The sequence below is a fragment of the Anopheles merus genome, chromosome 2L (genome assembly GCF_017562075.2).
Source record: "Anopheles merus strain MAF chromosome 2L, AmerM5.1, whole genome shotgun sequence".
In the NCBI taxonomy this organism is placed as follows: Eukaryota; Metazoa; Arthropoda; class Insecta; order Diptera; family Culicidae; genus Anopheles; species Anopheles merus.
The window spans coordinates 1,863,375-1,930,672 of NC_054083.1; the positions used below are offsets into that span (position 1 = coordinate 1,863,375).

General features: G+C 41.0%; 4 protein-coding genes and 2 long non-coding RNA genes across 8 annotated transcripts; 2 read left to right on the forward strand and 4 right to left on the reverse strand.

The window, feature by feature from the left end:
• Positions 1-251: 251 nt before the first annotated feature.
• LOC121593398 lies at positions 252-1,618 on the reverse strand. Of its 2 annotated transcripts, none has more exons than XM_041915697.1 (3): positions 1,407-1,618; positions 1,080-1,330; positions 252-955 (listed from the first exon to the last, which is right to left on the reverse strand). In XM_041915697.1, the coding sequence occupies exons 2-3, from the start codon at positions 1,123-1,125 to the stop codon at positions 591-593; spliced, it is 411 nt and encodes a 136-aa protein (XP_041771631.1). In that variant the 5' UTR covers positions 1,126-1,330; positions 1,407-1,618; the 3' UTR covers positions 252-590. The 2 variants fall into 2 exon arrangements, with proteins under 2 accessions (XP_041771631.1, XP_041771632.1); XM_041915698.1 differs by having other exon boundaries at positions 1,080-1,355.
• A 2,253-nt stretch (positions 1,619-3,871) lies between these two features.
• On the reverse strand, positions 3,872-6,076 carry LOC121593277. Its single transcript, XR_006004753.1, has 3 exons — positions 5,726-6,076; positions 5,487-5,621; positions 3,872-4,307 (listed from the first exon to the last, which is right to left on the reverse strand). It is a non-coding gene; the product is annotated as an uncharacterized LOC121593277 (long non-coding RNA).
• A 197-nt stretch (positions 6,077-6,273) lies between these two features.
• On the reverse strand, positions 6,274-7,052 carry LOC121593276. 2 transcript variants are annotated; one of them, XR_006004752.1, is made up of 3 exons: positions 6,814-7,052; positions 6,445-6,591; positions 6,274-6,383 (listed from the first exon to the last, which is right to left on the reverse strand). It is a non-coding gene; the product is annotated as an uncharacterized LOC121593276 (long non-coding RNA). The 2 variants fall into 2 exon arrangements; XR_006004751.1 differs by having other exon boundaries at positions 6,445-6,730.
• A 14,479-nt stretch (positions 7,053-21,531) lies between these two features.
• On the reverse strand, positions 21,532-50,522 carry LOC121594878. The gene is made up of 4 exons (XM_041918649.1): positions 48,705-50,522; positions 22,968-23,358; positions 22,578-22,885; positions 21,532-22,424 (listed from the first exon to the last, which is right to left on the reverse strand). The coding sequence occupies exons 2-4, from the start codon at positions 23,222-23,224 to the stop codon at positions 21,532-21,534; spliced, it is 1,458 nt and encodes a 485-aa protein (XP_041774583.1). The 5' UTR covers positions 23,225-23,358; positions 48,705-50,522.
• Positions 37,164-40,138, forward strand: LOC121594879. Its single transcript, XM_041918650.1, has 4 exons — positions 37,164-37,290; positions 37,373-37,680; positions 37,834-38,538; positions 40,011-40,138. Exons 1-4 carry the CDS (start codon positions 37,223-37,225, stop codon positions 40,136-40,138), a joined length of 1,209 nt encoding a protein of 402 aa, XP_041774584.1. The 5' UTR covers positions 37,164-37,222.
• Positions 50,523-58,864: 8,342 nt separating the features above from the next.
• LOC121594887 (putative nuclease HARBI1) lies at positions 58,865-60,227 on the forward strand. Its single transcript, XM_041918673.1, has 5 exons — positions 58,865-59,025; positions 59,092-59,518; positions 59,587-59,728; positions 59,797-59,954; positions 60,177-60,227. The coding sequence occupies exons 1-5, from the start codon at positions 58,913-58,915 to the stop codon at positions 60,225-60,227; spliced, it is 891 nt and encodes a 296-aa protein (XP_041774607.1). The 5' UTR covers positions 58,865-58,912.
• Positions 60,228-67,298: the final 7,071 nt, after the last annotated feature.

Consider the following 67,298-nt stretch of genomic DNA (forward strand, 5'->3'; position numbering starts at 1 on the left):
AGATGCATTGCTTCACAATTATGAACTAATACGAATGGAGGAACTTTTTATGTTAATAGATGTCGTACATAAATAAATGTTGAACTTGATTCTTGAACTTGATTCCATAGTTAGTTTTTTTAATATTTTTTTATTTCCGTAACAATTATTTCAAACTTCTTCTCTTCTTCTTTGGCACAACAACCGTTGTCGGTCAAGGCCTGCCTGTACTCACAAGTGAAGTGAGCTTGGCTTTCAGTGACTTATTGTTACCATAGCAGGATAGTCAGTCCTACGTATGGGGACGCGGTCTATTCGGGACTTAAACTCATGGTTTCAAATTTACGTTGGACTAATAATTATCTTAGCTTCTTAAATTATGCAACTTTACGTAAAGTTTCCAAGATAAAAAAATGCGATTTTTTGGAGTTTTATTACAAATCCCTGACCAACATTTAGAAAAACATCTTTAGTAAACAATAGATCTATTATTTGATCTTCTTTTTACATATTTTATACGACCTATTGTATTCAAAAGTGAACTGAGCATCTCAGTCACATACGTGTTAGCTTCTAAGTTAGCATTAAATGCTTCTAATGCCTCTTCTGTATCAATGGCAGTAATGGCTGCATTGCGTGATGTTGTCCCTGCTATAGTATCCATTGCGTAAAACATAATTTCGAGCCGTAGTCTGCTTCGATAGCTTAATAAGATTGTCCACTTGTTTTCGAGTTATAACACACTCATGTACACCGGATGATGAAAAAGTATCAGGTAAAGACGGCAGACTGGTTGAGGATGACGATCCGGAAGAGAATCGCTGTCCCGGCATAGCTGACGAATCGGACAAAGATCCATCGAAAAGGAACGTACCGGAAACATCAGGGATGGTTGATGGTGGCGATGAAGCGGTCAACAATGACGTTCCGGAAGAGGATCGCTGTCCCGGCTTGGCAGACGAATTGGGCATTGATCCTTTGAACAGCAACGAACCGGAAACATTAGTGATGGCACGTGGTCAACAATGACGGTCCGGAAGAGGATCGCTGTCCCGGTATGATTGACGAACCGGGCATAGATCCACCCAACAGAAACTTACCGGAAACATCACAGATGGGTGGTGGTGACGATGGAACGGTCAACATATCTGACGAAACAAATATAGGTGGTGGTGACGATGAGACAGCCAACAATGTCGAAGCAAGAATAGTAGGAGTAGCGGGCACGACCGATGAAACTGACGTCAGAGCAGAAAAAAACCATTAGATAGGACGTAGTTCCATCATTTCGGTACTCGGTTGCAATGCAAATGATGCATATCCGTGATCATGATCCATGTTTTGCATTTTCCTAAAAAGATAATTGTTTCGATAACCTTTGATTCATATTAGATTCAAACATGATTCAAAGCACCTCATCAACTTACCTGGGTGTATAAGGTTCTGGACAGCCACAAAGCCGATATGGAGTGAAGTTTTCGTAAGTATGCCTCTTGATAAAAGATTTTCCTAAATAAGCTTTCTTCTATTCACAGCATTGAAATGCGGCTAACAGTCGGCACATATAGACACGGTCATGCTTGATGGAGTGAATATGACGATGACGTCACGATGGGGCCTATGTGTGCCTACTTGTGTGAAAGAGATAAAGCACACCTCAAAGATACAGAAACCAAAGTGTTCAAAAAGACGGGGGGTACGACTATGTTTTTTGCACTAGAGCATTTTTTTATACCATCTGTCGTTTTTTTTAACTAGCGGCAGCCATGATGGAAATTGAGTGCCCATGATGGCTTCAACTTGAGTACCACTGAGTTCCCCGCGAAATAGCATTTCGGGGGATGTCACCGTAAAGCTGTCAAAAATCACCCATCATTGCGGCTCGGGGAATGTTATGATCCATCGGTCAAAGAAAGGAAGGTGTTCATGACAGAGGCGGATTAGGGGAATCGGGGGCCCTAAGCGGAAAGCTGAGTTGAGGCCCCTGTAGATGGTAACTGATGACCGGGAGGAGGGGGTACTGGCACACAGCTGTTGGGAGATTGAACAGTATACTTAAATTAACGGCGGGGGGTGGGGGGGGCTTCGACCATGGGACCCCTACGATCATCGGTCACAGGCCCTACAATTATTGCCGGCATGAGGGGGGAGCGGGGGAGGGGGGGGGAAATGATTCTCCAGCCACGGGGCCACAACGACCATTTTTCCGGGGTCCTTGTCGCTAATACTCTGTCCACTTGTACGGTGTTGACGGTGTTTTTTTATGTGAAAGTGCATACTTCCCCCTGCATGCAGCGTATGCATCGGGCAGGAGACAATGTGGCAGTATGCAAGTTGACCGCTGGATACGAGCGGTCCCGCGGCACCGCCATCATTCCGCACATCTTAACAGCATGCCCGTCGTGGGTTCTAACCGCGAATAAACCGTTCTCCGTAGCAAGAGCTGACTATCTGGCTACGTGGTGCTCAAGACCTGAAAAAGCCGGCATGATCGCGTAGGATATTACGTCAATAGTAATAATAATAAGAAGAAGAACTTAGCATAACAGTCCACAGCCGCGGAAGAGTTTGTCTTGACTTTGTTGCTGCCGGGCTACCACTACGGCGCGAGCCGAACCCATTCCAAGGCAGTGCCGGTCGCTCGGCGTCATGATACCGACTCCAAGTCAACAAGCCGCCAGATTCTGGACAGACAGGTGCAGCAGCATACGCGCACCGTAATAAACAAATCCAGAATCCTCTTTTGTTTGGATTCAATTCAAGTGTTGATTCTACTTGCATCCGCTAGAAGAATTGGAAAGGAATGTGCAACATAACACACGCACGTTTGCTTCGATCCTTTGTCTTTTTAACACCCCCAACAGCAGAACCGATCGCAAAGATTGTGGTGCCAATTAAATGATAGTATTGTCTCACAGGTAGCGGTAATCGATCGGGCAGCGTACAGTGCGTTTTCTGAGAATGCATGGAGTGTGTAGACGCAGCCGGCGACAATGCACGCATCAGAATCAAACAGTTTTGGGGTTCCCGCACGCACACACAGACGCGCACGCACGCACGCATGCACGCGCGTACGCGAGAACACACCCCGAACGCGCGAACACGCTCGATCGATTTCCGCTACCCTATCGGTAGAATTGCTGGATTAACTTGTAGCGCATCCTCATCCAAAGCGCCGGGCGGGGTGGGGGATCGCGACATGATAGAGTAGACGGTCATTTTCCCCGCGCTGTGTGTATGTCCGTGTGTGTGTCGCGACCCGAAAACTCGAGACAGATTTTGGCACATTAAAAAAAATATTTTATTGCCACTATACATCGTGCTACATGAGAAGGTCGTTGAAGCATCAAACATGTTCAAATTAAAAAAAAATATTAGATTAGTGTTAGACGTTCTCCCACGCTTGTTTCAAATAGGCTTCTTCACTCTCGAATACCACGGGCATCAAATGGTCTCATCAGCAACGGCACGAAATAAAATAAACCATCAATACACCGATAACACTTTAAATCCCTATCCAGCTTCTCCCGCACCGTCTCAAGGTCACACACAAATTAAAATAAATGCTAACACCCACCAATTACAATACACAACCGCAATGTACATATATACCAACGCATATACACAATCAGCTGACGGCAAAAGGCACGGGCTAAAGCGCAAGTAAGGCAAGGCAGGGAGGGGAGAGGGAGTAAGAGGAAGAGGAGGAAGAAGGAATGGGCGCCAATTTTTTTTTTTGCCGTTTTTTTTCTCCGCCGTTTGAAATAGTTCATCCATTTCTTCAACATTGGCGCTCGTTCCGCACCTAAAAACTGCAATAAATACGCTGGCTATCGTAGTTTTGGCTGAAGTCTAGCGTATTTTTTTGCGTATTTTTTGACGCAAACGACGCAAAAAACTACGCAGAAAACTACTCGAATTTGCGCAGCGGGTTGTGGCGAATCTTTTTCGAGCAATCCAAGTTAGGCAGCGGTCAGAACTGTAACTGCGAGGGTGTAACTCATTCCTCTAAGAGTAACTGCTAAGGGGGGACGGTACTCAAATCACTCAAAAATACACTCATTTTGCCGGACGGGTATGGCTGTCACTCAGAGAAAAAGGCGAAATGAGCAACGATCCGTGACGTCACGCGCATTGCTTTACAGCGGCTCTGCGGTACGTTTCGGTCTGCTTCAATCCCCAAATCCCGGCATTATAAAACTTGCGTGTGTGTACATTTTATTGAAAAGCTATTGTGCGTTGGCGTCATATCGTTGTTCCTCCTTCTGTTGAATAAATCGGCTGATATATCAACAACATCGCTGCGCTAAAACCCGCTCTGCAACAACCTGTAAGTAAAGCAAACCTATTTATTATCGAAACTATACATAAACAATAAAAGTAACAAAAAATTCATAATTGCAGATGAAAAATGAATCTTCAGCACACCGAAGCTTCTTCTGTCTGCTGTTGCGGGGCTGCAGGAAATCAATGCAAATGCGCAGAGATTGCCCTGCAAAACAGCAAACAGATTCATACCCTGAGCCAAATCGTTGTTGACGTTAAAATGCAAAACGACGAGATTATTAAGTGGCGGAGTCAACACGAGCAAAATCCTGTTCCGCAAGAAACGCCCGAAATTACACAACATACGCAAGAAAGTGAGGAAATTATTGCGTTGATTGCATCTTAAACTGAGTTAGGTGATTTTGAGCAGAATCTAGGTTCAGAGGATCAGTTTGAGAAGGTGAAGCGTAAATTTCGGGCCAAAATGAAGGCAACAGAAACAAAAGCGCGACTTCACGAGGCCTTGTGTCTTATTTTAAATAGATTATTTTTGGTTGAATGTAGCTGGAGCGGAAGAGGAGGTAATGGACCAAAAGTAGCCTTTCAAAAATATGTAAATTTATTGCGTGTATTTGCAGATGGGGGAAATGTAGGTAGCCGAAAAGTTCATTTTGTGTTACTTGTGATTTTTTTTTTCAAAAAAACGACCAAATTTTAAAAACAGTGCCAATTTATCTGGCGTAATAAAAAGCGTTTCTCGTGGCTCATTCACACGAAGGAGCAAAGGAGGTCTTAAGAAATAACGCAATTAGATATTTTAAATCAGTTTTTTTATATGTTTTTTTATATATTTTTTTTTATATATTAGACTATATGGCGTTGTGGCTGTGAACTTATAATGACGGAAATAATAAACCAATGAATGAAGTTATAAAACACATCGCTTATAAAGTGTTGTAGAGAAAAAACCCGAAAGAAATGATAATTAATTACTCAGATACATATTTTAGTTTCACTCCTATGTTACATTTTAATTAAACGGTTTGTCTAATGTCTTCGGACTCAATCGCCTCGCTACCTAGGCTTAATGCAAGATTGTCAAGAAAGGCAAGTGCCACTGCAAGCTATATCGTAAAAGAAACGATCAGGCTGGGGCATGCTAGCAAAAGAACCATACTGTTTAAACTATGATATGCCTTTTTGTGTATTAATTAAATGTATTAATGTAAGCGTAGTCTTACCATAAGCATATATTCCGTTGGATTGGCTCGGAATCACTACCGCCCTACGTCGTCAACAATAGCGGGTTTCTAGTCTACGAAGATCCCAACCAAGGACATCCAATGACACATATTAATGCTCTGTAAGCCAAGAATCTGTCGTAATTGGATTGATGCCAAAGTATTATCATAAATCATATAATTTATGAATAACTAATTTAGAACATAAATGGTAACTTGTACATTAGTCGTATACTTACTTGCTTACTTTTGTATCATGCGTTAATCAATTTCGAGGTGTATAAGAGCTTCATGAACCGATTTTAATCTAAGAATCGCTAATGAGGACGTGTGGCCACAGCTAGCTCGACCATTTACTTTTACACAAATCAAACCGCTATACCATCAGCGTAATGCCACCGTAGTTCACGTTCTACTTTAAGTCGTTGGCCGCTTGGCGCAGCAATATGACGCCTTGCGCGGTACATTTCTTGCTGGGTCCGGCTAGTTGATAGTTGGCCCATGCACGACCATCCTTTAGAGCAAATAAGCAGCGGGAAAAGACCGCTCCATCAATTCGTATCACCACAACGGCATGGCGCAGGGCGGCAATCCCCGACAACTTGCCCGCACCCTTCGGCTATGTCACTAATTACCTTCAACAACTATCCCTCATCGTCGCGGTCCTCGATTAGGAACGAATCTAGCACGTCCTTGTTCCACACGTCGAACTCATGTGCCATCTCCTTCTGTATCTTGCCGAACGCCAGCATCAGGTGGCGCACTTCGCAGATCAGTTGCATGTTATCTATCGTACTCTATACCGTTGTGTACCACTTGCACAAACCGCCGGGGACTGGCACCGCCTATGCCGATTCGTTCACGATACGGATCACCGTTAGATTTGGCGTATATAGCCTACCGGGAGAAAGGTCACATACATTACAAACCATTCAATTAAAACACAAGATCAACCCACCAGGAACATATCCTTTATCCGCGGAAAAAGAGTCCGGGTTTGGGAAAGGTGGTAACGAGCCCCTTCTTCTGCACCCCTTCACAGCTCCAAAGGGTATCGACTATTGACTATCCCCGCCAGGAACGGTTATATTGCACAAACCACACCCTAAAATGGAACAATGATCGTAATTACACATAAACATACCTTACCTAGCGGCGGCGTCGTGCGTAAAGGTTAGAAATTTCATTCGGCTTTATTCCATGCTCCAAGCATTTTTTTTCGCTTCCACTACAACTAAATTTTACTTCCATGGTTGATTTTATGTTTATTGTACAAAACAAAACGTTTTAAATGATAAATATCATAAAATTTGCATAAAATACTTACAAAATCACCGCACATGCAAACACTTGCTGTTTACATTTTGGTGTCACTCTCATGTGACATGTCAAAAATTTGCAAGCCCCAAAGCGTGGATCAAAAAGGGGGGTCGGAGGGGAGAGAAGGTGATGAGATCGAAGCGGTACGAAATGGCCGTTGCAAAACCGCATGCTCAGAGCGCTAAGTTCCAGAAGAGGGAGATCGAGCTAGAAAGGTGACAGAGAGCGCATGAGAAAATGAATGAATATGAGTGTCACTGTCGGGAGGGTCAAAGCACGGTATTTGTATAGGTGTTAATGAAGCGCGCGTGTAAAACCCACGCAAACAATGAGACCCCAAATTTTGAGTGATTCAGGCCGAGGGGTATGAGGAAGCTTGAGGAAGCAAGGAGAAACACGCTGCGATGAGAGTTCGCATTCTGTTTTACACGCGCGCTTCACTAGCACCAATACAAATACCGTGCTTTGACGAGCCGTCTGTGAATGTGTGTGTCTTCTTTCAGCGAGCTCAACAACTTGGAGCTGCTCGTCACATCGTGTTGTCTCGCTTACACTACAGCATCGAACCATCGCTTCGTGTGTTCCCCCTCCTACGCGTACAAAACCACCAGTACAGCGCGACGCTTTGTCGGAGATGGTTGTGCGCGTTTTGTTCTAAGTTCCGCGCGCAGTGGTTGTGCGCTGATGCGAATTTCGTTCAAAGTCTCGTGCGCTGGTATTATGGTGAAGTGTGCAGTGAACAAACAATATGCACAGACGCACATGCAGTGCGTGGATCGACAGGTAAGAATTTGCTGAACACAGGCAACGCAGATTGTGGACATGTTTCCCGCAGCCTGGCTCGACCCGGTACTTTACAGTATGACGCCATTGGTGAGTATGAAGGATTCTAAATGTGTTGTAAAAGTGTACTTTATGTTTCAATAAAGTGTTTAATGAAATAAAAAATGACCGTGTTTGTGTTTGTTGTTAGAATAAGTGCGTATTTGCGATCGTGTCTATGCATGAAAGAAAACGAGAAACGAAAGAAACAAATATCTTTGGATGTGTTGGTAGCATGACTGGAAAGAACACGAACACATTGAGAACTGCAGAGCGCACCGTGCGTTCCGGGTGGGGAGGTGTATTTTTTGAGTGATTTGAGTACCATCATCCGTTAGCAGTTACTCTTAGAGTAATGAGTTACACCCTCGCGCGAGCCCTCCCCCTCCCCACCCGGAACGCACGGTGCGCTCGGTAATTGTCAATGTGTTTGTGTTCTTTCGAGCCATGCGTGGTATGCTAAGCAGTGTGCGTGACATTTCAACGCGTTGCCATAGTTGTTTATTTTTATTGACATCGGTAAACATTCACAGTTCATTTTTCATGTCGTGAACAACAAGCAATTTTGTCAGCGTTTTATTCAAAGTTTTCTCTACGTCGCTTTTTTGAAATCTCTACAATTAAAAGAGTAAAAGTAAGTTAAACATATTTAGAGGGAAGTTAATGTGAAAAGTAAATAAAAACGTACCTATTTTGCTCTAGCAACATCATGTCTATGCCGACAAAGCAAGCGCGTCCGGAAGATCCAGATGATGTTGGTGTGTTTTGCAGTGAAGAAGTTGTGCGAAACCCTACGTGCGTACAAGTGCTTCCAGTAGTTAGTACCGTTGCTGCTCCCGTCTGGGCGGAGGCAACTCGGGTGCGTGAGTGCCGACGGATGCTGCAACGAGTACAGCGAAAAGCCGCCATCAGGGTGGCACGGGCATTCCGTACCGTCAGGTATGAGACGGCCACCCTGCTCGCTGGACTCGTACCGATATGCCACCTCATCAACGAGGATGCCCGGGTCCATCAACAACTCCTTGCTCCAGACCGTGCTGCAACGAGGGAGGACATCCGACTGAGCGGCAGTTTACCATCGACTGCTGGCAGGAGGAATGGGATGCCGACGCACTGCAACAGGATGCTAGCCGGCACACGCGGTGGACGCACCGTGTCATCCCATCGGTCGGTGACTGGCAGTCTAGGAAACATGGAGACATGACTTTCCATTTGGCGCAGGTTTTGTCCGGACACGGATTTTTCCGTGACTACCTGTGCCATAATGGATTCACGTCGTCCCCAGACTGCCGGTTGTGCGTCGGCGTCCCAGAAACGGCGGAGCACGCGTTCTTCGAGTGTCCACGATTCGCTGCGGTACGTCAGGAGCTACTAGGCGAGGGGGGTCCAGACCCTGTCTGTCCTGACACCCTCCAGCGGCATTTGCTGCGCGATGCCGAGAGCTGGAGCCGTATTTGCGAAGCTGCTAAGCAGATAACGGCCCAGCTGCAGCGAGCGTGGGACGAGGAGCGGGCAGCACTGGCGGTTCACGTCATCGAGCACCATACTGACGACGTGATTCAGTTAGAGGCTCAACGCGCCGAGGTGCGACGGGCCCGAAACGAGAGACGAAACGCCAACCGGCGAGCAGCAACAGCACGTCGGCGGGAAGAACGTCGAGCTGGACTTCCCCCAACCCCACCGGCTTCACCACGCACCGCTCAGCGACGTGCAGCGCTTCGTGAACGGCAAGCGCGGTTTAGGGAGAGGAGGCGAAACCGTCGGCTTCTCGGGGTGTCCAGCCGGGCAAGAAGCGATGACGATGACGGCCGAGCAATCGCGGAACACGCTGACGGACCGTCTCGTGAGACATCGCAACAGGTGGAGGAGGCTGCAGCAGTAGTCGAAGACGGTGGCCTAAGCGCTGCTGAACAAGCGGCGGCGGTCGAGGCGGAAGTTGCCTCCCGCTAGATTCGCAGCGCTGCAGTAGAAGCAGCGAAAGCTGAAACAGAAGACTCCGACTGGAGTACGATAGGAGTAAAAGAATTTTAATTTAGTTGAATTTGAATAAAATTGAAAGGTGCAAAAGCACGGTTGCAGATTGGCCAAATACGGCTCAGAACCACCTTCAAAAAAACCCTCGCGGGTATACATTGTAGGGGCGGGTGAGGGATTCTGTAAAATAAAGAAACCCGTTATAAAAAAAAAAGTAGTTAGTACCGTGGAGAATCAGCTAACAACATCTTCTGCTGCATCATATACGTTGACATCTTCCGGCGGTAATGTTTCGGTAGTTACGTTTCATACTGCCCCCAATGAACAGCCACCAATATCATCTGTTCCGTCGTCGGCGTTGAACGTTTCCGATGATGTTGCTGCTGCACTTGCACGTTTGTCAAGAAACGTTACTTGTGTTGCAATGCAGCAGCCAAATACATCTTCGACGATGATGCCAGCTGGTACAGTTGTTTGCCCCGGTAGACAGCAAATTCCATCATCTTCATTGGTGATGGCATCCTCTAGTCCGGATAGTGTTGTTGTGTCACGCCCGCCAGGATGTGTTGTGCATGCCGGAGCACAACGGTTGCCGTCGGCTGCAACGGTGGGGACAGCATCCAGTGGTGTTGTCGCTGTTCATGCTGAAGGACAATGGCTTCCACCGGCTGCAGCGTTGGTCCCAGAATCCAGGAGTGTTGTCGCTGCCGCTGGAGGACAACGGTTGCCGTTTCGATCAACAAACGCAACTTCCAGCGGTGTTGTTGTTGCTGGACGTCCGCCAGGAAGGGTTGTACACGCCAGAGAACAACGGTTGCCGTCGGCTGCAACGGTGGGTACAGTATCCAGTGGTGTTGTCGCTGCTGTTCATGCTGAAGGACAACGGCTTCCACCGGCTGCAGCGTTGGTCCCAGAATCCAGGAGTGTTGTCGCTGCCGCCGGAGGACAACGGTTGCCGTTTCGATCAACAAACGAAACTTCCAGCGGTGTTGTTGTTGCTGGACGTCCGCCAGGAAGGGTTGTACACACCAGAGAATAACGGTTGCCGTCGGCTGCAACGGTGGGTACAGCATCCAGTGGTGATGTCGCTGCTGTCCATGCTGGAGGACAACGGCTTCCGTCGACTGCAGCGGTGGTCCCAGCATCCAGGAGTGTTGTTGCTGCGGCCGGAGGACAACGGTTGCCGCCTGGATCACCAAACGCAACTTCCAGTGGTGTTGATGCTGTTGCAGCACGTCCGCCAAGAAGTGTGGTACACGCCAGAGGACAACGGTTGCCGTCGGCTGCAATGATAGTGATCGCATCCAGAGGTGTTGTCGCTGCCGCCGGAGGACAACGGTTGCCGTCGGCTGCAACAGTGGGGACAGCATCTGGAGGTGCTGTAGCTGCTGTTCATGCTGGAGGACAACGGCTTCCGTCGGCTGCAACGTTGGAGACAGCATCTAGGAGTGTTGTCGCTGCCGCCGGAGGACAACGGTTGCCGTTGGCTTCAACGATAGTGACAGTATCCAGAGGTGTCGTTGCTGCAGCAAACCCGCCCGGAAGGGTTAAACGCACCGGAGGACAACGGTTGTCGTCGTCTGCAACAGTGATTGCAGCATCTGGAGGTGGTTTTGCTCCTGCGACACGCCCGCAAGGATATTCTGTCCATGCCGTAGGACAACGTTTGCCGTCATCTGCGTTGGCGAACACAACATCCAAAGGCGTTGTTGCTGCTGCAACACACCCACCAGGAAATGCTGTCCATGTTGGAGGACAACGGCTGCCGTCGGCTGCAATGGTGGTGACAGCATCTAGGAGTGTTGTCGCTGCCGCCGGAGGTCAACGGTTGCCGTCTGAATCAACAAACGCAACTTCCAGCGGCCGATCAACAAACGTACGGCCGCCCATTGGCCACCGTCTCAATCCACGGCTTCACCACGGTACGGCGCGTACCTCAAGTCTTCATTTAACGCCACCTTGACGATGCTCGGGGCCACGCCAACGTCTCGCGCCAGGGCCCGGATGCCGACGCCGGAATCGGCCGTCGCCCGCTGCTGCAATCCGGCCAGGAACGCGTCGGTCCGCACACAATCCGACCGCCTGCTATGCTGTTTGCGAACAATAATACTATCCACGTCTTCACCACACTCCTCGAGCTGTACGCGTATTGTTTTTACGGTGTTCAGCGAACACATTGCCACCTTCCGAATTTCGGCATTCGTATGGCCGGCACGAACCATCATAACACAGGTTACGCGCTTGTGCAATTCGGACGGGTTCCACATATTTACGGAGCTAGACATTTTTTACACTTGTTCGCACAACTTTTAGCAATCCAATGACATATCAATCATTTCGATACGTCAACTCAACCCTGAGATATATACCCAAAGACCAGGTGTCAAACTTATCCCGAACACCCTGTATATATATATATATATATATAAAGTAAAACAATATTCTTTAATTTCTTTAATTATTTACATAATTAAACGTTAATAATATTTCTATAACATCGATTTTTTTATGTTTTATTCGGTAAACGTCCTGAGAAAGGGAACTAACACTAAGCAGTTATCAGTAGTTTTAATAGCTACTAATTTACACTTTAAATCCCTGGGTAAAAATACCATTTCATCGGTACGAAGGTTACTTATATTTTCTTCATAAAAGGTGATATATAGTACGCAGTGGCGCGTTAAACGGTGGGCGGACTGAGCGGCCGCCAGGGGCCCGGCGATCTAGGGGGCCCCGTCATTGTGGATGTTCGACTTCGTATCGAATCTACCCCCCCCCCCTGGATGGGACTTTTATCATCTATTTCAAAAAGACTTATTTTTAATTAATTCATTTTTCCCATCGCTTCACTCACTACATTTTGTCGAGGGCCCCGAACTGCAGAAAACCGGGGCCCCATAGTAGTCAAAGCAGCACATTAAATGTTCTAAGAACTCTGCCGATACTTGCACCAAAGTCGCAAGCAAAGAACGCTGCGACACGCGCGCACAGCTCAAATCAATACCTCATCATCGTTGGCGCAAAGTATTGGGCTGAGCGAGAAACCTTCAATTTTTGCTGGTGTGGGTGGCCTGTGCACGAGACACCCAAACCCAAAACCACGCAGAGCAACTTGCTGCTAAAATGGAATGCACAGAACGCTGCGCTTAACTACCACCGAAAACGCGTTACACAACATAAGCATACAACACACCCAAACAAAAATTTAAAGGCCCCGAAACACAATATCAATACACCGACTCGTAGCCGGTAAAATTAGCAGGAAAAATTGACTAACATCAAGCAAGCAACGGAGCTCCAGTGGGTAGAGGTTTCATTCGAGAAACGATTCCATCGATATCGATGTGTGCGCTTTTCAATTTGGCTTGGATGAAACGTGCCTGTGCTTATCTGGGGGCCCCTTTGCAGATGTGTGCCGAAAACAGACAGCTGTTTTCACGCGAAAAATGGTATTCACATCTCAAGCCTGAGCCGTGGAGCGTGCCTGCTTTTAACCCAAAACCTTAAATTTTCACGCGGGGCCCTACTCAACTTTTGTGGTCAACTGACAAATAGGGGAAATCGGGAAGGGGTGGTATTCATATGTCCAAAATGGATCTGTGCCATGTTAATATTAAAATGATGTTTATCACTATTTAGATACAACTTTTTACGTGAAGACAAGATAAAAAACCGTTACAGCTATATTGAAGTCAAAACTCAAAGGTGGTTTACGGGGCCCCAACGATTATGTGGACTCTTCGATGAAGGGGCCCCGTCGGTAAGGGCCCCCGTCGGTAAGGGCCCCCGTCGGTAAGGGCCCCCGTCAATAAGGGGCCCCGTGCATATGGTGTCTTGGTGTGGATGGTCGGTGCACGAGCTCACAAAAAAAAAAAAAACGCGGAGACACTTGCTGCTAAAATCCAATGCACGGAACACAGAACAGAACGCTGCGTTTAACCACAAAGAAAACCTGTTTCAACAGCCACAAGCACACATCATACACAGACAAAAATTTAAAGGCCTCTAAACAAAATTTCAATACACCGGCTCGTAGCCGGAGAATTAGCAGGAAAAATTGACACCAAGCTCGCGTCGCTTTAAAAAGCCTAAGAAGGTCGTTTGGTCAACGGTGCTTCAGTGGGTTGAGGTTTCATTCGAGAAATGGTTAAATCGATGTCATTGTTGCGCTCTTGACTGGGATGAACCGTCTTGTTCTTGTATACGGGGCCCCTGCTACCGCTTTCACACGAAAAATGGTATTCACATTCCTGGCCTGGGATAGTGGATTGTGTGTGTCTTTTAATGCAAAAACTAAAATTTTCATTCTTGATCCTAATCGAACACATCAAATTTGTGGACCGAAGAGAAGGGGAAATGGGAAAGGTTTCAGTTAGAAGGAAGGGGGGTATAAAAATACTCAAGGAACCTATGGACCATGTTCATTTATATATGGTTTTTATCGACTATTTCAATTTTTGCGAAAACAACAAGACCAAAAACCGTTACAGCTGCATCTACATACAGCCATATACAGCCATAATACGAAGAACAATCTCCATTGCCTCGGCCATTTGGGGGCCCCGTTGATGATCCCGTCGATTGAGGGGCCCCTTCCATTTGGTGTTGTCAACCCAATATACCCCCATTTTCCCCCCGGGGGTTATGTTTACAATCAGATTTACTATTACTACCAGACCTATCAGAAGCATATTTATTTTATTTATCAGAAGCATTTTACTATCAGAAGCAGAAAACATTTGTCTTTTTAACATGTGCAATATTTTTACCTTAGTTGGATGCGCAGAACGCTGCGATACATGCCCACAGCTCAAAACAATATCATTTCATCATCGTTGGCCCAAAGCGTTGGATCAAATGCATTGAACGCTACGCACGATTTGGGTAAAGCGAAAATCCGTTACAAGAGATACCTCACGCAAACTACAAGGACATACGACATTAAAAGGATCTGAAACCGATCTCAACACAACGGTTCGTAGCCGTAGAAATTAGCAAGAAAAATTGGCTGACACCAAGCACGCTCTTTTTATCTGTTGAGGTTTCATTCAAGAAACGATACCGATGTCGATGTGTGCGCTCTTTAATTTGGCCTGTGTCTATGTTATCACGCAAAAACTAAGAACTCGTGCCCCGGCTATCTTTTGGGGACTGGACGAAGTGATGGTAGAAAAGCAAGCTGTTGAAGGGTTTGGGTCAAATTTGGAAGGGTCGACGGAAAGGAAATATCGATATGAATGATCGCGTAAAATTTGAACTAATTAAGCTGTCGACAGCGGTCGGCAAAGTCCGGCCCGCCACAATATGCAGTCAGGCCCGAGAAAATATTTGCCCGATTTTGAAAGATAGGAAGATCCTATTTATTAAAAAGTAACTGAACATATTTTAATATGACAATTCATATAGTTAAACTCTTCCAAATTTGATCACCATAACATGGATTGTCGGACCAATCAATATGGTCAAATTTGAGGAGAAATTAGAAAATAGAAACGAATAATTCCATAAAAACCTGACTGTTGATTTTACGAGAACAATGGTTACACACTATTGATTTTTAAGGATGCAACGATTTTCTAGGAGTATTTTTTAAGGAAATGCGCTATCAATTTGTCTGACCTGGCCTTACTTGTCCGTGGCCTCATAATAGTACTGAACGATTGTACGTTTGTCTCGATAATTTTTCAGCTGTTAAGGTTTTTGTATCATCTTCAGATATATCCTGAAACAAATTTGCAACATGGAAGGAAGGGTACATTGAGAAGCGATATTGCGATTTTGCTTAATTTTTTGGAACTTTTTATGACTTTTGCACATGCTTTTTTGCATGCTGCTGACTCTTAATTGAAGAATCTTTGCAATTAATTTTAGTAATTGTAAGTTAATAAAACGAATTTGAAACTTGCTTGGATGATATAATAATTTAATAAAAACAACAATATAACCAATCGCATTATTTAATATCATAAACCAGTTATTTTGTGAATTAACTGTAATAATATAATAATGTATGTGTAGAAGAAAAAAATGCATTCTCCTGGCCCTCTACGATCGATCATTTAGAAAGCAACTGATCTAAAGCAGTGGTCTCCAATCTGTGGTCCGCGGATCACTTGAGACAAACATACTGCAATACAGGGTATTTCCAGTTACTTTCGAATGAAAATATTGTTTTTCCCACGTGCAAAAAGTTATCGCTGTGACCGATTGAAAATGAAGTGGCCGTAATTCGAAGCAAGACGGTACTTCAGTATTCATTGTAAAGGTAAACACCAACCTAAAAGCAAACTATTGTTTTCATGTTATGCTCACGATGACGATTTTAAATCAAATCGTCCGTACTATGAAACACGAGCTGGAAACTGTAAAGTAGGAAAGAAAATATCGTTTAGAACCATCGTTCTCGTCAATAAAAGACAAACGTAACTAGCTTAGCGAAAACGATAACTTTACGACCTTTAACTTCTTTTGAGTATAAATAAAACCAACTCCGATCATGGCAGGTCAGATTTGTTCGGATTGTCAGGATAGGACTAAGCCCATCCATCATCTATCGACTTCTCATTTAAGGAGTTTACTTATGTCCTCCTACCCACGGCAAGCCCTCTAAACTCCAACGTCCTAAAGGTTTTTATGATCGCCTAGACGATCAAGTGTCGAAAGTCCGCTTCGAAACAGTATCCACAGTACCCAAAATTTTAACATACCACAAAGCCTTTCTGATATTACTGATTGTTTAGTCATTGATATCGATTAAAAATTGGCGAAAAAAAGTATAGAAATTGGGGTTTTTATTGATGCGCAGGATGGCAGTCCATTCTGCTCATGTTCATTTCTGTTTCATAAAGTTTTATACAGATGTGAACTGTATTTTGTCGAAACAAGTTTGTTGATTTGGTATGCACTCACGGTTACCACAAAATTTCTGCAAGAGCAGCAAAGTGGTGTGAAGATTGTTCTCAACCTAAACGTTAATTCCGCAAGCCGAATATGCACCTAAAATTTTATCGGGGTGTCTCCATTTCACCTCCATTTAACCATTTCACAACCCCCCCCCCCCCCACCACCCGTCGATGGATTTGGTAAAGGGGCCCCGTCAACCATAACGCCTAGGGCCTCGGAGAGACTTAACCCGCCACTGATAGTACGAGTGGGTTTCCGTTATATAATTGAATGCTCTCCCATTAATTATTATAGTTGAATCTTTTTGTTCTGCGCTACAATATTTAACTATGTAGTTATCATGAGTCAAAAACCAATTGGACTGAATACCAGGAGAAAGAGTTAATTGTCGATTAATGTGCAATGCTACTCCATTAGTTTTGGTTTTCAAAAATGGAAAAGAGGGATTTGGGGGCGTCCATAAATTACGTAACGCTCAAAGGGGGGGGGGGGTTCCCTGTAGCGTTACGGTTTGTTACATAGGGGAGAGGGGGGGTTCATATTCTGTTACGTAACGTAATACAATCCTATCACTGGTCACTGACAAATGATCGCCCACCTGGGTAAGTTTTGCACTTTTATTTCTTTATATCTTTTGATAGGAAATACGAACTTGACATTTATAAAATACCAAAGCAGAGGTTTGACAGAAAATTGCCATGAAAAAATCCACCGTGTAATACAGGTTTAAGAGCCGTGTGTCTCAGGTAAAGACTGTAGTTTTCAATCTTACCGTCAACAAAATTCAAACAGTTACATGTCATTCTACGCTAAACGCATCGACCTGTATATTATTGTTGGTAAACAACAGTCGTGCGGTGCTGTCAATCAAGATTAGTTGAATAATTCGGCTGCCTCGATCATCCGGAAAAAATAGTGTGATTCAAACGTTCGCATTCCTTGACGACGGATCGTCCGCGACGTTTGTCGAACACGATCTCGTTCACGAGCTTGGACTGGAAGGGCAACATCGACCCTTGTGTCTTAAATGGACGGGCGGTACTCGACGAGAAGAGCCAGACTCTATGCAGGTGTCGCTGCAGGTATCTGCCTCAGGCGGGAAAACGTTTCAGATCAGTAAAGCACATACAGTCGCGAGTCTTGCGCTTCCTGCGCAATCCTTGTGCGTTACGGATTTGCTAAGCAGATACGATCATCTTCGAGGTCTGCCGCTTACTTCGTACGAACACGTACGACCAAGGCTACTGATCGGTATGGACAACTGCCATCTGGGACAGGAGCAGAACGTTGCCGAAGGACGAATAGGCGAACCAAAAGAATGATGATAGGTTTAAAGAAGTAATACACATACATAATGAAGATGCCATATGGAATGAAGAAGATGCCAATGTAATCGAAACAGATAGTGTTCCCATCATAGACATTACTGAACAATTGAAGCCAATCCGGCAAGATGTCTAAAAATGCTCAACATATATATTATGCGTTTCTTTAATTATAAATTTTTTTATCTAACTTTCCTTTCATTAATTAAACATTAATTTTAATTAAACATTAATTAAAACTATTGAGCGTATGCGAGCGCAGTAAACACAACCGTTGCTGTCGATTGCCAATGCTCAACAGAGAGTTTTTATTCTACATTCTAGTTCAAGATATTTACAAGTGTACAGTTGTATATGTGAATACATTAAGCACGGTTTCCACGCATTGAATTGGTATCTCAACACTCCCCCTCAATTCAATATCCCTAACAATCCTAAGTTCATTCTTTGCATAGTGAAACTTTGTCTAGGCAAACCTTTCGTCATTATGTCAGCCTGTTGTTCTGCTGAAGCAATGTACTTTAAAACGATCTTTCCGCTCTGGATTTTATCTCTTATAAAAAGATGCTTCACACTCATATGCTTCAGCCGACCTAAGTTTCGTTCATCTTCAGCTACACGTATTGTGGACTGATTATCCTCATTATAAGAAACTGGACTACTTAGCTTGCAACCTAAGTCTTCAAGCAATCGTTCCAACCAAGCTCCGTGACATACTGCATTAGTAAGAGAAATTAATTCTGCTTCTGTGGACGACAATGCTATTGTTGATTGTTTCCTTGTGAGCCAACAAACTGTTGCTCCATAGACCTTGAAAATATATCCTGATAACGATTTTCTATCTATCTTGTTGCTAGTCCAATCGGCATCTGCAAATGCTTTTAATATCTCCCTATCCATATTTCCATCGTATATCAATTTTAAATCTATCAGATCGACGACTCGATGATTCTGCTTCTTCGCGTTCGTCAGATCGATCATCCATCGCTTCTTCTTCGTCGCCTGTCCGGAAACTTTCGTCTACTGTGCTCGGTTCAGATGTTTCACCAGATTTCTCGATTTGCACATTTGGTTCGTCATCATCGTTTTCATCGTCAGAGATGTGCTGCAAAATATTAACTGGAGAATTAGTTATAGAATTTGATGTCACCTTTAGCTGTGTTGCTCGTTGGATTTCCTCAAAAACGACATCTCTTGCCACGACGATTTTCTTCAACAGAGGGTGCCAAATGCGATAGCCACAATGACTATAACCGACAAAAAGTCCTTTCCATGATTTCGAATCAAGTTTCTTCCGGCACTCCTTCGGAATGTGAACATGTACTGTAGAACCGAAAATACGCAGATTACGAACATCGGGTTTAACACCTTCCCACATCTCATACGGTGTCTTTCCACTATCGATCGCATTTGAAGGACTGCGATTAGTTAAGTATGCCGCTGTCTGCACTGCAGTTCCCCAAAACTCCTTTCCGATACCACTATCACCAAGCATTGAACGAGCCTTTTCAACTAATGTTCTATTCATACGTTCGCTTACACCATTTTGCTCGGGCGAGTAAGGTACTGTCCATTCCACTTGGATTCCTTTTTCAGAGCAAAAACTCATGAAACTTTCACTTTTATATTCTCCACCGTTATCACATCGGATTCTGGATATTCTTTTGTCAAATTTTGCACTAACAATCGCCTCGTATTTTTGGAAATACTTTTTCACTTCACTTTTGTTTTGCATAAGAAAAACCATTGTTTATCGGCTCCAATCATCAATAAATGTAACAAAATAATTTGCCCCATTATTGTCCACTGGACTATTAGGTCCACATACATCAGAATGTATTAATTCAAGCACACGACGTGATTGTTTTTCTTCTCGCGAGTGAAACGGTTTCCGAGTTTGCTTACCTGTATTGCATGCTTCACAAAACACATTTTCGTTTCCGAGGCTTCTTTTGTCCAACACATCCAAACCGCGAACCATATCACCTTTCATCAGCTTATCCAAATTTTTGAAACTAAGATGGCCAAATCGACGATGCCATTGTTCTAGGTTCCGTGGAATTTGTCCACAAGAATAATACGCCTCATGTGTGTTCGAATTGTTGAAATTCAACCAATACAGTTTTCCACGTAACTCTCCTTTCACTATTAATTTCCCTCGTTTTGTTAACACTTCTACGTACCCATCATCAAAAATAACTTTAAAACCACTATTTGTTATTTTCCGTATGGATAACAAATTTGTAGGAGCTTCTGGCACATACAAAACGTTTTTCAAGGTAACTGGAATTTCATCACTACCACCACGATCAAATACTATATCACCTTCATGCCAAGCTGTAATAAACTGATTTTCTTTCGCGACCGAAATATTCACTGGTGAACTTAATTTCCTTAACTCGCGAAATAAACTCTTATTATTCGATATATGCTCCGACGACCCAGAATCGACAATCCATGTTCCGTCAGAATTCATCGGAAATTTCCCATTGTTCACGAAACACACACCACGCGAATCGGCATCGTCACCACCAAGGTACGCGCTGGATTTCTTTGTTGGGTTTCTTTCCGTTGCTTTGTTCTTTTCTGGACACTGATTTGCCTTGTGGCCGTTCTTTTTACACACAAAACATTTTATTGTTCTCGTTTGCTGCTGTGGTTTTCGCTGCCAACCGTTTGCACTAGAAAACGCCGCTGGTTCCGAACTCGAGCTGTCCACCACACTACCACTTTGATGCTTTGTCTCTTCGTCAAGCAGTCGACTTTTCACGAAATCGACAGTTAAGCTATTCTCCGGCATTGTTTCCAAAGCCGTCACGAGCGTTGCATACGACGAATTCAAAGTAAGAAGAAGATGGCAAATCACATCTTCATCGTCCATTTTTCCACCAGTTGCTTTGTAATCGCGCACCAATTAGTCGAATTCCAAGAAATGCTCTCGAAGCGAGCCACTTTGGTGTTTCAGCGCAAGCAACTTTTTCTTCAAGAACATTCGGGACGCTAAACTTTTTCTTTCGTAAATACTATGGAGTGTATCCCACATTTCTTTCGGAGTATGTTTATCGCGAACATATTCCAACTGCGAATCTGCTATACGTGAGATCAGTAAAAGTTTACACTTCTTGTCATTTTTACTAAGATCATCTTTTCGTTCTTTCTGAATACAATCGGAAAGTCCTTTTTCTTCTAATAGAATTAACATTCTATATTTCCATGAAGTAAAGTTCGTTCCATTAAGCAATGGTAACAACATAACTTTATCATCTTCCATGGTTCAACACCACCAGTTTTCACTGCACTGTCCGTTAAACAATCACTTCACAAAAGAAGCCGGTATTCGTTTTCGCAGTACTGGATTAAACGTGTTCAGGCGGGACTGGGCCCATAACCTATTGAGCGTATGCGAGCGCAGTAAACACAACCGTTGCTGTCGATTGCCAATGCTCAACAGAGAGTTTTTATTCTACATTCTAGTTCAAGATATTTACAAGTGTACAGTTGTATATGTGAATACACTAAGCACGGTTTCCACGTATTGAATTGGTATCTCAACAAAAACAACTCTGCATACTTTATAAAAGCAATCAAATAAAAAAATATAAACCCATATTTTTTTGTATTTGTTGATGCAAAACCAAATTAAGGGGGGGGTGTGTTCGATCATGTGTTACGTAATTTTGGAAGGGGGGTCTCCTCCAACGTTACGTTTTGTTACGATAGGGGGGGAGGGGGTCGAAAAATCCCAATTTCAGCGTTACGTAATTTATGAACGGCCCCTTTGCTGTACTTGATGACGCATTACGTGGTTTATGCTCCGATATCCTATTTGCAGCCTGCACCAAAACCTTATGACCGTTTCGAAGACAGTTCTTGACATGCTGGAGCTTACTTTCAAAGGGATAAGATGAAATGGTGTAAAGCGGGCCGAATTTGTCTACATCATCATACACATGCAACAAACTATGTATGTTGCTGGTGATGCAATGTTCGCCGTAGATAACACCATATTCTAAAACGAACTCTCTTAGCAAGCGTTTCGCCTCAAGCCAATCATTCTTATACACTTCGGATGATAACAATGTTACCGCACAGTAATACTTCATAAAATGGTCATACTGTACATCTGTTAATACATCCTTCAAAACGATAAAGCTCGCGTAATGCAGAAACATTTGGAACTCACTAGCTTTCCACAATCCAATGTCTTCAACAGAACGGAGTTTGCGATGAAACTCTAAAGGAAGTTCCCCCTCCTTCAGCAAAGCATCAATCTTGCTTATTGTTTCTTCAGACCACTTGGCACTCCCTCCTAATTTGCCTGATTTCCATCCTTTCAGCATTGTTCTTGTTACGCCGTAGTCAAAGAGGTGCAAACGATCTGCTATAATAATCTGCTTTATGATGTCAAAGTTCTTAAGATCCATGAGAAGCGTTTTTTCCCGATGATGTGCTCCGTAATTTGATTGGACGAAATCTTCATGCGTTCTTGCTGGATGATCCATTCCCGGGAAACATGTAACTCGGTGTGCGCTGTGATATCTTCCTTGTACCGTACATTTTTGGCAACCATGTGTGTGGTTGAAGTAAACTGAACCTGTGAGAAAATTTAAAAATATGCATTAATACACCTCATAAGTAAATAAGTCGCAAAAGCCTATAAAGGGACGTTTTTTTCCGCGCAGAACGTTATGCCAATAGAAGAGAAAGCAAATGTATCATTAAATTTAAGAAGATTTTTATAATTTACCTTTTATGAATGCTCGTGCTGGTGAGTCCGCGATGAAAGCTCTTACGTGTATTTCGATTGGCTGATTGGCTATTACAATGCCATTATCCATCAACCCATTTAGCTCGTCGACAAGCGGACGCAGATATTCCTCAACACTCTTTGGTTTCGATTCACCAAAAAAGTTGCCAACCATCAATACTGGAACTTCCGGCATTTCTTGAATGCTCATTAATATGGGCCAAAACTGTTTTCGAGTGCTCTTGTGCAGTGGAAGTCCATCAATCGAAAAGTTCAACGAAAATTTGCTGACTCTTGGTGGCACATCGCTGTAAAGATACAAAATACAGACAAAAAACATATAATATTAGTAAAAAGTAATCATCGTATTTAAGACTATTGCTTTCTTACCGAAAGTGATCCTTGAGACCCGATCGTACCCCAGGGAACCAAAATTCTCCCCCTGCTATAGGGTACATTTCTTTTCCACATTGCCTTGTCTTAAGCAACGTGCGCGCATCTTTCGGCAGCTGGTAGTCCGTTTTTTTACGTAAAATTTCTAATAGTCCATTTAGAGCTTGATGTGTTTGGTATGTTTTTAATGCCCAATTTCGAATACGCTCATCAAAAGGTTCCTCCTCGTGTTGAGACTCTTGTGTACTGTGCATAGTTTCCTCGGCTTCATCGTAATCTTCGTTGACCTCTTCATATACTTCCGTATCGTCGAATGCATCGATAGTAACCCAATCACTGACGTATTCTTCTTGCAAGATGTATTCATCAAATAGACAAGGAGGGTTCTCTGCAATGAGTAGATAAAAAAATAAGTATTATAATTGTGTTTAATTTGCATTGGTCACAAATTTTAATTTTTTTATTTTGCACTTACCACAATGCGGGTGTTCACTGAACTCTACATTTGACGTAGCTGTCTGAATTTTACTTGGCCCAGCTTCACTAATCTCTCCAAACAATTCAGTATCAAGCTTTTTATTATTGGCTACTATGAATCTATACGTGGATCCTGACTTGCGCTTGTCTTTGGGCTTACATTGTCGTGATTGAGTGAAATTCGCGGCACATTGAATATTTAAAATAAACACTTGTATTATTCTGCACTTGTATTATAACAGTATTGCACAAAATTTATAACTGTACAGAGCACGCATAACAACACCGAGTGAAACGACTGCCTAAATCGGATTAACACAAACATAAATTGCGCGGGTTTCTATAAGACAGAAAAGAGGTAGGATTTTCTATTTTCTTATGTAACGGACTATTTAGTACCTTTATTTTAAGGTACTTATGTAACAGGATAAACACTAGCAGGTGTAATGTTAAGATATTTACCCAGTGAATCCTTGTATAAACCAGGGTAATACTTTGATTTTTAGCAACACAATTATGCAGGACAGATACACAGGTAAAGAAAATTATTGTTGCATTTCTCTTGTGCAATGGCTATTTGATCAAAAGTACAAATCAACAGAACAATCAGAATGCAATACAGTCTGAACTCATTGTGTAGCATCCATGCTATCGCGTACCCGCTTGACGCATGAATGCTAACAGCCGAGTAAAACACTGCACATGCGTCCCGTGCTTTACTGCACACGCAGTTCCGTGTTTTACCATGGTGGTCGCACCACCCAAGTAGGAAATAAACAAGGAAGACCTCCAAAGTAGGTCATAAATAAGGAAGAACAATTAGCATAAGAAACGCATTAGACCTTAAGCAAAACATTGTAAATTGTAAAAGCCCACCAGGAAGGCGACCCTCTTGACAAACATGCGTTTGTCAAAACGCATCAAGTTGCGAAAGAGAAAGTTACGAGCGTAAACATCTGGTGAACGAATGTACGCTAGCTTTCTTAAGATGGGAGTATAAATAAAGCTATCAGAACGGACAGAAGGTCAGTTCTGATCGGACATAGGATCGTACATCTTGTCCCTTCAACTCACTTATGAGCAGTATTGTCCCCCTACCCAAGGTAAGGCTCTACTGTCTCCAACAAACGCACCGTGTATCAGCTGGCCGGTCAGCAAAACCCCAATCCGAAAGGTTAACGTATGCTAAGTGGCATAACGTCGTTCCCACGGTTTAGCATAACTGGAAGTTCGCTTTTCACCTGACGCAGATTGATTTCAATTGTTACGCAAGGTCAAGTTCGATTAGTTTACCGCGCCAATCGCGAAGTGCTAACTCAGCGCTGCCACTAGGCCTATGACGCGAACCCGTACCGAACCAACAACAATAATTCCAAACACCACATGGCGACCGTGACAGTTTAAACAAGTGCGCGTAAGCAATCGACATATCGTCCCAAATAAGTGCGCGTAAACAAAAATCGAGCAAAAGCGTGAGAAACAAGTGACTATCAGGTGCAAACCATAGCAAGAGCAGTGTTTATAAACATCGACAATAAGCAACAAGTGCAGTGTCGCAGGTTGTAAAAACAAAAGTGAACTTGAGACCGCAAGCGAAGCGCGGAAGTGAGTTACAAACAATAAGTGCAGTGTTTGTGCCGTTAAACTTATTTAGTGAAAACACATACAAAGCTAGTATGGGTAATGATAACTCGAAACCGGAAACGGATGTGAAAGGAAACAACGACTTAACTATTGTGCAAACCCAGAACATTCATACGGAGCAACACGAAGCCCACGAACTCAAACTAAATTTGATTCTGGCTCTTATGATCATAATTTGCGTAGTTAAGTTATTCAAAACATTATACAGAATGGTTAAGGCACAGGCACACAAACAAGCCATCAAAGTTTTGTCACTGCCAAAGTAAAAAGGTATAAATACCAAGTGAGTGAGTGAAAAGTGCACATTCCAACCCGAGCACCACAGGAAGCACAGCGACCAGCCGGAAGAAACCACGCAGTAAGGCAACAACACAAAAACAACCCCTTCAAAGCCGAGGCAGCATCTGCAGGAAGAAAGCGACAACGAAAACCAGACGCAGGAAACAGACCAGATGAGATGCGAGCAAGCATCAAGAAACAACAACAAGCAACACGCAGTAACTACAGAAAAGCACTGCAGTTCGTGAAATGGATGTTCAATGAACACGAGAAGGTAAACCTTTCCAAAATTCTCGCGTCTACAGAAAGCGTCATTTTCTGTAAGAGGGCTACACCAAGAAAAGAAGCGTTGGATACGGCGGCAGCCACAGTCCAAATTGTTAAGGCTCTCGCAATAAATGAGATCATAGATAATTAAACAAAAAAAAAAGTGATAGTCAAATTATTTCATGGCATCTTCACTAACGGAGCATATATCAAATTTAGAAAACATTAAAGACCGGCTAAAAGACATTGCAAAAACTTTTAGGTCGTGTCAGATTAAAATAATAAAAAAAAAACAAATTAGCGACGGGTACGAAAAATTACAAATCGACCTTGTCAAACTCGAAGGAAAAATAAAAGAGGACGAACTAAATAATCTGGTAAGAAGCAGTAGAAAAATCTACTGTGAATTGACGGAACTCGTCCAATTTCACGAGAAAAAAAGTCTGGATAAAGTTTCACAAACAATGACTTCGCCAGTAGAAATCATTAAAATCGCGTCGGCACTAGTGCCGACATACAACGGCAACGAAAAAGAAGCTGTGACATTTATTGCAGCCTTAAAAGCGTTAAAGGCCGTAGTGAAAGACGCAAACAACGGGATCGCTGTTTGCGTCGTTGTATCAAAATTAAGGGGAAAAGCCCTTACAGTGGTAGGAGAAAACCCTTCAAATATCCAAACCATCATAGAAAAAATATCGACAAAATGCATATCAAAGAAAACACCAGAAGATCTCGTGGAGATCATAAAAAGAACTACACAAAAGGGAACAGCAAAGGCTTTTGGGGAAGAAATAGTAGAGTTGACTAGACAACTCGAAAATGCTTATCTGGAGGAGGAAACGCCAGCAGCAAGAGCCACCGAAAAGGCAAATAGGGCGGGAATGCAAGCCCTAGTCACTGGTCTAAGAAAGGAACAATACCAAACGATTGTAATGTCGGGAAATTTCGCCTCCTTAGGACAGGCAATCGAGGCCGTCAATAAGGCGGAATCATATCAAGTAAATGATCCCTCTCCCCCACAACGAGAAATCGCCAAGAACTGGAAAAAGCCCGCACAAAACTAGAGGGAACAGAAACCTCAAAGCTGGAGAGAAAGACCTCAGCAAAATTGGAGGTCTAATCCCCAACCAACACAACAAAACAATTTTTCAGGACAGAACCAGAGGGAGGTGAGATACGCGGAGGCGAATTAAAACCATCCCGATCATTAACAGCAAACTGTGTACGGTCAACATACACAATAAACATAAAAAATCCAACTTCGTTAAAGTTAAGTTAGGATTATAAGATTCCATCTGTACTCTTCTAGTCGACACTGGATCTGATATTTGTATTATAAAAGGACAATTTGTGAAAAAAACAGGTATATCAACCTAAAGATAACTGTGACATTCAGGGAATAGGCCAAGGAACAATTATTTCCCATGGTTCTACATATACAGACATTTTAGTCGAAGGACAAAGTGTTTTCCAGGAATTTCATATAGTTCCTCAGGATTTTCCCATTCCGTTTGATGGAATTTTAGGTAGGGATTTTTATACCAGCTACCAATGCAGGATAGATTATTATCTATGGATTCTACAAATTAAATATGAAGGAGAAGATCTGGAGATTCCCATGGAAGATACGCTAGAGGGCAAAACTTTAATGCCCCTTAGATGCGAAATTATCAAAGAGGTAAAAATTTTAAATAAGCTCAGAAGAGACGAAGTGGTATGCGCACAAGAACTCCAAAAGGATGTTCTAGTTGGAAATTGCATCGTTAATGAAAACTCACCTTACGTGAAAATAATTAACACTTCAGACGAGCCAAAGCTGGTTAGAATCAACCACCTAAGAACAATTCCCCTAGATCAATACGACGTGGTACAAAATCAACTCAACAATGAAAACAGGGTGGAAAATTTAAAAAACGCAGTACAAACTAGTAACTGCTCTAAAAATACAGGTATTGCTTTCAATAATTTGCTGATGGAATTTAATGACATATTCCATCTACCCGGGGATAAACTAACAGTTAATAACTTCTACGAGCAAAAAATAAGACTAGAAGATAAAGCTCCGGTATACATACCAAATTATAAACAAAATCACGCACAGCTACCGGAAATAAAGGAGCAAGTCGGCAAAATGTTAGAGGACGACATCATCGAACCCTCAGTGTCGCACTACAACTCACCAATTTTGCTCGTACCAAAAAAATCTTCAACAGAGAAGAAATGGAGACTAGTGGTCGATTTCCGACAATTAAACAAGAAAATATTACACGATAAATTTCCAATGCCCCGCATTGATACAATACTAGACCAATTAAGACGTGCTAAATTTTTCAGCACACTTGATCTGATGTCTGGTTTCCACCAGATTCCACTGGCAGAAAATTCGAAAAAATACACCGCTTTTTCTACACCAGATGGCCACTACCATTTCAAAAGGCTTCCGTTTGGACTTAATATATCCCCTAACAGCTTCCAAAGAATGATGACCATGGCCATGACTGGGCTTCCCCCAGAATGCGCGTTCGTTTATGTAGACGACATAGTTGTCATTGGATGCTCGGAGAACCAACACTTGAAAAATTTACGACAAGTGTTTGGAAAACTAAGGCAATACAATTTAAAATTGAACCCTGAAAAAAGCCATTTTTTCAAAAAAGAGGTTACATACTTAGGGCACAAAATTACTGATAAAGGAATTTTGCCTGACGACTCTAAGTACGACAGCGTAAGAAAATACCCGGTACCTACAAACGCGGATGAAGTTAGGAGATTTGTTGCTTTCTGCAATTATTATAGAAAGTTTGTGCCAAATTTCTCAGAAAAGGCACAACCACTTAATAATCTGCTGCGCAAAAAAGTAACATTTGAATGGACCCCGGAATGCCAAGCGGCATTTGAATACCTAAAGGACGCACTGATAAATCCTAAAATTTTGCAATATCCAGATTTCGAAAAGGAGTTTATATTAACAACCGATGCGTCAACAACAGCTTGCGGAGCAGTATTATCGCAAACACACGATGGTACTGAACTTCCAATCGCTTTTGCAAGTCGGACCTTCACAAAGGGAGAAAGCAATAAGGCAATCATAGAGAAAGAATTACTAGCAATTCATTGGGCAATAGAACACTTCAGACCGTATCTTTTCGGCACAAGGTTTAGAGTAAAAACGGACCATAGACCTCTGGTATATTTGTTTGGAATGAAGAACCCTTCTTCCAAATTGACAAGAATCCGTCTAGATCTTGAAGAATTCGACTTTATAATCGAACATGTGAAAGGAGAACAGAATGTAGTTGCAGACGCTCTATCCCGTATCAACATCACGTCAGATGACATTAAAAACATCAACGTGCTGACAAGATCAATGGTGAAGCAGAACGCTACAGATAAAGTTACAGATACTTTAGCGCAAAAACAGCCGAAAATGTATCACTCTCTTTCATTCGAGGAAATCGAGGACGTGCCAAAACTACAAGTTGAGGTGAAGGAAAACGAAAACACTATTGAGCTAGCAGGAAAGGTTTTAAACAAAAATAAAACTAAAGTTCTCCTATTAGTAAGAGACTTTTACCTCAAGGGCGATATAGGAAAGGAAGAGCCTTTATTAGTAAAGGACTTCTATAAAAGAAAGGAAAACTCTGCATTAGTGCAATTTTTCCGGATACTAGAGCGAAAAGCCAAGGCGGCCAAATTAAAAATTTTCGCTATATCCAATAAACACAAGCTATTTGAAAAAATCAGCGTAGAAGATGCGAAGAAAATTGCCAACGAAAGTCTAATAAATCTCGAAATAAAAATCTATGAAAATCAAAAAGAGATAACAAATCAGGAGGAAATAACGAATATACTCAAAAATAATCATGAAACACCTACGGGAGGTCATCTAGGACAAACTAGGATGTTTAAAAAGATTAGAAGAGAATTTAAATGGAATAACATGAAAAGAATCATAAAGGAATACGTTAACAATTGTAAACTTTGTAAACTAAACAAACACCAACAAAAAACGATTGAAAAATTTGTAAAAACAGATACACCATACCAACCGTTTCAAACTATATCTATAGATACAGTAGGACCTTTTCCAAAGACATACAAAGGAAAAAGATACGCTGTAACAATACAATGTAATTTCACAAAACACATAACCATAATTGCGATACCAAACAAAGAAGCCAGCACGATTGCTAGAGCTATAGTAGAACAATTTATGCTGATATACGGAACACACGTATCACAAATTAGAACAGATATGGGTACAGAGTATAAAAACGATGTATTTAACAACATAACAGATATACTTAAAATAGAACACAAATTTGCCACGGCTTACCATCCTCAAACCATAGGAGCGCTAGAGCGTAACCACAAATGCCTTAACGAATATCTTAGGATATACACTAATGAACATAAAGACAACTGGGATGAATGGATTAGCTATTACACATTTTCGTATAATACTACGCCAAATTTAGAACATGGATACACTCCATTTGAGTTAGTTTTTGGAAGAAGAGAGAAAATACAACACGAAATATCAAACCACAGTAATCCCATCTACAATTACGAAGATTACTCGCAGGAACTAAAATATCGATTAAAATTGGCACACGATAGAACAAGAAGTTTTATGGAAAGAGAAAAAGATAAAAGAATAAGCCAGCAAGTAAAAGTAAATCCAATAGATTTACAAATTAATAACGAAATAGCAATAACGAATGAGAATAGGAGAAAACTGGACCCAATTTATAAAGGGCCATATACAGTAATCAAAATAGATGGAACTAATGTAACTATTAAGGATCAAAAGGGACAAACCCAAATAGTTCATAAGAATAGAGCAATTAAAATGTGAGAATAACTCCATTTAGATTACGTTATTCTTCCGGAGGGTGGAGGTGTAGCATCCATGCTATCGCGTACCCGCTTGACGCATGAATGCTAACAGCCGAGTAAAACACTGCACATGCGTCCCGTGCTTTACTGCACACGCAGTTCCGTGTTTTACCATGGTGGTCGCACCACTCAAGTAGGAAATAAACAAGGAAGACCTCCAAAGTAGGTCATAAATAAGGAAGAACAATTAGCATAAGAAACGCATTAGACCTTAAGCAAAACATTGTAAATTGTAAAAGCCCACCAGGAAGGCGACCCTCTTGACAAACATGCGTTTGTCAAAACGCATCAAGTTGCGAAAGAGAAAGTTACGAGCGTAAACATCTGGTGAACGAATGTACGCTAGCTTTCTTAAGATGGGAGTATAAATAAAGCTATCAGAACGGACAGAAGGTCAGTTCTGATCGGACATAGGATCGTACATCTTGTCCCTTCAACTCACTTATGAGCAGTATTGTCCCCCTACCCAAGGTAAGGCTCTACTGTCTCCAACAAACGCACCGTGTATCAGCTGGCCGGTCAGCAAAACCCCAATCCGAAAGGTTAACGTATGCTAAGTGGCATAACGTCGTTCCCACGGTTTAGCATAACTGGAAGTTCGCTTTTCACCTGACGCAGATTGATTTCAATTGTTACGCAAGGTCAAGTTCGATTAGTTTACCGCGCCAATCGCGAAGTGCTAACTCAGCGCTGCCACTAGGCCTATGACGCGAACCCGTACCGAACCAACAACAATAATTCCAAACACCACAATTGGTTGAACTTCGATTCCCTGCCAACTATTGAGTATGTGCTTTTTAGTTGGCACGTTTTTCCATACAAAAAAATGAAATTTTTCTCGGCAGGCCATGAGATTTTTGTGAAATTAAAAAAAATCCGGTATTCTGATACAAACTATTGAACTCTGACTGTAGTTCAACGCTTATTCGTTGGCATGCTTTTTCATTGAACACTTGATACTTGGTTGACAGTTCAATTTAAAAGCATGCGTTTGTATGGAAAATAGGGTTTGTTAAATTTCAAATTATTTATTAAAAGTTAACCATATGACTGGTCCAGATAGAACTATTTTAATTTTTTTTTCTTTCGACTCAACAACCGGTGTCGATCAAGGCCTAGCTGTACCACTTGTCGTGTTGGCTTTCAGTGACTTTTGGATAACCCCCCATAGCAGGATAGTCAGTCCTACGTATGGCGGCACGGTCTATTTGGGGTTGGGGGTGGGTCATACGATTAATTTTACGATACGATCCGGAGTCTCACGGAATCGATCCCGAACCATGGTTGCAGTAAGGGTTGCTAGATCACTTTAGGAATCAAATTCGACCTGTGGGTGCAGCGAGTTTGGGTCAACCCGAATAATCAGTAGGTACGTAAAAGTATAAGCATTTTCGACCCGTTGCTTGGGCTTACTTTACCTACTTGTACCTTTTGGGTCGACCCGAACGACTACTGTTCACTTACGGATGACTCTGACCCGGTAAGTTCGGATCGACCCGCTCATCACAAAACCACGACGTACAAGCCAAGATGTACACGTGCGATCCCGGTTATTGCTGCACCCCAGATTTCGTTTGGCGTCCGTAACCCCATAATCTGCATGTCCGGTATGCTAACCACGGCAGCGAAATTAACTAGCCGCATCTTAAACTATATAAACATAAAACACATTATATGCACAACGATATGCCACAATTTTATTATTTTACCGGTACACAAGTGGATGGGCGGGGGAGGGAAATTGAATAACTCGGGTAAATAATAGTACAAACACTTTTGTCACAAATCTAACATAATATTTGGATATGGCATAATTCTTTTACATTTGCAAAAAGAGCATATACCTCGATGCATGTTGTTGTTATTTACCTTTTTGTTGACTTTGTTAACATGATGTTTACCTCTTTGGCCGCGGTACAAACAGGCATAAATATCACTACAACACTTTGTTTTCCAACATTTTTCATATTTAAATTAACTGTGCACGTCGAAGTAACACTAAACACATTAATACACTTCACTATAACAAGTTTTTGTACACATTATCACGCAGAATCAAGGAGATTAAAAACATCAACATTCGAAACGTCAAACTTTGCCACTTTGTATGAAGTCAAATGTGGTAGTAAGAATGAGACAGACTGACCGGCAAAAATTGGGTGCAAATAAAAAAACGAGTTATCCAGCTGAAATAGCCGTCGACGCACGCACACAATCACACACGGCTTGTTCCAATACGCTGGGTTCGTTTTGTGTTAGTGACAAGCGCACTCAAAAAGCAAAGCGTGCTCTCACCGCAGCGCGTTTCTCCTTGCTTCCTCAAGCTTCCTCATACCCCTCGGCCTGAATCACTCAAAATTTGGGGTCTCATTGTTTGCGTGGTCCCGTCCGTCAAATGAGTGTATTTTTTGAGTGATTTGAGTACCGTCCCACGTTAGTAGTTACTCTTGGAGGAATGAGTTACACCCTCGCGCGATCCCGTCCCCTCCCCACACGGAACGCACGGTGCGCTCTGCAGTTCTCGATGTGTTCGTGTTCTTTCCAGTCATGCTACCAACACATCCAAAGATATTTGTTTCTTTCGTTTCTCGTTTTCTTTCATGCATAGACACGATCGCAAATACCCAAGCGCCACAGATTAAGCTTAAACGACTGGAAAATTGAATATCCATAGAAAAAAAATGAAAGCTCCACAGCTTCATTGGTTTGATCAATAGATGGCGTATTACAACTCATCATTATATTGCTATCCTTTTCTTGCAATGTGTTTCGACAAGTTGCATTTTATTATGACCTATATAGCCTTCTAACTTTCTGAGCAAAAATCTATATAAATGGTTGTGTGGTTAGATACGTGGGTATCAACACCAATGACCATTGCTCAAATCTCACTTGCTTCAGTGCTGGTGGTTTCCGTTGGAGTTTAGTATTTAAACAATCGTATCGCCGTTCTAGTTCTAGCGATGCATAACTTCAATGCGAAACCATACAACAGTACAGAGGAAATGAGAAAGCTCTCCTCCAAGCGATGAAGCTCAACTGGTTGGGGTATCCCACCAACAGATAGCGCCACCAGCTTTTTTGCTATTTTTAGAATGCATGAGTCGTTTGGCGTCTGCTAAACGAAGTCTTTCTATATTCCGTTTAGGTAGAGAACTTGAGTCGTTTAGAAGCCGTTTAGTGGTCGTTTAGTGGATTTGTGGCACTTGGGTACGCACTTATTCTAACAACAAACACAAACACGGTCATTTTTATTTCATTAAACACTTTATTGAAACATAAAGTACACTTTCACAACACATTTAGAATCCTTCATACTCACGAATGGCGTCATACTGTAAAGTACCGGGTCGAGCCAGGCTGCGGGAAGCTTGTCCACAATCTGCGTTGCCTCTGTTCAGCAAATTCTTACCTGTCGATCCACGCACTGCATGTGCGTCTGTGCACATTGTTTGTTCACTTCACACTTCACCAAAACACACCGGTGCACGAGACTTTGAACGAAATTCGCATCAGCGCACAACCACTGCGCGCGGAACTTAGAACAAAACGCGCACAACCATCTCCGACAAAGCGTCGCGCTGTACTGGTGGTTTTGTACGCGTAGGAGGGGGAACACACGAAGCGATGGTTCGATGCTGTAGTGTAAGCGAGACAACACGATGTGACGAGCAGCTCCAAGTTGTTGAGCTCGCTGAAAGAAGACACACACATTCACAGACGGCTCGTCAAAGCACGGTATTTGTATTGGTGTTAGTGAAGCGCGCGTGTAAAACAGAATGCGAACGGAAGGTCCACGCAAACAATGAGACCCCAAATTTTGAGTTGTTCAGGCCAAGGGGTATGAGGAAGCTTGAGGAAGCAAGGAGAAACGCGCTGCGGTGAGAGCGCGCTTTGCTTTTTGAGTGCGCTTGTCACTAACACAACACGAACCCAGCGTATTGGAACAAGCCGTGTGTGATTGTGTGCGTGCGTCGACGGCTATTTCAGCTGGATAACTCGTTTTTTTATTTGCACCCAATTTTTGCCGGTCAGTCTGTCTCATTCTTACTACCACATTTGACTTCATACAAAGTGGCAAAGTTTGACGTTTCGAATGTTGATGTTTTTAATCTCCTTGATTCTGCGTGATAATGTGTACAAAAACTTGTTATAGTGAAGTGTATTAATGTGTTTAGTGTTACTTCGACGTGCACAGTTAATTTAAATATGAAAAGTGTTGGAAAACAAAGTGTTGTAGTAATATTTATGCCTGTTTGTACCGCGGCCAAAGAGGTAAACATCATGTTAACAAAGTCAACAAAAAGGTAAATAACAACAACATGCATCGAGGTATATGCTCTTTTTGCAAATGTAAAAGAATTATGCCATATGCAAATATTATGTTAGATTTGTGACAAAAGTGTTTTTACTATTATTTACCCGAGTTATTCCATTTCCCTGCCCCGCCTATCCACTTGTGTACCGGTAAAATAATAAAAATCGTGGCATATCGTTGTGCATATAATGTGTTTTATGTTTATATAGTTTAATATGCGGCTAGTTAATTTCGCTGCCGTGGTTAGCATACCGGACATGCAGATTATGGGGTTGCGAACGCCAAACGAAATCTGGGGTGCAGCAATAACCGGGATCGCACGTGTACATCTTGGCTTGTACGTCGTGGCTTTGTGATGAGCGGGTCGATCCGAACTTACCGGGTCAGAGTCATCCGTAAGTGACCAGTAGTCGTTCGGGTCGACCCGAAAGGTACAAGTAGGTAAAGTAGGCCCAAGCACCGGGTCGGAAATGCTTATACTTTTACGTACCTACTGATTATTCGGGTTGGCCCAAACTCGCTGCACCCACAGGTCGAATTTGATTCCTAAAGTGATCTAGCAACCCTTACTGCAACCATGGTTCGGGATCGATTCCGTGAGACTCCGGATCGTATCATAAAATTAATCGTCAAGTATAGCTGAACCCACGAGAGCAGTAAAGGACAGTTAACACTTTTGTTAGAATCCCGGTTATGAATGCCCGCCTGGCTGGAGGAATTCAAGCGAGACCACCATACAATGCATGCATAAATTATATTATGACATAACATAAACGATCAAATTTTATTATGAGCGTGATTATTACAATCTAAATTAAAATTAATGATTTAATTAATTAATTAATTATTTAAACCTGTCTCATAGTACATTCGTCAACTCGTACGACTTAACAACATGCTCGTCATGGGTTCAAGCCCCAAATAGACCGTTATGGGGGGTTATCCAAAAGTCACTGAAAGCCAACACGACAAGTGGTACATCCAGGCCTTGATCGACACCGGTTGTTGAGGCAAAAGAAAAAAAAATTAAAATAGTTCGATCTGGACCAGTCATATGGTTAACTTTTAATAAATAATTTGAAATTTAACAAACCCTATTTTCCATACAAACGCATGCTTTTAAATTGAACTGTCAACCAAGTATCAAGTGTTCAATGAAAAAGCATGCCAACGAAAAAGCGTTGAACTACAGTCAGAATTCAATAGTTTGTAGCAGAATACCGGTTTTTTTTAATTTCACAAAAATCTCATGGCCTGCCGAGAAAAATTTCATTTTTTTGTATGAAAAAACGTGCCAACTAAAAAGCACATACTCAATAGTTGGCATGGAATCGAAGTTCAACCAATGAGTTCAGATTGTTCTGTTAATTTGTTCTTTTGATCAAATAGCCATTGCCCAAGAGAAATGTAATAATAATTTTCTTTACCTGTGTATCTGCATAATGGTGTTGCTAAAAATCAAAGTATTACCCTGGTTTATACAAGGATTCAATGGGTAAATATCTAAACATTACACTTGCTAGTGTTTATCCTGTTACATAAGTACCTTAAAATAAAGGTACTAAATAGTCCGTTACATAAGAAAATAGAAAATCCTACCTCTTTTCCGTCTTATAAAAACCCGCGCAATTTTTGTTTGTGTCAATACGATTCGGGCAGTCGTTTCACTCGGTGTTGTTATGCGTGCTATGTACAGTTATAAATTTTGTGCAATACTGTTATAATACAAGTGCAGAATAATACAAGTGTATATTTTAAATATTCAACGTGCCGTGAATTTCACTCAATCACAACAATGTCGGCCAAAGACCAACGGAAGCCAGGATCCATGTATAGATTCATAGAAGCCAATAATAAAAAGCTTGATGCTGAATTGTTTGGAGAGAGTAGTGAAGCTGGGCCAAGTAAAATTCAGACAGCTACGTCAAATTTAGAGTTCAGTGAACACCCGCATTGTGGTAAGTGCAAAATAAAAAAATTAAAATTTGTGACCAATGCAAATTAAACACAATTATAATACTTATTTTTTTTATCTACTCATTTCAGAGAATCATCCTTGTCCATTTGATGAATACATATTGCAAGAAGAATACGTCAGAGATTGGGTTACTATCGATGCATTCGACGATACGGAAGTATATCAAGAGGTCAACGAAGATTACGATGAAGCCGAGGAAACTATGCACAGTACACAAGAGTCTCAACACGAGGAGGAACCTTTTGATGAGCGTATTCGAAATTGGGCATTAAAAACATACCAAACACATCAAGCTCTAAATGGACTATTAGAAATTTTACGTAAAAAACGGACTACCAGCTGCCGAAAGATGCGCGCACGTTGCTTAAGACAAGGCAATGTGGAAAAGAAATGTACCCTATAGCAGGGGGAGAATTTTGGTTCCCTGGGGTACGATCGGGTCTCAAGGATCACTTTCGGTAAGAAAGCAATAGTCTTAAATACGATGATTACTTTTTACTAATATTATATGTTTTTTGTCTGTATTTTGTATCTTTACAGCGATGTGCCACCAAGAGTCAGCAAATTTTCGTTGAACTTTTCGATTGATGGACTTCCACTGTACAAGAGCACTCGAAAACAGTTTTGGCCCATATTAATGAGCATTCAAGAAATGCCGGAAGTTCCAGTATTGATGGTGGGCAACTTTTTTGGTGAATCGAAACCAAAGAGTGTTGAGGAATATCTGCGTCCGCTTGTCGACGAGCTAAATGGATTGATGGATAATGGCATTGTAATAGCCAATAAGCCAATCGAAATACAGGTAAGAGCTTTCATCGCGGACTCACCAGCACGAGCATTCATAAAAGGTAAATTATAAAAATCTTCTTAAATTTAATGATACATTTGCTTTCTCTTCTATTGGCATAACGTTCTGCACGGAAAAACACGTCCCTTTATAGGCTTTTGCGACTTATTTACTTATGAGGTGTATTAATGCATATTTTTAAATTTTCTCACAGGTTCAGTTTACTTCAACCACACACATGGTTGCCAAAAATGTACGGTACAAGGAAGATATCACAGCGCACACCGAGTTACATGTTTCCCGGGAATGGATCATCCAGCAAGAACGCATGAAGATTTCGTCCAATCAAATTACGGAGCACATCATCGGGAAAAAACGCTTCTCATGGATCTTAAGAACTTTGACATCATAAAGCAGATTATTATAGCAGATCGTTTGCACCTCTTTGACTACGGCGTAACAAGAACAATGCTGAAAGGATGGAAATCAGGCAAATTAGGAGGGAGTGCCAAGTGGTCTGAAGAAACAATAAGCAAGATTGATGCTTTGCTGAAGGAGGGGGAACTTCCTTTAGAGTTTCATCGCAAACTCCGTTCTGTTGAAGACATTGGATTGTGGAAAGCTAGTGAGTTCCAAATGTTTCTGCATTACGCGAGCTTTATCGTTTTGAAGGATGTATTAACAGATGTACAGTATGACCATTTTATAAAGTATTACTGTGCGGTAACATTGTTATCATCCGAAGTGTATAAGAATGATTGGCTTGAGGCGAAACGCTTGCTAAGAGAGTTCGTTTTAGAATATGGTGTTATCTACGGCGAACATTGCATCACCAGCAACATACATAGTTTGTTGCATGTGTATGATGATGTAGACAAATTCGGCCCGCTTTACACCATTTCATCTTATCCCTTTGAAAGTAAGCTCCAGCATGTCAAGAACTGCATGTCAAGATATATATATATATTAATTTATGTATAACATGTAACTAATCTTTGTATTATTGTTATATGATTGCAGATCACAGTCCGTTGCATAAATTTATTTGTTTGTATACGGTTTACTTACACAAAATAAATAAAAATCCAATGAAATGCATTCACTTCCTTATACATCATAGATAATTTTTCAAATACTTCCTGACAGTTTCTTCTAACAAAATGTTTGTATTTATGTTAGAAACTTACAGCCAGAAAATTACTTTTACAGGGTTTTCGAGGATTATATAGACATGTTCAGCGAGTTGTAGATTCGTTCAGGTATATAATAGACTCTTTCAGCGAGATATAGAATTGTTCGGAAGTAGGCGTAGACATGTTCAGCGATTCTGTAGAGCTGTCATTTGTTTTGTTTACACACTGTGCCGCAGGGTTCAATTTTTCATTCTTTAAAGTCCTAAAAGTAGTTAATAATCATTACCCAAGCTGTTTAATACATAAATTAGTTGAAAAAAGCTTATTTTTTCGAAAAAAGTTTGTTTACCTCCTGATGAGAATGATCCAACTTGCAGTCCAAGGGGTACGAAAGTGACAGCTCTACAGTATAACCGAAAATGTCTACGCCTACTTCCGAACAATTCTATATCTCGCTGAAAGAGTCTATTATATGCCTGAACGAATCTACAACTCGCTGAACATGTCTATATAATCCTCGAAAACCCTGTAAAGCGTAGCAACCGCGTCATAATCTCTTAATTTTACAGATGTTAGTATCATGTTATGAAGCATTTAGGTAGTATTTTGATTGCACATTTAAAGTTAATATAAATTTGTATATGTTAAGGCAAGAATTCATAATATTTATCATAATAGTTCATATTAGCTATGTCATAAAGTAACATTACTTATAATAATATGTACATGTTATAATGATAGTAGTGCAGTGCATAATTTTTCGACTAGAATTCAAATAAACTTTGGTATCAATATGAACATCTTATACTAACGCTACTTAAGCTCATATTGATAAGACTAAAGTTTGAATTACACGTTAATTTAAAAATATTCATATGTACATATGTGACATGTGTACAACAGCATTTCCTGGCGGGCGTTCCGTAGCAACAACAACGCCACTGGAAGTTGCTTTTGGTGATGTAGACGGCAACAGTTGTCCTCCGGCGGCAGCGGCAACACTCTTGGCTGTCTCCACCGTTGCAGCCGACGGAAGCCGTTGTCCTCTAGTATGAACAGCAGCAATACATAACATATGTATACAGGTTAACTATCTTAATTAACTAAATTAACTAACTTAAAAATTTTCTATTGTGACAAGTCGATTTCCTTGAACCCTCCAAATTCAAGCGTTGAGTAGCATGCTCCAACTTTGATTTCATAAACTATTCTACAAAAAGGTCATCGACTTCTATCCCTAAGTGATTTTTTCCGACAGCCCTAAGCAAACGTAATACATGCCGGTTATTACAAAACGGTATTTTTTTCCAGATGACCCTTTCCAACTGCAAGAAGCGAAAAATGTTCTATCGAAAAGGATATCCAAAGCCTCATGTAACCTATTGAATGCATCCTGACTGGTAATATCGGCATCGATTCTTTGTACATAACAAAAAAAAAGAATTCATTATTTTCCAAATTAGCTTCCAGCTCATCTAGCTGCTGCACGTCGGACACTACAGTAATATTAAATGTATTTACATTCCTTCGAAGTCCTTTCATAGGATTCATTGTTAAAGAAAGTCCATCTAACAGAGCAAGTATTTGTGCATTTCGAGCATCCTGTCTAATAAGCAGCTTTCGGCAAAGCGGACAGCAGCAAGACGGGTGGCTTGCTTCTTGCGGCTGTGTTGCAGCAGAAGCATCATCGCTGGAAACTTCCATCATTGATACAGCTGATGTTGGCTTGAGAACATCTGCGCTGACAATCCTTGCTTGCGGGCGTGTCGCAGCAGAAAAACCACCTCCGGATGCTGCAATAATAGTTGCAGACGACGATAACCGTTGTCCTGCGGAGCATTTAGCCATTCCTGGCGGTTTTGCTGCAGCAGCCACAACACCTCCAGATGCTGTCACCACCGCTGCAGACGACGTCAACTGTTGCAATCCAGAATCAACAGCATTTCCTGGCGGGCGTTCCGTAGCAACAACAACGCCACTGGAAGTTGCTTTTGGTGATGTAGACGGCAACAGTTGTCCTCCGGCGGCAGCGGCAACACTCTTGGCTGTCTCCACCGTTGCAGCCGACGGAAGCCGTTGTCCTCTAGTATGAACAGCAGCAACAACACCACAAGATGCTGTCCCAACTGTTGCAGCCGACGGCAACCGTTGTCCTCTGGCGTGTACAACACTTCCTGGCGGACGTGCAGTAACAGGAACAACACCGCTGGAAGTTGCGTTTGTTGATTCAGACGGCAACCGTTGACCTCCGGCGGCAGCGACAACACTCCTAGATGCTGTCACCACCGTTGCAGCCGACGGCAGCCGTTGTCCTCCAACATGGACAGCATTTCCTGGTGGGTGTGTTGCAGCAGCAACAACGCCTTTGGATGTTGTGTTCGCCAACGCAGATGACGGCAAACGTTGTCCTACGGCATGGACAGAATATCCTTGCGGGCGTGTCGCAGGAGCAAAACCACCTCCAGATGCTGCAATCACTGTTGCAGACGACGACAACCGTTGTCCTCCGGTGCGTTTAACCCTTCCGGGCGGGTTTGCTGCAGCAGCGACACCTCCGGATGCTGTCACTATCGTTGAAGCCAACGGCAACCGTTGTCCTCCGGCGGTAGCGACAACACTCCTGGATGCTGTCTCCACAGTTGCAGCCGACGGAAGCAGTTGTCCTCCAGCATGAACAGCAGCTGCAGCACCTCCAGATGCTGTTCCCACTGTTGCAGCCGACGGCAACCGTTGCCCTCCGGCGGTAGCGACAACACTCCTGGATTCTGGGACCAACGCTGCAGCCGGTGGAAGCCGTTGTCCTTCAGCATGAACAGCAGCGACAACACCACTGGATGCTGTACCCACCGTTGCAGCCGACGGCAACCGTTGTTCTCTGGCGTGTACAACCCTTCCTGGCGGACGTGCAGAAACAACAACACCGCTGGAAGTTGCGTTTGTTGATCGAAACGGCAACCGTTGTCCTCCGGCGGCAGCGACAACACTCCTGGATTCTGGGACCACCGTTGCAGCCGATGGAAGCCGTTGTCCTCCAGCATGAACAGCAGCGACAACACCACTGGATGCTGTCCCCACCGTTGCAGCCGACGGCAACCGTTGTGCTCCGGCATGCACAACACATCCTGGCGGGCGTGACACAACAACACTATCCGGACTAGAGGATGCCATCACCAATGAAGATGATGGAATTTGCTGTCTACCGGGGCAAACAACTGTACCAGCTGGCATCATCGTCGAAGATGTATTTGGCTGCTGCATTGCAACACAAGTAACGTTTCTTGACAAACGTGCAAGTGCAGCAGCAACATCATCGGAAACGTTCAACGCCGACGACGGAACAGATGATATTGGTGGCTGTTCATTGGGGGCAGTATGAAACGTAACTACCGAAACATTACCGCCGGAAGATGTCAACGTATATGATGCAGCAGAAGATGTTGTTAGCTGATTCTCCACGGTACTAACTATTGGAAGCACTTGTACGCACGTAGGGTTTCGCACAACTTCTTCACTGCAAAACATACCAACATCATCTGGATCTTCCGGACGCGCTTGCTTTGTCGGCATAGACATGATGTTGCTAGAGCAAAATAGGTACGTTTTTATTTACTTTTCACATTAACTTCCCTCTAAATATGTTTAACTTACTTTTACTCTTTTAATTGTAGAGATCTCAAAAAAGCGACGTAGAGAAAACTTTGAACAAAACGCTGACAAAATTGCTTGTTGTTCACGACATGAAAATTGAACTGTGAATGTTTACCGCTGTCAATAAAAATAAACAACTATGGCACCGCGTTGAAATGTCACGCACACTGCTAAGCATACCACGCATGGCTCGAAAGAACACAAACACATTGACAACTGCAAAGCGCACCGTGCGTTACGGGTGGGGAGGGGGAGGGCTCGCGCGAGGGTGTAACTCATTCCTCCAAGAGTAACTGCTAACGGGGGAGGTAACTCAAATCACTCAAAAAATACACTCATTTTGCCGGACGGGTTATTCTTCCCGCGTGGCAAAGAGTTACTCATTTTGATGCCTCTTGCTACCCCTGGCCCTAGTTTTAAAGGAATCGCACTCCACTATGCCATGCCATCGAAAAACGCTCCCACCATCGATCGCGATCTACCCTGATCTTCTCGCTACGTATTTTTGATAGACAGAGCGCTCGCGTGCTAGGTTGTAGAGCCGCAGATAAACAGCTGATTTTTAAAAAAGCAAGGTATATTTCGACATACACAAAATGTATTCATAGTTGTTATAATAATTATCACCTAACCTGAATTTTTTCGCTGTATTCGCTGTAGGAAACCAGTTATTACAATAAATAATATCAGTTGTTTTGTAAAAAAAAAAGTATTTTAATTGCCTCACGCTATGTTTTTTTATACAGGAGGACGGCTTTGTCTTGTTGCTTAACACTTTAAGCGCCGTGTTATATATATTCGCATGACGGTTTTGCGCAGCGTTCAGCTTTGAATCTGACGCTCAGTGATTCTCTCGAGAACGAATGAGGTAGGAAATAGAGAACGAGAACGACATGTGCTACGCCGCTTATCGCCATGAAACAAAAGAGTGATAACAATGGCACGAGAAACTGTCGCTCTCATCGCTCTCTTGCCATGCGCTACGTGATCACTCAAACACTGTGACGTCAGGCCGGCTGTCAAAGTGTTAAATACTCATTATTATAATGATTTTTGTAACATTCGTTCACAGAGTGACATTTTGTTTTTTTTTCCAGCCTGATTATAGCTATTGTCTAAAAAGATCATTATTTCATTTATTAACAGATGCCACGGATGAAAAAACGGGGAGCACAATTAATGGGATGAAAACTCATTCGTGGTTGTTGTGCTCCCATCGAAGATGTAAAATATGTGTATTTTGTGTATTGATTTTTTTTTTCACCAATAACTATATACTCTATTATTCGAGAACAATCTGCATTAATTAAGCAATACCTTGTTATGTTCTTTCAAATATATTAAATGAACACGATGTGTTTAGTTGGAGCTTGGACGCTAAATCATGCGCAGCGCGAGCTGCGCATTCCTTTTTATTCGAAACTGACAGCATGTCAAGACGGATCGCTATCGCTAAACCTAAAACCTTGATTTTACTTGTTTGATCATACTTTAATTTTACCTTATGTTTGTTATGTTTGAGCTTTTCTCTGACTTCTCGATGTGAAATTACCAATTTAGCTTGTAAGGTTTTTATATAGTTGTCTAAATCGTAATGCATTTCCTTTTTAGGGTTTTCTAAGCAATTCGAAGGAATATTAGGCAGTCGGCCATATAATAAAAAGAAAGGGGAATAACCTGTTACTGTATGTACAATGTTGTTGTACGAAAACTCATAAAATTGAATCCAATCCTTCCAAGCTAGTGGGTTGTCTTTGCAATGGATTCTTAGGAAATTCTCTAACATTTTATGTGAATTTTCCAAGGCTCCTATGCTTTCATGGCGATATGCCGTGGAATTTAGTTTTTCAATATTAAGTTGTTTGCAAAGTTCGATGAATAGCTTTGACATAAACTCTGCTCCTCTATCCGTGCAAATCATTTTTGGTATCCCATATTTGAGAATTACTTTTTCTACGAATGCCTTTGCTACCGTTTCCGTTCTTTTGTCTGTAATAGGTGTTGCTGTGATGAATTTAGTGAGATCGCATTGTGTTGTCAAAATATATTCACAACCTTCTACTTTCACAAGTGGTCCTACCAAATCTAAATATATTTTTTCCATGGGCTCGCTAGCAGTAAACGTTATTGTTAATGGTATTTTTGGTTCACTTATCTTTTTGTTCACCTGACACTCTTTACATTTTTTAACCATGTTCCGTACATCTGTATCTATGCCCTTCCATGTATATCGTTGTTTAATGGTTTTCAACATTCTTTTTACTCCTGCATGTCTTGCTGTAGGCAGAATATGATGATCGTTCATAATGAGCAATTTTAATTATTTTTCACAATCTTTGATTATTTTTATATCCCTTTGCATTACTACTATTTTTGGAAGGTTTTTTATATTTATCATTTTGATGTTTTCAAGAAGTTTTTTGATATTATCATCATATTTCCTTATTACCAGTATCAACTCTTTCCCTATTTATTTTTTTATTTTCAAAATATCGAGCAATATTCTCCGTAGATGAATTATGCTTTGTGTATCGGGAATTTTGATTTTTTCGTTTGTTGCTACAACATTTTTTATCTCAGGGCAAACTACGAGCTCTACGAATACAGTTTTTGATGAAGGCTGTGGATTGTTCAGAATGTTCTTGTCTGAAGAAACGTCATTTTGTTTAGAAATCATAGACCTAGTTGTTGTTAGTACTACGTCATGATTGAGTGTTTTGAGATCGTCACTTGACATTCGAGAAAGTGCATCTGCCACCACATTATCAAAAGGAACTGATATACTGGATCACGAAATCGAACTCCTCAAATGCAAGGCGGAATTTAGTGAGTCTGCTTGATGGGTCAGTCATTGTAAATAAGTAGACCAGCGGTCTATGATCAGTGAAAATTTCGAATGTTTTTCCAAACAAATAGGGACGAAAATGTTTTGTAGCCCACACTACTGCTAGCAATTCCTTTTCTATTATACCATAGTTTAATTCGGCTTTGTTCAAAGCTCTGCTTGCATAAGCTATGGGTTTCCCATTTTTATTTTGTAAGACTGCACCGATGGCTGTTCCCGATGCATCCGTATGTAATACGAATTTATTATTTTCGCTGAAATCCGGAAAGTCTAAAAGTGGTGGATTTATAAATTTTTGTTTAAGTGTTTCAAATGATTGATTACATTCTGGAGTCCATTTGAAAGGAACATTTTTTCTTGTGAGCATATTAAGCGGCATACAAATGCTAGCAAAATTTTGTATGTGCTTCCTATAGTAATTGGCAAACGCAATGAATCGTTTAACTTGATCTGCGCTGGTTGGTACAGGCCAATTCTTCATACATTCAATTTTTGCTGGATCAGGTTTATCCCTTCATTAGAAATGTAATGTCCAAGATAAACCAATTCTTTTTTTAGAAAATGACATTTTTCAGGATTTAATTTTAAATTGACTTTTTGTAATCTAGTAAAGGTATTAATAAGATTTGTATTATGCTCCTGAAAGTTTTTCCCGAAAACAATAATGTCATCAAGATAAACCAAACATTTTTCTTGATTTAGTCCCCATATAACCAAGATACCGAAAACGCCACCAATTTCTTGTACTAAAAATCCAGTTCCATCAAACAAAGCTATCAGTTTGGTGGGTTAAGCCACACGGCCACAGAAGCAGCCACCACTTCAATTTTGTTGAAGTCAGATTTTTATGCACGTGCAATTTATTTGCTCAACATGTTTCACCTGTGTTAAAAATGTTATTTATTTGTGCAAAGGAAGCAATTAAACGTGTGTGTTTAAGTTGGTTTGTTGTAAAACAGTCATGTGTAATATGTGTATATGTGTGTTTGTTTACTTGCGAATGAACTCTTCCATTTCGCTGGTCAGTGCATAGTTTATAGACTAATAATATTGCTGAAGTTGAAGTGCAGTGATGTAAGTGAATGAATTTAATCAACCGAGGAGTTCAAATCCTGTCCAGCACATTGACCTAAGCCAAACCTTGACCAAACTTTTCCTCAAAGCATTTTTGGAAAAGGTTGGTTAAGGGTGGACAAGATAAATACATCGGATCGGAACTGGCAGCTCCGACTGTTCTAAAATTTGGTGGGTTAACGACTGAATCGACCACCACAAACCCACGTGGGTTTGAAGTGGTTTTACAGTGGGTTAAAGACGATTTGGTTATTTGGGTCCTGACAAAGCAATTGTCATAAGCCTCGAAAAAGTTGATGGACTGATTTTAAGACCCATAGGTAATCTTGTCATCTGATATTGGCCCGTTGCTGTGGTAAATGCTGTTATTGGACGGTCCTCTTTATTAAGTTGAACTTGGTAGTATCCTTGTGATAAATCAAGGTGCGAGAAATATTTGGCACCAGCCAATGAATCAATTACTTCCTCTATATTAGGAAGTGGAAATTTATCATCTTGTATAACTGAATTTACTTTCCGATAATCTACTACTAGCCGCCATTTTTTCGTATCATTTGATGATTTTTTAGGTACCAATAAAATAGGGCTATTCCAGTTGGATTGAGCGGGTTCAATTATGTTCTCATTCAGCATTTTATTAATCTGTTTTTCTGTTTCACTTTTCTGAAAATATGGCAACCGATATTGCTTTGAATAGCTTGGTGTTACATCAGTTTTTGCTTTAATATTAGCTTGAAGACAGCTTGAAGGTTTAAGAACGTCATTATTGAGACAAAAAATATCGTTAAATTTTAAACACAATTTTGAAATCATTCTTCTTTCATCATCTGTTAAATGTGCTAAATTTAATTCTTTAAGAAGTTGTTTGGCCCTGTCAGTATTTTCATCGTTTCTTTTAAATTCAATTATATTATAAGCTTCAGCAGGTTAAATTATTGGTTTGAAATTTTTAATGGAAGTTGGTTTGTTTGAAAAATTAACTAACTTAACAGGAAGTTTCCCATTTATTGGTGTTGCTAAACTGTTGGCAACAAAAACGTGTGGTGATAATTGTTCACTCATTATTACAGACATTTCAGTTGTATCTGTATCAACATATGTAAGTAATTCAGTTCTTGCAGGTATATGAAAATTATTATAATATTTAGGTGGGAAATTTTCATTCTAGAAAAATAAAAAATAGCATTAAATTGTTTTAAGAAATTGGTACCAATTAACCCATTTATATCTGACGGTAAATTATTAAGTACATGAAAACGAATGGGATATTTATTATTATCAATAGTTATTGTCGTGTCGATATATCCCATAGTTTGAGTATTGCCATTAAGGCCTCTGACCATAAACTTATTATGAGGATTAATATATACATGGTTGGGAATACATCGTTGTGCAATAATGCAACAAGATGCTCCGCTATCGATAATAAATTGGATTTTTTTTAAAAAAAGGTGACCAAAACTTTTAACGGTTTTGATTATATCAAAATCAACGAAATAAATCCAACAAATTTACGTCTTCCTCTTCCTGCGTTGGTGCATCATTGGCTGAAAAGTTTTCGTGTTGATGTGTGTTGTTTGGATTTGACCTATTTGGCAAAAATGATGAACTTCCACGGAATACGTTATTGTTTCCCCTTTGATTTCCTCTTAAGTATCGAAAACCAGATGGTCGGCGATAACCACCTCAGGCTCGCATGGGTGGTCGATTGTACCAGTTTTGTCGATGGTTCCACAATGCATCATGGTTTCCATAATTGTTTTCAAATTCAGAGGAACATTCCAAAGCATCAGAAATCGCCTTGCTTAGTGTGGGAGGATTTCTTGCTTTTAGAAAAAAATTTGTTGTTGGATTGGATAGTCCCCCTATAAAGGCACGTATAGCTGTTGTTTCCACTATATTTTTCGCAGAACCTTCCGAAACAAAATTTCCAGCTGAAACATGGGCCGCTGCTAGTTTTGCAGACAAAGCTTGAATTTCTGACCCATACTCGGGAATGTCACGCTTTCCTTGCCTCTTGGTTCCCTTTTCGTGTTCCACCGCCAAAGGTGTCATTTTTACAGCGAATTTTTCTTTTAGGAGTTTAAGCGCCTCCTCAATTGTATTAGCAGGAGTGATAACTCCATGCGCTACGCCTGTCAATGTGGTTCTCAAAAATTTTAAAAAGTGATGCTCATCTACACCTTCTGAATATTCTCGAAACAACTCAACACTTTCTATATAATTCGCAAGGTCTTTTGAATTACCATCATATGGTTTAATTAGTTTTAATCCTAAATTTAAGTCAAGTTTTGTCGTCATTGTTGCGTTTTTGTTTGTCTGCTTGTTGCAAGTTTTTTGTCTGAACACTACCGAACCCACAGCCGCCACCAATTCTGTACTCACCTTCGGTTTTGTTGTTTTGTTTCTGATCGCACTTTTCCGCTCATTCACAGCGCTGCGGGTTACTTTCTTCTTTAGGTTGTCGGTAGACAAAGGCGAGATAGGCTGCTCGCTTAGGAATTTTCGCGTAACTGTACACACACTAAAGTGATGATTTGATGATCGACGTTGCGGGGGTTGCTTGTCTTGTCACCAAAGTTTTAGCCTGCTGCACACAAAAGCGATGAACTCGATGATCCACGGTGTTGCTTGTATTGTCGCCCAAAATTTCTGCCTGGCACACACAATAAACAAAGACACGATTGTCACCAAAATGTTTGCCTGTTGCACACAAAAGCGACGAACTCGATGATCCACGGTGAGGGTGTTGCTCGTATTGTCGTCCAAAATTTCTGCCTGACACACACACAATAGATAACGAACACGATGATCCACGATGAGGGGCGTTGTTTGTTTTGTCACCACAACTCTAGCCTGATGCACACAAAAGCGACGAACTCGATGATCCTCGGTAAGGGTGTAACTTGTATTGTTACCCAAAACCTCTGCCTGACACACACAATAGACAACGAACGCGATTGTCACCAATTTTTTTTTTTATGCACACAATAGCGACGAACTCGATGATCCACGGTGAGGGTGTTGCTCGTGTAAAACCTCGAATTTTACCAATTTGAATTAAACGTTCAAGTTATAACAAAGGCACAAAATCGCAAAGTAGAAGAATAAACAGAAGGCTGAAGGTGTTGTCAGTACAACGATCCGTAAACGAATGATCTTTATTTTGACATTCAGATTATCGCACAGTTGTCACGGTGATGGTCATATACTGATCCGGCATATTGAGCACTATGGTCTTATCAGGGGTCAAATCTCCAGGATATTACACTCGTATTGTTTTCCAAAATTTCTGCTTGACACACACACTAGACAACGAACACGATGATTCACGATGAGGGGCGTTGTTTGTTTTGTCACCACAACTCTAGCCTGATGCACACAAAAGCAACGAACTCGATGATCCTCGGTAAGGGTGTAACTTGTATTGTTACCCAAAACCTCTGCCTGACACACACAATAGACAACGAACGCGATTGTCACCAATTTTTTTTTAAGCACACAAAAGCGACGAACTCGATGATCCACGGTGAGGGTGTTGCTCGTATTGTTTTCCAATATTTCTGCTTGACACACACACTAGACAACGAACACGATGATTCACGATGAGGGGCGTTGTTTGTTTTATCACCAAAACTTTTTTTTTCTTTTTTAAAACATGCACACTAATACAGCGAACTGGTGTCACGTATTAGTCCGGAAAGAAGAGGGCCGGAACGGTTGCTGCTTTTTTCACACGTTAACTTTTTTCTCTTCTTTTTTTTAACTCAGTAGGCGATGAACTCAGTGAGGCGATGACAGAAACAGTTAATTCGATTTTTTTTTCTAAGCCAAACACTATTGCTCTGGTTCAATCATGTGACGCATTTTTATATGGACACATTACACCGCACTTTGCTACTGCTGCTCTTTTGATGTCACAATGCAAGAAATATCACTTCTGGACGTATGGCAATGTTATATGTATGCCATAATTAGCGTTTTCCTAATATGTTGCTGTTGCTCCTGGCAGGATCGCCATGTTATGTTCTTTCAAATATATTAAATGAACACGATGTGTTTAGTTGGAGCTTGGACGCTAAATCATGCGCAGCGCGAGCTGCGCATTCCTTTTTATTCGAAACTGACAGCATGTCAAGACGGATCGCTATCGCTGAAACCGTGCACAACGGTTTCAGATCATGGCAATATTGGTCATAATGCCATAACAACCTCACGAAAGATATTACCTATATGTCCTGTCCAATCGATAATATATGGCTAGCGCGAGCGGAGGAATCACCGCTCGCTCGTGATTTGCAGTAAGCAAAAGAGCCAGCTCGCTCGAATCGTCGCAAAGAATCATTTTGCCCATGTCTACCAGGAACAATAGAGGGTATGGAAACAACTACCAAGAAAGGAGGAATTTCAGCGAATTTCCAAATAATACTAGATTTCAGACACAAAACCCACCCAGGTTCCCACCCGTAAGATATAGACAGAACTACAACAGAAACAACAATAGGGATTTTCAACAGAAAGATACTTTAATTAATTATCAAATTGACCCAAATTTTAATCAATCAATAACAACTCAAACACCATCCGACAACTACAGTTATAGAAATAATAACAACTACAGTTTCTATAAACGCCACTATCAGTTAAACAATTGTAGTAGTAACAATCAAGTTAACCAAGGATATAATAATCGCGAATACAACTATAACAACAGTAGTCAGAACAATTCCAATAAATTCCAATGGGCCCTTTCCGTTGTAAGTTCGTAGGCTGAAATTTCAGCCTGTCAGCTGTTTGCATTGTATAGCAGTTTTCGAGCAGCTATTTAAGTGAGTATAATATACAGGTAGGCTTATCCCAAGGTGTATGAATATAGATGGCTGATTTTTATCGCTTCTGCTTTTGAATGAAGATTTTGAGAGTGTTTTGAGTATTCGTCAAGCCTCAAGGAAGCTTGTTTGAACAAAAGTTTTCACCCATCCTGTCAAAAAGTGATATTCAAATTTGGTTATAAAAACATGTTATGAGACCACCTGGATTACATACACTTTGATTCTAGATTCCACCACGTGATCTCTTTAATGCACCTTGGGGTAAATGTAAACAACACCGTGTTTTCGAGCAGGCACTCGAATCTAATTCTAGCTTTGTGGCTAGAATAATCTAGACTGAAAATCGCTGGCTAGTTTTGTGTGTGGTTTTGTATGGAGTAATTACATGATTTCAGCCTCCAACTGTCAAACTCCATACAAAAAAACTGATTAGAATCGTGAAGGGCCCCAATAATATAAAACAACATAAAAGTCGTACATACAATCAAAATTACGAGGATTATACAAATACTAATCAAATGAACGATCGAACTCAAAAAGATTATAAAAATATTAAAAGCAAAACGAACAATAGTAACAAAAAACTTGAAGATAAATTAAAAAGAAGAAATGCATTAAATAATGAAAAAATGAATGATATGAAACGGTCAAGAGGCTCTGAAAGAATATTTAAGGAGAATTATAACTTATAACAAAAGAATGTGAAAATGATACTAAACATGATTATAAACATGAAAACAAACAACATATACAAATGATTACAACAAGTAATGACAATGAGAAAAATATTGTTCAAGAACAAGTAACCTATAATTTATTACTGCTAGATAACACGGGAATAAATTGTGAGATTCCTTGTAACAAAAATCATACAAGCGAGCTAAAACATATAAAGAGAAGAAAACGTAGCATCAAATCAAAAAAGAAGTATATAAATGAACCAAACAATGAATTATATTGCCAGGATAAAAAGGCTAGAAAATTGAATTATTCCTCATTATTTGAAGAAAATGTAAAAGAACCAAGAAGAACTATTGCTTACGAAAAATATCAAAAAGAGCTCCTTGTAAAATTTCATAATTTTATCTCCATGCTAAAAGCAATTCTTCTTCTTCTTCTTCTTCTTTGGCACAACAACCGCTGTCGGTCAAGGCCTGCCTGTACCCACTAGTGAAGTGGGCTTGGCTTTCAGTGACTTATTGTTACCATAGTAGGATAGTCAGTCCTACGTATGGGGCACGGTCTATACGGGACTTGAACCCATGAAGGGCATGTTGTTAAGTCGTACAAGTTGACGACTGTACCACCAGACCGGCTAAAAGTAATAACATCTATAAAAGCAGAAAACTCTAGAAACGAGCCTAACAAACGATTTATAGGAAAATCAAAATATTTTATAAGATATATACAGGGTTTTCCAATTGAGTTTAGACTAGCAGCAAACTTTTTTTGAATAGTTGCAATCGATTCTTGACTAGCATCCTCCATTTTTAATTACGAGCAATGGAGTATTGACTAAGAGCAATTGATTTCAGCAGACCGGTTGCTGGCGCGGAGTTACCAGATTGTTTTTAGAGGTTATCGGTAGGAACTCTAAAGCAAATACGGTATTTTTCTATAAAAACAACTTTCTATTCACTCATAAAACTCATGGCATTCCAATTTTATGGAATCAACTTAGAACGGTCAATACTTAGAAAAATATTTGATTTTGGGTTAGAAAATTTTAGTTTGAGTGGGCTCAATTGTAAACCGATATTCGATCAAAATTCGAACTACATATGGTCACTCTGAAAAACTTGCTCAATCTAGCTTATGGTTAGGTTATGCTTGTCGGTCCGCTACTGCATATCTCAATTCAGCCGTTAAGTGCTTTTATGTTATATTGTGTAGCATATCTACTATACACAACTTATTATAATACACACTATCAGCTATAGACACATTGTAACACACTTTGGAAAGCCAAACCACACCATTGTAACACATTCATTGTTACGTTCGCGATTATTTAATTCGTAACGGACGTGTCAAACTTTAAGTTCGCGTGGTGCGCGATCACCTTAATCTAGAAACCGGGTACGCTGCGTGTAAAAGCGGAATAAATATGCGACACATACATATACTAACATGCGGCACTCACGCGCACGTACACTTATGTACTATTTATCCTCGGAAAGGATACACTAACACCTTAAAAATGTATGGGCTTCCGGGGGTATAAAAGGGACCGAATTCTCAATAAATAATCATTCGGATTTTGCAACTCTAAGAAACCTCTTTTTTAATTTTGCATATTCGGATCAGAAAGAAATCTCTCATCCCTCTTCACCCCATTCTGCGGCATAGGCTCCTCAAATTACTTGAGAGAGCAACTAGCGGGAAGGTTGATTATTGGTGTCGAACGGTTGAGAAGATCGCTGTTACCCGAGCGGGTTTGATTTACAAGGCCGCATCCTTCGCGTGGCCCACAGATCCGTTCGCCGTCGTAACATTCATTATAACACATTCAGCAAATCAGATCATACCATAGCAACGCAACCAGAAGAATTCAGGCCATACCGTTCATATAAAAACAATTGTGACACACTTAACAGAACCAACCGAAACGTACAACATAAGCAGGAACAGTTTATGCATTATAACCCAAAGCAGGAACAGTATATGCATTAACACTCTGGGCGCTGTGTGGCTCGTTTTGGAATCACAGCTTTGTTCACTCTCCTTCTCTGTGATTGGTCTCTCAGCAACTCTCAACAGAGCGTATTGCAGCGGAAGAAAGAGAGAGTGCCCTACAAACAACGAGCGGGATATTTTATCATGGTGTGTGTAAAAACCTAGAGTTAAGCGGAGAATCGGTGTGAAATACACGGAGGCGAGAGCGCGTTTTGGTTTCAACACAGTTTTGGCACTAATACAGTTACACATGTGGAAATGTGTGAGTTCATTTTCGGCCAGCTCGCTTAGTTTGATCTGCTCGCAGCGCTGTGCTGATGTCGGTGTCTCGCTTGCACTGCTGTACCGAAAGTTCCCCTGTGTGCTCTCGTTCTTGCTACCACACGAAATCGTCAGTACAGCTCAAGGATCGGCAGCGAGCGGCCGCTCGTGTGTCAGCCTAAGTCCTGGACGATTGGTGTTATGATTTTGTAAAGTGTTCAAGTGTTGTGCAGCTTCAAATAAAACTGCGCGAATGATTCGTAATGCATGTTATGTACATCGCGCAGCTTCATTTCGTACCTTTTTTACAGTAATCAATGTGTACAAAATGATCTACGCAGATATTCGGCCACTTCAACATTTGCGTCGATGCAGCGATGAATGTTATCTTAGTTTGATATTGTTTATGTAAATGTGTGAAATCGTGTAAAGTTATGCAAATGTTTCAATAAAGTGATGAAAAAAAGATCTACACGTGTTGTTTTTTTTTTGTTTAGCTTTAGATAACAAAAAAATACGCAGCGAGTGTGAGCGATCGCTGAACGAAAGAAACGCACACAGCGCAAGACGAAAGAAACAAACACAAGCACACGAAAGGATTGAGAGAGCGCACCGTGTATTTTATATGGGAGCGGGAGAGAACCGTGGTACCCGTTCCCGTCCCCTTTTTTAAGCCTAGGAAATCTTCCATCGGCTTAACTCTAGGTTTTTACGCACACCATGATAAAAATTACCCGTTCTTTGTCCGTAGGGTGCATATTGCCGAAGCGGCATCGTATGCGAGGATCGGAAAGAGAGTGAACGATCGTAAGCCAATACAACGCTCTCATCGATCTCTTATCTTGTACTGTGTTCTCGGAAAGCGCATACAAAATGCCAGCGCCCAGAGTGTTAAACCCAAAACAGGAACTTAGTGACAGGAACCATCGTTCTTGTCAACAAAAGACAAGCGTAGCTAGCTGAGTGAAAACAATAACTTTTTAATCGTCCTTATCAACAAAAGACAAACGTAACTAGCTGAGTGAAAACAATAACTTTCCAACATAAAACCCGGAACCAAATGTGCGAAATCCTTAACTTCATTTGAGTATAAATAATATCAATTCCAATTCCAATTGTGGCAGTCAGATTCGTTCGGACTGCCAAGATAGGACGTTACGCTTCCTAATACTTCGTCTTCCAACTTATTTCAAGAGTTTAGTTATGTCCCCCTACCCAAGGTAAGGCTTCTAAACTCCAACGTTTCCAGTAAGGGAAACCTCCTAAAGGTTTCTATGATCGCCTGGACGATCAAGTGTTGAAAAGTCCGCTTCGAACAAAGTGTTATTCCACCTCGGCTCATGTCAGTAAAAACTGACCTACCGCGACGTCGATCGATGTATGTACTGTATGGTACATATAGTATATATATAGTATGTACTGTATGTACGCTCATCACATTTGTTGTGTCCGCACAAATGAAACATAGTAGACGGTGGTGTACGGCACAAACAGAATACGTGTTTTATTCCTATCTTTGGTATGGGTACGATAAGCACAGGTAATAAATAATATACACAACACAATGCGGGGAGAGGACGACTGGTCCTGCTCGCGCCGCGATCCTCACTGAGGACGTCACAGGATGACAGCCCTGCTGTCAACAGTGAGCCCTCAGGATGAGGCAGCGGTCTGTCCACAACATCTTTCCGTTTTAATTAGGCCGGTATGGCTTAAGCCGACGCAGCGGTTTTAATATAATTAAAACCGGCGTGGCAAGTGTACGGCTCATGGGACGCTATGTAACAGGGGAGAGTGCAGACCGCCCCCTTTAAATGCTTTAAACTAGCGGACGGATTAAATCAAATACTATCCACAGATTATTATTCAAGTCGATCTGTCACACCGGGTGTTATAAACGCGACGTTCTTAGACTACCATGCAGGGACCTGCTGAAATCAAAGAAGGGAAGGGAAGGAGAGAAAGGAGTATAAAGGAGGGAAAGGATGGAAAGAGGGTAAGGAGGGAAGGAATGGAGGGAAAGGAGGGAAAGGAGGGCGGGAAAGGGGGAAAGGAAGGAGGGATAGGAGGGAAGGGATGGTGGGAAAGGAGGGAGGGAAAGGAGGGAAAGTATAGGAAGGAAGGAAAGGAGCCCCGTACCGTAGTAGTAATGGGGACTTCAATTGCCTCTGCCACGCGTTGGAGCGCCACAGCGGAGGGAAGGGAAGAGAGTGAAGTTGGAGACGCCCATTACGAACGACAGATCTACTGAGTGAGATAGGAATGCACAAATCTCTATTATAAAACTCTAGTAAAGGCTGATCAGCGTTACTTTACAGCGGATGCTTGGATGATTTTTATTTAGTTTATTTGTGTTACTTAGTTAGAAGTAGTTAATGTTTTTAGATACATTTTATGAATTTTTATCAATTCGAAAAACACAAGAATTAAACCTATCAGATAAAATATTTCTTATTTTGTAGATGATATATAGCAGTAAAACAAATGCTTTAAACTAGTCGACGGATGAGTTAAATATTATCCACAGATTGTTATTTAAGTCGATCTGTCACACCGGGTGTTATAAACGCGACGCTCTTAGACTGTCATGTAGAAAAATACCGTATTTGCTTTAGAGTTCGTACCGATAACTTCTAAAAACAATCTGGTCACTCCGCGCCAGCAATCGGTCTGCTGAAATCAATTGCTCCTAGTCAATACTCCATTGCCAGTAATCAAAAATGGAGGATGCTAGTCAAGAATCGATTGCGACTTTTCAAAAAAAGTATGCTGCTAGTCTAAACTCAATTGGAAAACCCTGTAAATATTCCCAATTCTTTATCTCTAGATAATAGAAAAATTTATATAAAATATTACCCAACTTAAGCGATAAGAAATGATTTTATTAGTTAACAAAAAAAAGCATAAAAAACAAGTTTAATTAAATGAAAAGAATAACTTCAAACAATTTCATTATTTACGTTATTCTATTGAAGGGGGAGGTGTAGCATATCTGCTATACAGAACTTATTATAATACACACTATCAGCTATAGACACATTGTGACACACATCAGAAAGCCAAATCACACTATTGCAACACATTCATTATAACACACTCAGCAAATCAGATCATACCATAACAAAGCAACCGGAAGAATTCATATTCATTCATCGTTCATATAAAAACAATTGTGACACACTACTTGAAAACACCCAAAAGACGCATAATAAGCAAATCAGGCGTTACTGCAGGCAAACTAGGTGAACCGAGAACACATAGCAACGTATTGCTAAAAGCGCAGTGTAGGCAATGATCGACGAACGCACTCGTTCTTTGGCTAGAACAGTTGAAACTTTCCAGAACCTTTGTAAAAACACTAAAAGCGCAGCATAGGCACAAATTGACAAACACCCTACACTATTTCAATTTATAAATTGTTTCCAATAACAATAACATTTAATTAGGACAAAAACATATTCCAAAACCAAATCTACGAAACCCATAACATATCTTGAGTATAAATAAAACCAATTCCGACCATGGCAAGTCAGATTCGTTCGGAATGCCAAGATAGGACGTTACGCTTCCTAATACTTCGCCTTCCAACTTAATTCAAGAGTTTAGTTATGTCCCCCTACCCAAGGTAAGGCTTCTAAACTCCAACATTTCCAGTAAGGGAAACCTCCTAAAGGTGTCTATGATCGCCTGGACGATCAAGTGTTGAAAAGTCCGCTTCGAACGAAGTGTTATTCCACCTCGGCTCATGTCAGTAAAAACTGACCGACCGCGATGGTACGCGTTGATCAGTTGAACCGTATGTACACTCATCAGAATATTTGGCCACCTTAGCTATCACCCTAACCCATTACAGAGCCTATTCCAAAAGGTGTCTAACTCCAAATAATTTTCTAATTCTGGGGCCCTTTCCGTTGTAAATTCGTAGGCTGAAATTTCAGCCTGTCAGCTATTTGCATTGTATAGCAGTTTTCGGGCAGCTATCTAAGTGGGTATAATATACAGGTGGGCTTATCCCAAGGTGTATTTTTATCGCTTCTGTTTCTGAATGAAGATTTTAAGAGTGTTTTGAATATTCGTCAAGCCTCAAGAAAGCTCGTTGGAGCAAAAGTTTTCACTCGTTCTGTCAAAAAGTGATGTTATATTGGTTCTAAAATTACAGCAATTATCCGCAGTACGCGATACTCGATATACGTGAATTCGCAGTACGGGATTCCTCTAAATTTGACAGCTCCATGTGTTTTTGCAAATATTTTAATTCTTTGAAATATTTTATGCTATTGATGAATTTTTTAGATGTTCTTAAAGCATTTTGCATAAAATTTGTGCAAAAGATACCTGTTTTACAACAAAAAATATTAATGCAAAACTCTGTGGCGATATTTTGCAACCACCACCACCTAATCTCTTTAATGCACCTTGGGATAAATGTAAACAACACCGTATTTTCGAGTAGATACTAGAATCTAATTCTAGCTTTGTGGCTAGAATAATCTAGACTGAAAATTGCAGGTTAGTTTTTGTGTGGTTTTGTATGGAGTGTTTACATGATTTCAGCCTCCAACTGTCAAACTCCATACAAAAAAACTGACTAGAATCGTGAAGGGCCCCTCTAATTGAAATTATTCAGCCGGTGAAATCGTTCGTCGCAATCCATTCGTCGCTCAATTCAAAATAAACGTATGACAGCACCATTCATGCGTTTATAATCTGGTATTAAGCTCTGTCACTGTCATTTGGATTGCTATGTCATTCTTGTTTTTGTTGTTGTAACAGTTTGATATGTGTGTTTCTTGTTGTAATTTTACCACTTAAAACAAATTAAAAATGAATTACATGCAATTTTATGATGATGATGACGAAGAAGAACAACTGTTGTTGAGGAATACTAGTAGGAAATTTAGAAAAGAAACAGATCCTTTGCAACTACCTGATCAAGCGTAAGTAAATGCAATACAATACAATCCTTAGTTAAATTTTCTTACCAATTTTTTTTTACATTTTAGGTTTATTGAAAGCTTCCGGATCACCAAAGCAATATTTTCAAGCATTTTAGACAAAATTCGAAACAAGTTGAACACACAAAAAAGTAACGGCGTTGATGCAACAAGCAAGTTGGCATCATGTCTTATTTTTTTTGCAGAGGGCCGCTACCAGCATGGTCAAGATTTTTTGGTGGCATTAGCGCAGCAGACCTTTTCGGACACTCTACGTGAGGTCATACCACCGCTTCTAACTTTATTAGGTGACTGGATTCGTTTGGAGATGACACCAGACGAAAAAATAGAAGCAAAGCAGTATTTTTTTCAAAAAACTGGAATAAGAGATGTCGTAATGTGTGTCGATGGAACACACATACGCATCATGAAGCCACGCTTTAGACCAATGCCGTATCTTAACCGTAAAAAGTATTATAGTATCAACGCTATGATTGTAAGTATCCTTGGAATACATTAATGTGTATTAACTTTGCTGAACGTGTATGCATTCAAATCTTACAGGTGTGTGATCATAAATGCCGCATTAGAGCAGTTGATCCGAGATTTTGTGGATCTTCTCATGATTCGTACGTATGGAATTCCAGTCCTGTACGTGATCATTTTGAAAATATGCATGCCACTGGTGGAACCGATAAATTATTAGGTAACATTCAAATGAATTAAGGTTTATACAATGGGTTCATTAATGCTTTATTAACAACGTTTTTGTAGGTGATGCAGGATATCCAGCTGAGCCTTGGCTCGTAATGCCATATCGTGATCCTGAAGAAGGATCCGTTGAGTCTAATTTTAACATTAGACATACCAAAGGAAGGAACGTTGTCGAACGTACAATAGGAATATTGAAAACACGCTTTAGATGTTTATTGGTGCTAGCAATAGGCTTAACTATGATCAAAAAAAAAGTGGAGATATTCTTAACATATGTTGTGCATTGCACAACATATGCATTCAGAACAACATTGAATGGCAACATGACATTGAAGAAATGTTAACAGCATTTAACGAATAAAATATCTTCAACTGGGATATTATAAGAAAACCTGTAGAGTATTCAATATATACACCCGTTCTTTATTTCTTCTCGCCAGGTACTGAATCTTAGCCTGCACTCTCCGATCTTTTACACATATACCATATAAAGTACTGTAGTTTTACAATAAAACTTCTCTGGTGTACGTTGATTGTTTGCCACACATTCAATAAAAAAGGATTTATTAAATTCTATTCGTTATTAATCGCTGTAAAATGTTTAATTATTTTGGTTTTTTTTAAAGCTAACAATGCAAAACTTATTTCTAACTCCTTATTTGCTATAGCTTCTTCTTCTTCTTCTTTGGCTCAACAACCGATGCTGGTCAAGGCCTGCCAACACACTTGTGGGGTTGGCTTTCAGTGACTTATTGATTTCCCTCCATAGCAGGATAGTCAGTATGGCGGCACGGTCTATTTGGGGCTTGAACCCATGACGGGCATGTTGTTAAGTCGTACGAGTTGACGACTGTACCATGAGACCGGCCGTTTGCTATAGCTAGTTTAAGCTCATTTTTTTGTTTGGCTATTTCTTGTTGAAATTCGAATTTGCGATTTTCTAAGTCCAACGTTTTGATAGCTACATCGCGCCTAAACTCTAAATCTTTTTTCTTACAATCTAACTCTTCTTTCCTTAATTCTAGTTCCTTTAACTTTAATTCATAGGTTTTTTCTTTAATTTTGTTGTATCTTATTTGCTCAATCAATCTAAGTTGATTGAGGGATTTTTTAGTTTTTGTAGGAGTGGCATCGTTTGATTCTTCCTCATCAATTATTTGTTCCATCTCTTCACCATGGACCAAATTGTTTACAAGAGGAACCTCTTCGACGACTTCGGTAGCCATGGCAACAACAGGTGCACATTGGTTTACACCCATCACATCGCAGCTTGTTCCTGAAGCGGTCAGTTCCATGTCCATCATCTCTATTACATGTTTTTCCAAAGCGGAAAAACTGTTCAAATTACAAGGTCCACCTCCCGTGGCCCTGTACTCACGATTGTTATGAGATTTTTTTTTCAACGAAGATCTGTAGTCTGCCCAAACCTAAAGAGAAAAAAAAACACACACACACACAATTAATTTTTCTATCCTAAAACTAAACGTCAAGGGAGAAAACATACCTTTTTCCATCCAGAGCCGTCCTTATTGGTGGCCCGAACACGTTTAACTCTTGGGCAACTGATTCCCAGAAGTGAACGCTTCCTTTTTGCCTATCTGCCTTCAACTCTACGTTTGAATCAATTATTTCAACCAAACCCGCGGAATCACCGCTCGCTCGTGATTTGCAGTAAGCAAAAGAGCCAGCTCGCTCGAATCGTCGCAAAGAATCATTTTGCCCATGTCTACCAGGAACAATAGAGGGTATGGAAACAACTACCAAGAAAGGAGGAATTTCAGCGAATTTCCAAATAATACTAGATTTCAGACACAAAACCCACCCAGGTTCCCACCCGTAAGATATAGACAGAACTACAACAGAAACAACAATAGGGATTTTCAACAGAAAGATACTTTAATTAATTATCAAATTGACCCAAATTTTAATCAATCAATAACAACTCAAACACCATCCGACAACTACAGTTATAGAAATAATAACAACTACAGTTTCTATAAACGCCACTATCAGTTAAACAATTGTAGTAGTAACAATCAAGTTAACCAAGGATATAATAATCGCGAATACAACTATAACAACAGTAGTCAGAACAATTCCAATAAATTCCAATGGGCCCTTTCCGTTGTAAGTTCGTAGGCTGAAATTTCAGCCTGTCAGCTGTTTGCATTGTATAGCAGTTTTCGAGCAGCTATTTAAGTGAGTATAATATACAGGTAGGCTTATCCCAAGGTGTATGAATATAGATGGCTGATTTTTATCGCTTCTGCTTTGAATGAAGATTTTGAGAGTGTTTTGAGTATTCGTCAAGCCTCAAGGAAGCTTGTTTGAACAAAAGTTTTCACCCATCCTGTCAAAAAGTGATATTCAAATTTGGTTATAAAAACATGTTATGAGACCACCTGGATTACATACACTTTGATTCTAGATTCCACCACGTGATCTCTTTAATGCACCTTGGGGTAAATGTAAACAACACCGTGTTTTCGAGCAGGCACTCGAATCTAATTCTAGCTTTGTGGCTAGAATAATCTAGACTGAAAATCGCTGGCTAGTTTTGTGTGTGGTTTTGTATGGAGTAATTACATGATTTCAGCCTCCAACTGTCAAACTCCATACAAAAAAACTGATTAGAATCGTGAAGGGCCCCAATAATATAAAACAACATAAAAGTCGTACATACAATCAAAATTACGAGGATTATACAAATACTAATCAAATGAACGATCGAACTCAAAAAGATTATAAAAATATTAAAAGCAAAACGAACAATAGTAACAAAAAACTTGAAGATAAATTAAAAAGAAGAAATGCATTAAATAATGAAAAAATGAATGATATGAAACGGTCAAGAGGCTCTGAAAGAATATTTAAGGAGAATTATAACTTATAACAAAAGAATGTGAAAATGATACTAACATGATTATAAACATGAAAACAAACAACATATACAAATGATTACAACAAGTAATGACAATGAGAAAAATATTGTTCAAGAACAAGTAACCTATAATTTATTACTGCTAGATAACACGGGAATAAATTGTGAGATTCCTTGTAACAAAAATCATACAAGCGAGCTAAAACATATAAAGAGAAGAAAACGTAGCATCAAATCAAAAAAGAAGTATATAAATGAACCAAACAATGAATTATATTGCCAGGATAAAAAGGCTAGAAAATTGAATTATTCCTCATTATTTGAAGAAAATGTAAAAGAACCAAGAAGAACTATTGCTTACGAAAAATATCAAAAAGAGCTCCTTGTAAAATTTCATAATTTTATCTCCATGCTAAAAGCAATTCTTCTTCTTCTTCTTCTTCTTTGGCACAACAACCGCTGTCGGTCAAGGCCTGCCTGTACCCACTAGTGAAGTGGGCTTGGCTTTCAGTGACTTATTGTTACCATAGTAGGATAGTCAGTCCTACGTATGGGGCACGGTCTATACGGGACTTGAACCCATGAAGGGCATGTTGTTAAGTCGTACAAGTTGACGACTGTACCACCAGACCGGCTAAAAGTAATAACATCTATAAAAGCAGAAACTCTAGAAACGAGCCTAACAAACGATTTATAGGAAAATCAAAATATTTTATAAGATATATACAGGGTTTTCCAATTGAGTTTAGACTAGCAGCAAACTTTTTTGAATAGTTGCAATCGATTCTTGACTAGCATCCTCCATTTTTAATTACGAGCAATGGAGTATTGACTAAGAGCAATTGATTTCAGCAGACCGGTTGCTGGCGCGGAGTTACCAGATTGTTTTTAGAGGTTATCGGTAGGAACTCTAAAGCAAATACGGTATTTTTCTATAAAAACAACTTTCTATTCACTCATAAAACTCATGGCATTCCAATTTTATGGAATCAACTTAGAACGGTCAATACTTAGAAAATATTTGATTTTGGTTAGAAAATTTTAGTTTGAGTGGGCTCAATTGTAAACCGATATTCGATCAAAATTCGAACTACATATGGTCACTCTGAAAAACTTGCTCAATCTAGCTTATGGTTAGGTTATGCTTGTCGGTCCGCTACTGCATATCTCAATTCAGCCGTTAAGTGCTTTTATGTTATATTGTGTAGCATATCTACTATACACAACTTATTATAATACACACTATCAGCTATAGACACATTGTAACACACTTTGGAAAGCCAAACCACACCATTGTAACACATTCATTGTTACGTTCGCGATTATTTAATTCGTAACGGACGTGTCAAACTTTAAGTTCGCGTGGTGCGCGATCACCTTAATCTAGAAACCGGGTACGCTGCGTGTAAAAGCGGAATAAATATGCGACACATACATATACTAACATGCGGCACTCACGCGCACGTACACTTATGTACTATTTATCCTCGGAAAGGATACACTAACACCTTAAAAATGTATGGGCTTCCGGGGATAAAAGGGACCGAATTCTCAATAAATAATCATTCGGATTTTGCAACTCTAAGAAACCTCTTTTTTAATTTTGCATATTCGGATCAGAAAGAAATCTCTCATCCCTCTTCACCCCATTCTGCGGCATAGGCTCCTCAAATTACTTGAGAGAGCAACTAGCGGGAAGGTTGATTATTGGTGTCGAACGGTTGAGAAGATCGCTGTTACCCGAGCGGGTTTGATTTACAAGGCCGCATCCTTCGCGTGGCCCACAGATCCGTTCGCCGTCGTAACATTCATTATAACACATTCAGCAAATCAGATCATACCATAGCAACGCAACCAGAAGAATTCAGGCCATACCGTTCATATAAAAACAATTGTGACACACTTAACAGAACCAACCGAAACGTACAACATAAGCAGGAACAGTTTATGCATTATAACCCAAAGCAGGAACAGTATATGCATTAACACTCTGGGCGCTGTGTGGCTCGTTTTGGAATCACAGCTTTGTTCACTCTCCTTCTCTGTGATTGGTCTCTCAGCAACTCTCAACAGAGCGTATTGCAGCGGAAGAAAAGAGAGTGCCCTACAAACAACGAGCGGGATATTTTATCATGGTGTGTGTAAAAACCTAGAGTTAAGCGGAGAATCGGTGTGAAATACACGGAGGCGAGAGCGCGTTTTGGTTTCAACACAGTTTTGGCACTAATACAGTTACACATGTGGAAATGTGTGAGTTCATTTTCGGCCAGCTCGCTTAGTTTGATCTGCTCGCAGCGCTGTGCTGATGTCGGTGTCTCGCTTGCACTGCTGTACCGAAAGTTCCCCTGTGTGCTCTCGTTCTTGCTACCACACGAAATCGTCAGTACAGCTCAAGGATCGGCAGCGAGCGGCCGCTCGTGTGTCAGCCTAAGTCCTGGACGATTGGTGTTATGATTTTGTAAAGTGTTCAAGTGTTGTGCAGCTTCAAATAAAAACTGCGCGAATGATTCGTAATGCATGTTATGTACATCGCGCAGCTTCATTTCGTACCTTTTTTACAGTAATCAATGTGTACAAAATGATCTACGCAGATATTCGGCCACTTCAACATTTGCGTCGATGCAGCGATGAATGTTATCTTAGTTTGATATTGTTTATGTAAACGTGTGAAATCGTGTAAAGTTATGCAAATGTTTCAATAAAGTGATGAAAAAAAGATCTACACGTGTTTGTTTTTTTTTTGTTTAGCTTTAGATAACAAAAAAATACGCAGCGAGTGTGAGCGATCGCTGAACGAAAGAAACGCACACAGCGCAAGACGAAAGAAACAAACACAAGCACACGAAAGGATTGAAGAGCGCACCGTGTATTTTATATGGGAGCGGGAGAGAACCGTGGCCCGTTCCCGTCCCCTTTTTTAAGCCTAGGAAATCTTCCATCGGCTTAACTCTAGGTTTTTACGCACACCATGATAAAAATTACCCGTTCTTTGTCCGTAGGGTGCATATTGCCGAAGCGGCATCGTATGCGAGGATCGGAAAGAGAGTGAACGATCGTAAGCCAATACAACGCTCTCATCGATCTCTTATCTTGTACTGTGTTCTCGGAAAGCGCATACAAAATGCCAGCGCCCGAGTGTTAAACCCAAAAAGGAACTTAGTGACAGGAACCATCGTTCTTGTCAACAAAAGACAAGCGTAGCTAGCTGAGTGAAAACAATAACTTTTTAATCGTCCTTATCAACAAAAGACAACGTAACTAGCTGAGTGAAAACAATAACTTTCCAACATAAAACCGGACCAAATGTGCGAAATCCTTAACTTCATTTGAGTATAAATAATATCAATTCCAATTCCAATTGTGGCAGTCAGATTCGTTCGGACTGCCAAGATAGGACGTTACGCTTCCTAATACTTCGTCTTCCAACTTATTTCAAGAGTTTAGTTATGTCCCCCTACCCAAGGTAAGGCTTCTAAACTCCAACGTTTCCAGTAAGGGAAACCTCCTAAAGGTTTCTATGATCGCCTGGACGATCAAGTGTTGAAAAGTCCGCTTCGAACAAAGTGTTATTCCACCGGCTCATGTCAGTAAAAACTGACCTACCGCGACGTCGATCGATGTATGTACTGTATGGTACATATAGTATATATATAGTATGTACTGTATGTACGCTCATCACATTTGTTGTGTCCGCACAAATGAAACATAGTAGACGGTGGTGTACGGCACAAACAGAATACGTGTTTTATTCCTATCTTTGGTATGGGTACGATAAGCACAGGTAATAAATAATATACACAACACAATGCGGGGAGAGGACGACTGGTCCTGCTCGCGCCGCGATCCTCACTGAGGACGTCACAGGATGACAGCCCTGCTGTCAACAGTGAGCCCTCAGGATGAGGCAGCGGTCTGTCCACAACATCTTTCCGTTTTAATTAGGCCGGTATGGCTTAAGCCGACGCAGCGGTTTTAATATAATTAAAACCGGCGTGGCAAGTGTACGGCTCATGGGACGCTATGTAACAGGGGAGAGTGCAGACCGCCCCCTTTAAATGCTTTAAACTAGCGGACGGATTAAATCAAATACTATCCACAGATTATTATTCAAGTCGATCTGTCACCCGGGTGTTATAACGCGACGTTCTTAGACTACCATGCAGGGACCTGCTGAAATCAAAGAGGGAAGGGAAGGAGAGAAAGGAGTATAAAGGAGGGAAAGGATGAAAAGAGGGTAAGGAGGGAAGGAATGGAGGGAAAGGAGGAAAGGAGGGCGGGAAAGGGGGAAAGGAAGGAGGGATAGGAGGGAAGGGATGGTGGGAAAGGAGGGAGGAAAGGAGGGAAAGTATAGGAAGGAAGGAAAGGAGCCCCGTACCGTAGTAGTAATGGGGACTTCAATTGCCTCTGCCACGCGTTGGAGCGCCACAGCGAGGGAAGGAAAAGAGTGAAGTTGGAGACGCCCATTACGAACGACAGATCTACTGATTGAGATAGGAATGCACAAATCTCTATTATAAAACTCTAGTAAAGGCTGATCAGCGTTACTTTACAGCGGATGCTTGGATGATTTTTTATTTAGTTATTTGTGTTACTTAGTTAGAGTAGTTAATGTTTTTAGATACATTTTAGAATTTTTATCAATTCGAAAAACACAAGAATTAACCTATCAGATAAAATATTT

Coding starts and splice junctions, on each gene's coding strand:
- LOC121594887 (XM_041918673.1), top strand. CDS start 58,913: ATGAATTACATGCAATTTTATGATGATGATGACGAAGAAGAACAACTG. Junction 59,519..59,586: donor ATAGTATCAACGCTATGATT/GTAAGTATCCTT, acceptor CAAATCTTACAG/GTGTGTGATCATAAATGCCG. Junction 59,729..59,796: donor TGGAACCGATAAATTATTAG/GTAACATTCAAA, acceptor ACGTTTTTGTAG/GTGATGCAGGATATCCAGCT.
- LOC121594878 (XM_041918649.1), bottom strand. CDS start 23,224: ATGCACAGTACACAAGAGTCTCAACACGAGGAGGAACCTTTTGATGAG. Junction 22,886..22,967: donor GGTCTCAAGGATCACTTTCG/GTAAGAAAGCAA, acceptor GTATCTTTACAG/CGATGTGCCACCAAGAGTCA. Junction 22,425..22,577: donor AGCACGAGCATTCATAAAAG/GTAAATTATAAA, acceptor ATTTTCTCACAG/GTTCAGTTTACTTCAACCAC.
- LOC121593398 (XM_041915697.1), bottom strand. CDS start 1,125: ATGTTGACCGTTCCATCGTCACCACCACCCATCTGTGATGTTTCCG. Junction 956..1,079: donor ACCCATCTGTGATGTTTCCG/GTAAGTTTCTGT, acceptor TGCTGTTCAAAG/GATCAATGCCCAATTCGTCT.
- LOC121594879 (XM_041918650.1), top strand. CDS start 37,223: ATGTACCCTATAGCAGGGGGAGAATTTTGGTTCCCTGGGGTACGATCG. Junction 37,681..37,833: donor AGCACGAGCATTCATAAAAG/GTAAATTATAAA, acceptor ATTTTCTCACAG/GTTCAGTTTACTTCAACCAC. Junction 38,539..40,010: donor TTCATCTTATCCCTTTGAAA/GTAAGCTCCAGC, acceptor TTTTTCCGACAG/CCCTAAGCAAACGTAATACA.